Below are 72,089 nucleotides of genomic sequence, written 5' to 3' on the forward strand. Positions count from 1 at the left end.
GAGGCTCAGTGAGTATGTCTCAGTGAGTGTGTGACTAAGTGAGTGTGTGAGGCTCAGTGAGTGTGTGTGAGGCTCAGTGAGTGAGTGTGTGAGGCTCAGTGAGTGTGTGTGCTCAGTGAGGTGTGTGTGTGTGCCTCAGTGTGTGTGTGTGTGAGTCTCAGTGAGTGTGTGTGAGGTCAGTGAGTGTGTCTCAGTGAGTGTGTGTGAGGCTGTGTGAGTGTGTGTGGGCTCAGTAGGTGTGTCTCAGAGTGTGTGTGAGGCTCAGTGAGTGTGTGTCTCAGTGAGTGTGTGTGAGCTCAGTGAGGCTCAGTGAGTGTGTGTGAGGCTCCAGTGTGTGTCTCCAGTGAGTCAGTGTGTGTGCCTCAGTGAGTGTGTCTCAGTGAGTGTGTGTGGAGTGCCTCAGTGAGGCTCAGTGAGTGTGTATGAGGCTCAGTGAGTGTGTGTGAGGCTCAGTGAGTGTGTATGCTCCAGTGAGTGTGTGTGTGAGGCTCAGTGAGTGTGTGTGTGTGCCTCAGTGAGTGTGTGTGAGGCTAGTGTGTGTATGAGGCTCAGTGAGTGTGTGTGAGGCTCAGTGAGTGTGTATGAGGTGTGAGGCTCAGTGAGTGTGTGTGTGTGTGAGGCTCAGTGAGTGTGTGTGCTCAGTGAGTGTAGGTGAGTGTGTATGAGGCTCAGTGAGTGTGTGTGAGGCTCAGCTCAGTGAGTGTGTGTGAGGCTCAGTGAGTGTGTGTGAGGCTCAGTCTCAGTGAGTGTGTATGAGGCTCAGTGTGTGTCTCAGTGAGTGTGTGAGTGAGTGTGTCAGTGAGTGAGTGAGTGACTAAGTGTGTGTGAGGCTCAGTGAGGTGTATGAGGCTCAGTGGAGTATGTCTCAGTGCGTGTGTGACTAAGTGAGTGTGTGAGGCTCAGTGAGTGTGTTTGAGGCTCAGTGAGTGTGTGTCTCAGTGAGTGTGACTCAAGTGAGTGTGTGACTAAGTGAGTGTGTGAGGCTCAGTGGGTGTTTTGGCTCAGTGAGTGTGCTGTGAGTGTGTGTGTGACTAGTGAGTGTGTGAGGCTCAGTGAGTGTGTTTGAGGCTCAGTGGAGTGTGTGTCTCAGTGAGTGTGTGACTAGTGAGTGTGACTGAGTGAGTGTGTGAGGCTCAGTGAGTGTGTTGAGGCTCAGTGAGTGTATCTCAGTGAGTGTGTGACTGAGTGAGTGTGAGGCTCTGTGAGTGTGTAGAGGCTCAGTGAGTGTGTGTGAGGCTCAGTGAGTCCATGTAAGGCTCAGTGAGTGTGTGTGGGGCTCAGCGAGTGTGTGTGGGGCTCAGCGAGTGTGTGTGGGGTTCACTGAGTGTGTGTGTGGGGAGTGCTCAGTGAGTGTGTGTGAGAGCTCAGTGAGTGTGTGTGGGGCTCAGTGAGGTGTGTGTGAGGCTCAGTGAGTGTGTGTGGGAGGCTCAGTGAGTGTGTGTGGGCTCAGTGGTGTGTGTGGGGGCTCAGTGAGTGGTGTGTGTGGCTGTGAGTGTGTGTGGGGCTCAGTGAGTGTGTGTGTGGGGCTCAGTGGTGTGTGTGGGGCTCAGTGAGTGTGTGTGAGGCTCAGTGAGTGTGTGTGAGCTCATTGAGTGTGTGAGGTTCAGTGAGTGTGTGTGAGGCCAGTGAGTGTGTGTGAGGCTCAGTGAGTGTGTGTGTGTGGGGCTCAGTGTGTGTGTGAGGCTCAGTGAGTGTGTGTGTGTGTGTGTGTGCTCAGTGAGTGTGTGAGGAGTGTGTGTGAGGCTCAGTGAGTGTGTGTGAGGCTCAGTGGTGTGTGTGTGTGTGTGTGTGAGGTTCAGTGAGTGTGTGAGTTATTGTTCTGTCAGTGAGTTAAAACTAAATAACAGCTCCCTTAAAATACAGCAGCTCCTTAAAATACAGCTCCTAAAATACAGCTCCTTAAAATACAACAGCTCCCTTAAAATGCAGCAGCTCCTTAAAATACAGCAGCTCCCTTAAATACAGCAGCTCCCTTAAAATACAGCAGCTCCAACGCTCCACAAAAACAGCAAATACTAAAATGCAGCTCGCAAATCAGCAACTCCCTTAAATACAGCAACTCTAAAACAGTGAGCTTAAAAATGCTGCTCTTAAAATACAGCAGCTCGCTAAATGCAACTCCTTAAATACAGCAGCTCTTAAACACAGCTTAAAATACAGCTCCCTTAAGCAGTCCTTAAAATACAGCAGTCCTTAAAATACAGCAGCTCCCTTAAAATACAGCTCCCTTAAAATGCTCCCTTAAATGCAGCTTAAAATACAGCTCCCTTAAATACAGCAGCCCCTTAAAAGCTCTTAAAATTCGCAGCTCCAAATACAGCAGCTCCTTAAATACAGCAGCTCCTTAAAATACAGCAGCTCCTTAAAATACAGCAACGCAAAATACAGCTCCCTAAAATATACAGCAACTCCCTTTAAAAGCGCTCAGCCTAAAAACACAGCTCCTTAAATAAGCTTAAAACAGCCTCAGCTCCCTAAAATACAGCAGCAAAATGCAGCTCCAAAATACAGCAGCTCCCCAAAATACAGCAGCCCCTTAAAATACAGCAGCTCCTTAAAATACAGCAGCCTCCCTAAAATACAGCAGCTCCTTAAATACAATACTCCCTTAATACAGCTCCCTTAAATATGCCTTAAACCACAGCAGCTCCTTAAATACAGCAGCTCCCTTAAAACACAGCAACTCCCAGCTCCTCAAAATACACAAACAGCAGCTCCCTTAAAATACAGCAGCTCCCTTAAAATACAGCAGCTCCCTTAAAATACAACAGCTCCCTTAAATACAGCAGCTCCCTTAAATACAGCAGCTCCCTTAAATACAGCAGCTCCCTTAAAATACAGCAGCTCCCTTAAAATACAGCAGCTCCCTTAAAATACAGCAGCTCCCTTAAAGACAGTAGGTCGTATGTGGTCGAGAGTGACGCCTACAACCACACCTTGGTGCTTCTACTCTTAACTAACTATTGCAACTTAACAATCTGCACAAAATGACGAAAACATAAAAACACGAATTACGGACGAAAGAACGAAACGAACGGACGATGCGAACGAACGAAAGGATGATACGAACGGACAAACGGACGATACGAACTGACGAAAGGACTATACGGACGGATGAATGCGACCAATCCCAAAAATAATGCAAAGTATGAACGAACTGACGCAAGTAAACACAGCATAAAATCCTTCGACAACATACATACATTACTCACACATAGACATCTATACATACTTCCATAGACATATATACACACACATACGTAGACTGTATGTATACATATATTAATCAGCAGATGTGTGGTGGGCGAGGTAACGACAACAACAATGCGGTGGGCGAGGTAACGACAACAACATGGTAGTGCGGGAGGTAATGACAGCAACATGATGGTGCGGGAGGTAACGACAACAACATGGTGGTGCGGGAGGTAATGACAGCAACATGGTGGTGAGCGAGGTAACGACAACAACATGGTGGTGCGGGAGGTAACGACAACATGGTAGTGCGGGAGGTAATGACAGCAACATGGTAGTGGGCGAGGTAATGACAGCAACATGGTGGTGGGCGAGGTAACGACAACATGGTGGTGGGCGAGGTAATGACAGCAACATGGTGATGGGTGAGGTAACGGCAGCAACATGGTGGTGGGCGAGGTAAATATGGTGGTGAGCGAGGTAACGACAACAACATGGTGGTGCGGAGGCATGACAGCAACATGATGGTGTGCGGAGGTAACGACAGCAACATGGTAGTGCGGAGGTAATGACAGCAACATGATGGTGCGGAGGTAACGACAACAACATGGTAGTGCGGAGGGTAATGACAGCAACATGGTGGTGAGCGGGTAACGACAACAACATGGGTGGGAGGTAACGACAACATGGTAGTGACAGCAACATGGTAGTGGGCGAGGTAATGACAGCAACATGGTGGTGGGCGAGGTAACGACAACATGGTGGTGGGCGAGGTAATGACAGCAACATGGTGGGCGAGGTAACGGCAGCAACATGGTGGTGGGCGAGGCAACGACAACAACATGGTGGCGGTGGGCGAGGTAACGACAACAACATGGTGGTGGGGCGAGGTATGGTGGTGGGCGAGGTGGTGACAGCAACATGGTGGTGGGCGAGGTAACGACAACAACATGGTGGTGGGCGAGGTAACGACAACAACATGGTGGTGGGCGAGGTAACGACAACAACATGGTGGTGGGCGAGGTAATTACAACAACATGGTGGTGGGCGAGGTAACGACAACATGGTGGTGGGCGAGGTAACGACAGCAACATGGTGGTGGGCGAGGTAACGACAACAACATGGTAGTGGGCGAGGTAACGACAACAACATGGTGGTGGGCGAGGTAACGACAACAACATGGGACTGTTTGTTTAGCTGTCGAGGTGATGGTGAGTGGAGGAGGGGTGTAAACACTCCCTTAATGATGGTTATTGTACACCCCGGAGAGATAAGGGGGGAGAGAAAGGGGGAGGGGGAAGAGGGGAGGGGAGTGTGGATAGATGGGGAAGAGGGAAGAGAGAGAGTTGTTGTAGTTTTATTGTTATTACTGCGCTTCAACAATGAAGGTCTTTAAGCGCGTAACAATGTTAGTAATTACACTAGTCCAAAAAATACAAAGAAAGAGAGAAAGAAACAGACAGAGAGAGAGAGAGAGAAAGAGAGAGATCGGAAACCGCTCCAATGCATACAAGAATTCCCGGGCCACCTGACGATTAGACACCTCAGCTAATTTCATGGGAATATTAATTAAACCACCCTATTCATACCTGGGGGTTAAGTTAGACCAGGTAGGTTTAAGTTTGGTTTGTTAAGGTTAGGAAAGGTCGGGTCAGGTTAGGAATAATTAATTTATAGTTAATCAGTCACTAGAAATTTGTGGTGGTGGTTGACTTGTGGGTGGTAGTGGTGGTGGTGGTTACGTGTGGGAGGTACTGGTGATGGTTGGCGTGTGGGTGGTAGTGGTGGTGGTTACATGTGGGAGGTAGTGGTGGTGGTTGACGTGTGGGTGGTAGTGGTGGTGGTTACGTGTGGGAGGTAGTGGTGGTGGTGGTTGACGTGGGTGGTAGTGGTGGTGGTTACGTGTGGGAGGTAGTGGTGGTGGTTGACGTGTGGGTGGTAGTGGTGGTGGTTACGTGGGAGGTAGTGGTGGTGGTTGACGTGTGGGTGGTAGTGGTGGTGGTTACGTGTGGGAGGTAGTGGTGGTGGTTGACGTGTGGGGGTAGTGGTGGTGGTTACGTGTGGGAGGTAGTGGTGGTGGTTGACGTTTGGGTGGTAGTGGTGGTGGTTACGTGTGGGAGGTAGTGGTGGTGGTTCAGTCAAGGAAGGGTTCACTTCCTTGGTGATGAATCCTCTGAGTGTAACTGATAATCACGACCAAACTTTACAATACCTGGGTAGTCTCACCTATTAATTGTGATTAGATGTTAAACTTTGACGTGGTTGCGCAATATATTTACATTTCTGTGTGTGTGTGTGTGTGTGTGTGTGTGTGTGTGTGTGTGTGTGTGTGTGAACCAGTAATGACTTCTCAAAGTTTTTAATTTTTCTTCCAAGATAAGTTGGAGACACAAATTTTGCCAAGTTTCTTCAGCAATTTGAGTCAATTCGTCCTGACACCCGAACCCGGTGAGCTGGCCCAGAGATATTAAGTCTCCTTTAACAGTATGGAGACGCAACACCTGTTATGTGCTTTACTGTTATATGCACACACGACCATCTACGTTGATCTAACAAGCAGTTAAGAGTCAGAGTCATTCATTGGTTGAGGAGCCAGGAAAATGGACACTGTCTCTTCCTAGTTTCGTCCTCACACGACGCTGCCGCCGACAAGGGAAGGTCAGGTGAGACACACTGACCTAGAAGACCCGTGGGACACATGCTGCTAGCCAAGGTGGAGAAGGAGGTGGTGCCAGAGGGAGGAGGCACCAGAGGGAAGAGGGAGGAGGCACCAGAGGGAAGAGGGAGGTGGTACCATAGGGGAGAGGGAGGTGGTGCCGGAGGGAGAAGAAGAACATAAGAAAATAAGGAGTCTGCAATAGGCCGGTTGGTCTGTGCATGGCAGCTCCTGTCGAGAGTTACTACCACTCTCTATCATCCATGAATCTATCTAGCCTCCTTTTGAATCTTTCCAGAGTTCCCGCACTTACTACAAAGTTGCTAAGCTTGTTCCACTCGTCCACCACCCTATTTGTGAACCAGTTTCTTCCTATCTCCCTCCTAAACCTAAACTTATCCAACTTGAATCCGTTGCTCCAAGTCCTATCCTGCTCGGATATTATAAGAGGGGGAGGTGGAGCCAGAGGAAGGAGGGAGGTGGTGCCAGAGGGAGGAGGGAGGTGGTGCCAGAGGGAGGTGGTGCCAGGGGAGGAGGAAGGTGGTGCTAGAGGGAGGTGGTGCCAGAGGGAGGAGGGAGGTGGTGTCAGAGGGAAGAAAGGGGGAGGTGGTGAGGAGGCAGCGCAAAAATAAGCGTAGAGACTGAACATTCCAATGCCAATTTTATATCAGAAAATTCAATCTCATCCTTATCAGAAAATCAAATTGTATGTATCAGGTGTGAGGGCGGGGGAGACGGTGTCCGATTACTTCACGTGTTCACGCCAAAAGGGGCCGCGCCACGTTGTTTGCATTTTATCTGACCAGCTGACACACAACACCACCGTCTAGGCATCACCGTTTGGCCAGCTATTACAAAAAACTTGATAAACAGTATTTATGAAACTAGAAATGTATCCTAACCATTATTGACTGGTCCCTCGCCATTACACTAACATTCTCACTAGTTGTTAACTACATAACTGACCTATCACAATACACCTAAAATATCTTAACGAAAGAAAATTAATCTCAGAAAATCAAATCTTCTGCAATTTATTATCAAACCTACATATTGTTTAAAGAAAATTCTCAAATAACTTACAGATATTTGTCAATAGTGAAGAGTACAAACTATTATTAGCGAGCAGCATGACAGAACCAGGTCACACACCACTAAGTTTCACACCTCCAAGTGTTAACATTTTCCTCACTAGACATAAAGACATGAGCAGAGTTTAGATTCACACCTTTGGTCAACAGTCAATAAGGATTACTCATCATCCTTGTACACGACAACTGCTGCATCCTGATGTGGTGGGTGGAGAAAACGACACACACCACACCAGGTAGGGGGAGGGGGTGTTGTACCCAGGGAGGCGACATATACCACACCATGTGGAGGTGTTATACTCAGGGAGGCGACACACACCACACCAGATGAACAGAGACAAAGGTACACTAGTTATATAAGATCTTGGCCAGCCTAAATATAGCCACCGCTGCTACAAGTGGTGGTGGCAACAACGACGTGTGTCCTCCCTCACAGCCGAGACAACCGAGGGTCTCCGACATGAGGGAGGAAGAGTTCTCGATGAAACTTATAAGGTAGGAAAGACGACCAGACCGTCGGTGAGGTGAGAGGGCCAACTCCTTGTAGAGGGAGGGAGGTAGAGTCCCTCCTCCTCCTGCTGTCCCGAGGGAGTCTGTTCACAAGTAGGTGGTGGAGGTGAGGCGACATCCACACCTCCGACCATCACAGTTAGATCCCACACTATATATGACTGACACATCACAGCCAGATGAAACAGTCATCTATTTTCTTGACAATATACGGGTGTGCTGACTGTTGGCTGGAGTCACCTCCACACTAGGTTCTGCCTGGTGCTGTGCTGACGGGTCATGTGGTACCGCCTACACAGTATCTCAAGCACGTATTTCGTTAAGGTAAAGTCTTAAAGAAATTATGGCGTAAGCTTTAACTAAGTCAACCAGTTAGTTAGGTGCATTCTAACTCATCACTTACGAGGTGTGATCATCGTGGGAACCATCGTGAAGCAACACCTTAGGTCTTGACTTTACTTTTACGGCGCCACGGTGTTCCATAAGGGCGTGGGAGGTCAAAGTCACGCCAGTGTCAAGGAATTATCACTGTAATGTTACATCATGTGTCACCATACTCACGCGAGGGGCGGGACTGGTCCCAGGCGACTACCTCACCACCCACGTACCTGTAAATTAAATTATCATTATATAGCAAATACTTCATCATGACAATACATTCACACAAAGTTTACTGCACTAATTATATCTGATGATTGGTGATGCAAAAGGCAGTAATGTTATTAACACGTGGAATTAACAGACGTAAATAATAACTACCATTACAATTTGTATTAAAACTCAAGGTATACGATGATTTAACACCCGGAGGCCATTAAAGTTCAAACAATGGAAAGATATCAACGTCCCTGGCGAGTCTTGACAGTTTTACGGAAGACTGGTGAGCAGCCGCGTGTGTGAGCACTGGTGAGCGCTGATCAGAGATGCATGAAGCTAGGTATTTACTTAGTGGCAACTGGGTGGCACCAGCAGGCAGCCAGTAAGAGCAACATGATATATATGTACAACCACGTCAGCGATAACAAGACTGCCTGCCTCTCCACCTCCATCTTCCACTTAATGCCTCTCATATACTATCTTTAATTATATTGTTTTTCTCGTGTTATGAGATACTTGTGCATCTTGTGGAACTTGACGTCAAATATTAAAAAGATTTTATATATTAATACATAATGAGTTCCTCCCTCGTGTTGTGACTGTTTATTATAATTATCTGGAAAGTTTTATTAGTATTAAAACAATGTTAGTACTCTTGTTGTTCTGTATATTAATACATACATAAATTATTTGCGTCATTAATATAAAAATTTATTCTTCCATTTTCTTTATTATAAATTTTCCCTTAATATCACCAACAGTTTTATTTAGTGTCAGTATAAAGTATGAGGTCGTGAGGGTGTAAGGAGGAGTGGAGGAGGGCACGAGGCTCTCTCACCGCCCACTGTCCCACTTAGTGTAATAATAAACAAACTGGCGCCAGTTAACAAGTACAAAAAAAAAACAATACCACAGGCCGAACACAACACGCTCTCGGTGGCACAAACTTGTCTCCACTTACAAAACAATGATGAGATGCAACAAATCCTGAAATTTTCCAACAAGTTTATACAGAACAGAACACGTAGTAGATAATGACGAAAATTACGATGTTATTTACTTAGACTTTAGCAAAGCATTTGACAGAGTACCGCATCAGAGGCTTCTGAGAAAAATTAAGGCTCATGGTATCGAGGGGAAAGTTTTAAATTGGATAAAATCAAGGCTCACCGATAGAACGCAGAGGGTCAGCGTAGATGGTGTTAAATCTGAGTGGGGTCGTGTAACCAGTGGGGTTCCCCAGGGGGTCAGTACTAGGCCCACTCTTGTTCATAATCTACATAAACGATCTAGATACTGGGATCAGCAGTGACATAAGCAAGTTTGCGGATGACACCAAAATAGGGAGGCAGATTAATTCAGAGCAGGATGCAAATGCATTACAGGAGGATCTAAATAAACTGCAGGGGTGGTCTGAAAAATGGCAAATGAAATTCAACACCAGCAAGTGCAGCGTACTTAATATTGGAAGAACAAATACTGTCAATGTATACAGCCTTAACATCATCAACCTAGAGAAGTTGACTTGTGAAAGAGACCTAGGGGTACTTGTAAGCCCGGACCTACGGCCTAGAAAACAGTGCGTTAATGTTCGAAATAAGGCAAACAGAGTATTGGGTTTTATATCTAGAAGTGTAAGTAATAAGAGTGCAGAAGTCTTATTGCAACTATATCTTGCGCTAGTTAGGCCGCACCTCGATTATGCGGTTCAGTTCTGTTGCCCTTATTATAGAATGGATATCAATTCACTAGAGTCGGTGCAGCGAAGAATGACGAAAATGATTCCGGGACCTAGAAACCTTCCATATCAGGATAGGTTAAAGAAACTAAACTTGCATTCCCTAGAAAGACGAAGAGTGCGGGGAGATATGATAGAAGTATTCAAGTGGGTGAATGGAATCAATAAAGGTGATATAGATAAAGTTCTTATAATATCCGAGCAGGATAGGACTCGGAACAACGGATTCAAGTTGGATAAGTTTAGGTTTAGGAGGGAGATAGGAAGGAACTGGTTTACAAATAGGGTGGTGGACGAGTGGAACAAGCTTAGCGACTTTGTAGTAAGTGCTGGAACGCTGGAAAGTTTCAAAAGGAGGGTGGATAGATTCATGGATGATAGAGAGTGGTAGTAACTCTCGACAGGAGCTGCCATGCACAGGCCAACCGGCCTATTGCAGACTCCTTATTTTCTTATGTTCTTATGTAAGAGCCAGGGTAAGCGAAGGTCCGTGATGTATAGTACAACAGCCTTCACGCGGACACCCTGAAGATGTTTATTTACATTTATGGGTCACATTTAGCTTAACCTCTGACCTCCTGACCCTAAATTCGCTAGACATCTGTATATCCCGAACGCTTTGCCATAAACAGATGAAATGTACCGGGAACTTTCCCCCCACACTCTCATCATTCTGTCACTTTATGTAACTTGCTGACAAAACCTATGACCCTTCAGGCTTTTATGCCCTTAATGCATGAGTCATAAAGGCAAGCATGAACTTAGCATGCTTCCCAGATTGGCGCTGTAAGCGCTTCTTCACTTCACCTTGCACAGGATGTAAGGGGGTGCCCAATAAACTAGCCCCCTCGGGGGCAATCTAAAAAACAATCAATCCCGAAAGTCAAATAGCTGGTGAAGTTTGGTGAAGATATGATGTGTAGGTCAATATATATCGACATCCAAAGACAACACCCTCCAGACACAACCTGCCGAAGGGTAAAACTGCCCTAGGGTCACACGTGTCCATAAGGTAGAAGAAAAAGCCGTAAACTTGACCTGGTGAGGACAAGGTTTCCTCACCAATATTAAGGTCGTCATTGAAGTGAAATTCTCGGTCAACTTCACGAGAGTAGTGAGGGGGGGTAGGAGTGTGGTGGGAAGAGACGGAGGAAAGGAGTAGCTAAGGAGGAAAGGAATAGCGAGGGAAGGAACGAAAACTGGGAGAAGAGAAGGGTTTTGAGAGAGGGAAGGAGTATTGATGGACGGCACACACACGCACACACACACACACACATAGTTCAATAAATAACCTGACAGATAAATCAACACTAAAATATTACTTAATACCACATTACACATCGTGCAGCCTCTACCGTGACATAAAGGAAAAATGCTATAATTAAAAATATTTATAACCAGCCGTTATCGACACCCAAGCAACTAACTACCCGATAACGAGGTGGTTGGTAAAAAATCAGGTGAGCAATTATACTACAACGAGGCAGGATATAATGAGGCATCGTACATCATACAACAGTTAACGAAGTGTAATCAATTCCGTGAAAGATTACACACAGGCACTTAACTACCCGGTAACGAGGTGGGGGATTCTGTATCGCTATAAGATACTGTAACGTCTCCTCTTGTGCAATATTGATCTTTTCAATATATTTAAAAGCGTATTGTGTAAGTGTTCCGGGAAGGTGAGCCAGGTCGCCCTCCTCTCACCAGCCCCGGGACGGAGTATATATTTTGGACAACAATATTAACGAACCTCTCAAACCATCACCTTCAAAGAACATCCAGAATAAAATTATCGACGAAGGCAAACGTTGTTTATAATTGATACACTAAGAGTATTGAAAATCCATCAGTTCTGTGTAAACACAAAGAGAAAAGGTGGAGCACTTAGGTGAAGGCCACACGAAAATCCCTTCACAGCATGAATAAAAAAAGCTGGAGTACAAAAGATAAAGGCGGGGCGGACCACAGGGGCTGTGTCTACCACAAGTTGACCACAGGGGCTGTGTCTACCACAAGTTGACCACAGGGGCTGTGTCTGCCACAAGTTGACCACAGGGGCTGTGTCTACCACAAGTTGACCACAGGGGCTGTGTCTACCACAAGTTGACCACAGGGGCTGTGTCTACCACAAGTTGACCACAGGGGCTGTGTCTACCACAAGTTGACCACAGGGGCTGTGTCTACCACAAGTTGACCACAGGGGCTGTGTCTACCACAAGTTGACCACAGGGGCTGTCTTACCCTCAGTTCAGTCTGCCACCAAGACCACGAGCTCCTTCTTATATTGTAAACCCAAGACACAGAGGTACCAATTAACATTCCTTCCTTCCTTCCCTGGTGCTGGCAGGTAACACCGGTACCTGACAAACCACCCCCCCCCCTCCCCACTGGGAATGGGGGAGGTTATACAATGAAGAATTCTACTTAAAATTACCCGACTAAATTTGTCAGTAACAAAACAGTTCCGGCGTCTCTTAAAATTTAACCAAATTCCTGTCCACAGAACGACTGGTCATCCACCTGTAGAATGAGCGCGCGGCTCCAGAAGTTAGGGTACACAGTACGGCGCCAGTAGCAGCTGGAGAGCTCCTCCACGGCGCCACACACCCGGACAAAAAACACAACCTCACTAAATAAGCTTCATATATATATTAGTGTTGCCAGGGACTGGACTCCGGACAGTCTCCAGTTTCTTTTTAGATAAATCATCTTAGACGTTATCAACGTGCGTCACATAACTAAGCCATTCCACTGCTGGCGGGAGCAGTTGTTACAGGTGTTCCTTCCTGGACCACAAACAACAAGATAATTTTTTTAAGAAGTCGTCAACTATTAACTCACTTCACAGTGCACACAACAGGAGCAGAAACAGCTTCATAAAGATAAACATTAAATTTGCTTGACAGTAATGAACGACTCTCATTCACTACTATATAATTTTACTTTTGCTATGCACTAAGGCCAATTGTCTCTTGTTAATGTTTTAAATGTTGGTGCTTCAGTCTTAGTTTTCACACAACTTTTACAAATATGAAAGTTGTGGTCAGTCTCAGGTGCAGTGCCAAACCGGATACATCCTCTGGGATTAACAAATTATGTCTTAAATATATTAGGCCTACATTAACAAGGTCGGTGCCATATTTGTCTGTTGATGGCCGGTGGATGTGGCTAACCTTGAGGCCGACCTCCACCACACACACACATACGCATGTACCAACTCTCCTGTGCATACACTAAAAATAGTTCCTTTAAACGAAAACAAGCTTTTACCCCGAGTAACAAACACACAAAAAATGTCCACTGTTTATTATTATTATTAAAAAAAAATACTGACAGCACTCCTTATAAAACAAATTACTTCATGTTCAATAAACTGTGCGTATGACTGACAAATTCGCACCATTTAGGACAAAAAATATATTTTCGTGTATATTGCCTTACAAAAACTTAAGTACCAACTATTTACTTGGAGAATACTGAGTATGTATGACGCGCAGGTGGGGTCAATAACCCGTCGTGTACGATACTGACACGAATGTGTTTACTTGGCGCACAGAGTAAACAAACAGACAGTGAGGGGGTGGGGGTTTGTCCAGGGTGACGGAGACCAGAGAGGCCTTGATATCCCTCTAATAATACCCCCACCTCAGCACCACCACCAAACCACCCCACCTACCAAGTACACCCTGTACCACCACCACCACATAGAGCAGCTCAATAGGCACCATTAAACTCACTATTGACACCATCTGCAACCTACTGTACCTCAAGAGATGGACAAACTGACAGACAAAAGACACAGACACATTGATAGAGAGATAAGGAGAGAGATGGACACATGACATTCGAGAGCCCGGATGACACTGCGCCTGGTGAGTCGCCGGGTAAGTCGCGTGGAAATTTTGGCGATGGATGCGTCCTGTGACATGAACGGAAAAGTCATAACTACTGGCGACTCAGTTAATCTAACATCAAAGTGGTCACTGGCTCTTCCTCCTCCACCTGTTGTTAATATATTCCATGTTCTCATTTCCCTTTCCAACCACACCTCGCTCAAACCATTTGTCATGGGTTGCGTTAGGCTTACCCACGCAACCAACGCCAAAGTTTGTTTTACTAGAGATAAGACGCCCGGCGAGGCATAACTGGGACATGTATTTTTCAATTAGTGTATGTTAGCCAGCCTTTAGGGGGGGTGGACAGTGAAACAGTGTTGTACTGTTCATCGCTTCACACCCAAAAACCTCATTTTAAGTAGTATCCCCTGAGCCATGGGTTAGTTAAGAAGTCGTTCCAATCCTCTCCCTCCTGAAAGGGAGCGGGACACCACACCACACAGAGTCCTCCACCGCCACTCAGTCCTGTGGACCATGATCGACACGAGACTAAGCGTGTTAACCTAGGTTGTTATCCCCGTGGAAATATTAGGTGTGGATGCCTGGTTGCAACAAGAGCAATCCAGGCTGGCCTATCAAACCTACAGTAAATGGTTAATTAATTCACGCTTACAGAGTTCTCCTGCACGACACCCGTCGACAGTGACCGTGATCGACACGAGACTAAGCGTGTTAACCTAGGTTGTTATCCCCGTGAAAATATCACGTGTGGAAGCCTGGTTGAGACAAAAGCAATCCAGGCTGGCCTATTGCACCTAAATGGTTAATTCAAGTCACGCTTACCAGTTCTCGTTGCTGGGACAACAGTCTAGTGACTGTCAGTGACGCGAGACTATGTGTGGTAACCCAAGAGTACTTTTTGTTGTTATGGCCGTGGAAAGAAGTTTTTGTGATGAAGCCTGGTTGTAACAAAAGCAATCCAGGCTCGCAGTAAATATATCACTTGAAGAATTAAGGCTCTGTTAAGTCATACCACAGTAGAGTAATCACATGTGTCCCCAAGTTGGAAATTCCCTGTTTTAGAAGATTAATTTTATTACAGCTGATCGGGACATCACTTTATAAGCGGTGTAGAGTCAGTTGTAGAACAAGCTGGAATTAGTTGGAGCCATGGACTCACCTGATGGTAAAATTCAGGCAAACAAGTGTGTCCAGGTCTCCTTGGCACCAGTCTGGTTAGGTTGGTAAGGTTACATCAGGTCAGTTCACATTAAGTTAAATTACGGTCGATTAGGACACGTTACACAGGGTAAAATTACTGTAGCTTAGGTTAATTTATATAATTTAAGTTAGGTTCATACTTTTTTTAAACAGGGATTAGCCCACCCGGGCACAGGTCACTGACCCATCAGGGCCTGGGTGGGGATGTAACAATAATAATAATAATAATAATAATAATAATAATAATAATAATAATAATAATAATAATAATAATAATAATAATAATAATAATATTAATATATTAATAATAATATATATTTATATTTATTTAATATATTATTTTTTTTTTTTTTTTTTTTTTTTTATATATTGTATATATATATATATATATAATAATAATAATAATAATAATAATAATAATAATAATAATAATAATAATAATAATAATAATAAAAATTAAAAAAAAAGATCAAGAATGAGAAACGATATATGTACCTTGTTTTGTCGAAGACAAACAATTGAGACCCTGCAATTGTGTGCAAATGAGGCACAAAGTCAGATGAGCAACCTGGGACTTGGTCTATTTTTGTGATGCCATATAGCAGCAGGGTCTACCATTAGACAACACATTATGCTTCCAATATCTTCCCAGTTGGTAGTATCTCCCTGTTTGGTAGCTGCCTACTACCTATTACTTATCATATTAAGTTACTTCTTATTAGTTTATGTTACTTATGTTAGTACATCTTGTAATTCAGATAGGATAGATAGGCCAGTGCCAGGACAGTGTGGTGAGTGAACACAGCGCCTGCTAAGAGGACACCAGCCTCACCACGCCCTCACACACAAGCCAGAGCGCGGATCTAACCTCTTGAACAGGACTCTGGTCACTTGGAAAATAGTATCTATGGTGATGGAACATTTCCCTGAAGGCGAGGACGTCATCCTTGTCCTGTACAACAAGGACGTTACTCTTGTCCTGTACAGCGAGGACGTTACTCTTGTCCTGTACAACAAGGACGTTACTCTTGTCCTGTACAACAGGACGTTACTCTTGTCCTGTACAACAAGGACGTTACTCTTGTCCTGTACAACAAGGACGTCACTCTTGTCCTGTACAGCGAGGACGTTACTCTTGTCCTGTACAACAAGGACGTTACTCTTGTCTGTACAACAAGGACGTTACTCTTGTCCTGTGCAGCAGGGACGTTACTCTTGTCCTGTGCAGCGAGGACGTTACTCTTGTCCTACAACAAGGACGTTACTCTTGTCCTGTACAGCGAGGACGTTACTCTTGTCCTGTACAACAAGGACGTTACTCTTGTCCTGTACAACAAGGGCGTCACTCTTGTCCTGTACAACAAGGAGGTTACTCTTGTCCTGTGCAGCGAGGACGTTACTCTTGTCCTGTGCAGCGAGGACGTTACTCTTGTCCTGTACGACAAGGACGTTACTCTTGTCCTGTACAACAAGGACGTTACTCTTGTCCTGTGCAGCGAGGACGTTACTCTTGTCCTGTGCAGCGAGGACGTTACTCTTGTCCTGTACAACAAGGACGTTACTCTTGTCCTGTACAACAAGTACGTTACTCTTGTCCCAACAAGGACGTTACTCTTGTCCTGTACAACAAGGACGTCACTCTTGTCCTGTACAGCGAGACGTTACTCTTGTCCTGTACAACAAGGACGTCACACATGTCCTGTACAACAAGGACGTCACTCTTGTCCTGAACAGCGAGGTCACTCTTGTCCTGTACAGCGAGGACGTACTCTTGTCCTGTACAGCGAGGACGTTACTCTTGTCCTGTACAACAAGGACGTTACTCTTGTCCTGTACAACAAGGACGTCACTCTTGTCCTGTACAGCGAGGACGTCCTCTTGTCCTGTACAGCGAGGACGTTACTCTTGTCCTGTACAACAGGACGTTACTCTTGTCCTGTACAACAAGGACGTTACTCTTGTCCTGTGCAGCGAGGACGTTACTCTTGTCCTGTACAACAGGACGTTACTCTTGTCCTGTACAACAAGGACGTTACTCTTGTCCTGTACAACAAGGACGTTACTCTTGTCCTGTACAGCGAGGACGTCACTCTTGTCCTACAGCGAGGACGTTACTCTTGTCCTGTACAGCGAGGACGTCACACATGTCCTGTACAACAAGGACGTCCTCTTGTCCTGTGCGGACGTCACACATGTCCTGTCAAAAGGACGTCACTCTTGTCCTGTACAGCAGGACCACTCTTGTCCTGTACAGCGAGGACGTTACTCTTGTCCTGTACAACAAGGACGTTACTCTTGTCTGTACAACAAGGACGTCACACATGTCTGTACAACAAGGACGTCCTCTTGTCTGTACAGCACGGACGTCACTCTTGTCCTGTACAGCAAGGACGTTACTCTTGTCCTGTGCAACAGGACGTCCTCTTGTCCTGTGCAGGGACGTTACTCTTGTCCTGTGCAGCGAGGACGTTACACTTGTCCTGTACAACAAGGACGTTACTCTTGTCCTGTACACGAGGACGTTACTCTTGTCCCACAGGACGTCCTCTTGTCCTGTACAACAAGGACGTCACTCTTGTCCTGTACAACAGGACGTCACTCTTGTCCTGTACAACAAGGACGTCACTCTTGTCCTGTACAACAAGGACGTCACTTTCTTGTCCTGCAGCAGGGACGTTACTTTGTCCTGAGGACGTTACTCTTGTCGCCTGGCAGGACGTTACTCTTTGTCCTGTACAACAAGTACGTTACTCTTGTCACCAACAAGGACGTTACTCTTGTCCTGTACAACAGGACGTCACTCTTGTCCTGTACAGCGAGACGTTACTCTTGTCCTGTACAACAAGGACGTTACTCTTGTCCTGTACAACAAGGACGTCACTCTTGTCCTGTACAGCGAGGACGTCACTCTTGTCCTGTACAGCGAGGACGTTACTCTTGTCCTGTACAGCGAGGACGTTACTCTTGTCCTGTACAACAAGGACGTTACTCTTGTCCTGTACAACAAGGACGTCACTCTTGTCCTGTACAACAAGGACGTCACTCTTGTCCTGTACAACAAGGACGTTACTCTTGTCCTGTACAACAAGGACGTCACTCTTGTCCTGTACAACAAGGACGTCACTCTTGTCCTGTACAGCGAGGACGTTACTCTTGTCCTGTACAACAAGGACGTTACTCTTGTCCTGTACAACAAGGACGTTACTCTTGTCCTGTACAACAAGGACGTTACTCTTGTCCTGTACAACAAGGACGTTACTCTTGTCCTGTACAACAAGGACGTTACTCTTGTCCTGTGCAGCGAGGACGTCACTCTTGTCCTGTACAGCGAGGAAGTCACTCTTGTCCTGTACAGCGAGGACGTCACTCTTGTCCTGTACAGCGAGGATCAAGTTGGGTATGTAAATAGTGTCCGGTGTTATGAGTAACCAAAGGGGATAACAGTGGTAGTGAAGGAGTTAGTTTACTGGAGAACACGATAAGTATTAACCCTAGTGGCCTAGTATGGGGTAAGGGTGGTAGGGGAGGGTCAACTAACGAGGCACCACACTACTATTCCCTGGCTGGCTTACTGGGCCTGACGGTGTTGGCAAATCAAGGTAAATATCCCGTGACTGACTTGGCGATACTAAGGCAGATGGTGGAGGCAGCATTTTTATTTTTATTTTTACTAAAGAGACATTTCAGGTCGCAATCATTCTGTCAAATTCTAAAATAGATATGCTAGGCCTCACCATTTCCTCTTATATGTCATGGAAGCCACACATCCACAACATTGCTATGGCTGCCTCCCTAAAGCTGGGAATGTTGTGCAGATACCGTAACTACTTCACTCCTGAGCAGTTGCTTCAAGTATATAAGGGATTCATTCGTCCTAACTTGGAGGACTGCTCTCATATCTGGGGTGGCTCTTCTTCAGTCCAACTATTAGATAGGGTGGAATCAATGGCATTTCGTCTTATTACCTTTCCTTTTTTAGTTCATAATCTTTCTTCTCTTTTTCTTCGCCGCAATGTTGCTTCACTCTCTCTCTTTTACAAGTACTTTAACGGGCAATGTTCGGTGGATTTGGTATCCTGTGTACCGCCGGCACTCGTCTTGCCCGCGGTGCCCACCGTTTCTCTGTGGATGTCGGTCACACTAGAATAACCAGTTATAGTATATCCTTCTTTCCCCACACAGCCAAACTGTGGAATGCTCTGCCTTCTTCTCCATACTCAAACAATCTTTCTCACTTGAAAAAGCTGGTTTTCCGGCATCTTCGTGGTGTAGATTAATATATTTTTTTTTTTTACTCCAATTTTTTCGCCCCTAGACCTCGTTGTAAGTCGATGACCTATCCCCGTAAAAAAAAAAAAAAAATATATATATATATATATATATATATATATATATATATATATATATATATATATATATATATATATATATATATATATATATATATATATATATATATATATATATATATATATATATATCTTGGCGGGTCGGGCTTGGCTGGGCAGGGTTGATGCCAGTGTTTACTAGGCAATACACCACTGTCTGCTTGTCGCCTGGGGTAGAGGTCCTCGAGCAGGTTACCAATGAGGTAAGGGGATATAAACATCCTCCGTAGGTTTGTTTGTGCTGAGGCTGACGGCTTGTTGAAGGCGTCCCTGCGTAGGTAGGTGTCAGTCGGGAACTGCGAGAAGAAGTGTTAAGGAGCGGTGGTGTAGGGGTCATATTGCCGTGTTTCCGGGTTGGTTGAGACGCTCTTAAAGCACCTGACACACGGCCAGCCTGGACCTTGATTTTGATTTATATGTTAATTCTTCCTTTTAATTGGTGGTGATAAAGCATTTCAGGTTACTCTTAAATATGAGTACAAGTTCAACGCCAGTTCCGGTTAACACAATTATTTTTCCGCCTCAGTTTAAAAGAACAATCAGATGCATTTTCACACCCCCAATAAGGACAACTTAACGCAGGAATCCGGACACCAGTATGAATGGGGGATTGACCACACCCACTCATCCCACACTAACAGTTCCCCCTTGTACGCAACACAAACACCCCCCCTCCCCGGTTATGGGAAAAGGAGAGGTTGCAAGCCTTCACGTAGCTGCCTCACAAACAAGAATCTCTCCATTAAGTTGCCGTAATTGGCTGAGCGTCCCTCGCCTCTACATAATTAGCCCATCATATTATCTATTTCATCAAACATAAGAAAAACTTAACCCTCCGCCACGGGTCTTCACACCTTAATGAGCCCTTATTAATACTCGTCGAAGCCTCGCCTGTGAATGGCGTCCGCTTCAAGAGGCAACATAACACTGACACCTTTTCTTAGAAGTTGTAACAAGTGACAACAAGAGGTGCCTCACCCCGTGACAAACACCGGGTAAAAGTGAGGGCAGATGGTGGGGGTCGGGTGCAGTGTATAAGCTAGTGTTCAGAGTTGGAACTACACGAATGGTCAACAACACGCCAGGTAGTGAAGACGACTGCATATCTTAGGGTTAAACCCTTGATAAACAGACTGTGGTTTAGTCATTATATGAACCCGTCGTCTCCTCTGATAAACTCAGGTGAGATCTTATCGCTTGAAATTTTTCCAAGAGGTATTACTGACGGGCAGTTTTTTAAATTCCGTAGTAACATTATCAACAAACATGATACGTTATCACACTACTGATGGCCCGGTTATTTCACTTCATCGCTAGTAAACAACCGCTACATCGTCATATTTTTACTGTCATCAAGCGTCTTCCATAATCTTGTTTACACCAGCATCATGATAAACACTTCCCAGCGTACAAGTGATAAAATTTTTCATATGTGGGGCCAGCGAGCGCCGCGCCAACACTGTAGAGCATCTGGCTTATCTCCTACAGTCGTCCTTGTCAGCTGATAACGCCATTATCTGCCAGCCCACAATTGTTACCTCCACAGCTGTTTACCAGAGAGTTCCCACACATGTGTATGACGACGTAACTACCTTAAGGAAGTTACATGTACAGGATATGTTTATTGATATGGAAGTTACGGCGCCACCTACATAATGCAGTTGACTTGTGGGCACTACATATAATACGGTAAAACAGTGCATATACCATATGCATATCACGCTATACCAGTGGATATAAGAAAACAAAATATGAAAAAAAAACATTTGCTGGTTTATAAGACAATGGAGGAGGAGAGGAGGGATAAGCGAAGACAGGAGGGAAAGATGATGAGTAACCTAAACTATGCGTGTGGAGGAATACAGTAAGGTGGAGGTGTGGGCCGTGAGGCAGGTGTAGCGTGGGGCAGGTATTAGCCGGGAGCAGTACTGCGTAAGAGGGGGGTGGGGGGAATGCCTCTACACACATAAGAAACATAAGAAAATAAGGAGTCTGCAATAGACGGATTGGCCTGTGCATGACAGCTCCTGTAGAGAGTTACTACCACTCTCTATCATCCATGGATCTATCTAGCCTCCTTTTAAAACTTTCCAGCACTTTCTACATAGTTGCTAAGCTTGTTCCACTCGTCCACCACCCTATTTGTGAACCAGTTCCTTCCTATCTCCCTCCTAAACCTTAACTTATCCAACTTAAATCCGTTGCTGCGAGTCCTATCCTGCTCGGATATTACAAGAACTTTATCTATATCGCCTTTATTGATTCCTTTCACCCACTTAAATACTTCTATCATATCTCCCCGCACTCTTCGTCTTTCTAGGGAATGCAAGTTTAGTTTCTTTAACCTATCTTGATATGGAAGGTTTCTAAGTCCCGGAATCATTTTCGTCATTCTTCGCTGCACATGGGTGGCCATGGGTATGTTTAGCAGCCAGACAGGGTGAGTGTGACCTGGGCCAGGCACCACACCTCACACTCCTCAGCTGCACCAATACCGCTAATTGAAACACACACACACACACAAACACACACACACACACACACACACACACACGTGAATATGCAAATCTTCACATACACAAGTGTGTATCGAGGACAGCCTTGGCTAAAACGAGGTCACTAATATTCCTTACCACACCCTACACTGCTGTCAAGAATTTATTTTTAGGACGTTAAAATTTCTTGTAAGCAGAGTATGACGTAAGGTACACCTCGCCACTGTCTTCCAGCTGCTATGAGGACATGAGGCGGTAGAGCATTCTGCCCCAGACTCAACATAAGAACATAAGAACATAAGAATGGAGGAAACGGCAGCGGGCCTATTATCCCATACTGGGCAGTCCCGTTTACACCCAACCCCTATTGCTCATATAAGCATCCAACCTTGTTTGAAGCTATTCAGCGCATTCGAGTTAATGATGATATTTGGTAACTTGTTCCATTCATCCACTACTCTGTTTCCAAACCAGTGTTTACCTATTTCGCGCCTAAATCTAAATTTGTCTAATTTAAAACCATTGTTACGAGTTCGCTCCTGGTTGGATAGTTTGAGTACCTTTGTAATGTCCCCTTTGTTTAGCCCTGCCTTCCACTTATACACCTCTATCAGGTCGCCCCTCCCTCTACGTCTGTCGAGGGAGTGCAAATTAAGATGCTTTAACCTGTCTCTATACTCAAGGTTCCTAATGCCCGGGATTAGTCTAGTCATTCTCCTCTGAATTCTTCCCAAGAATTCTATATCCATTCTGTAATACGGTGACCAGAACTGAACTGCATAATCCAGGTGTGGTCTCACAAGCGCAAGATACAGTTTTAGGATGACCTCGCTAGTCTTGTAACTAGCACTCCTTTGCATGAACCCAAGTACTTTATTAGCCTTGTTACGAGCAAAAACACATTGTTTACTTGGCTTAAGGTTCCTACTTATTATTACTCCTAAATCTCTCTCGCAGTCGGATTTCTCTATGGCATCGTTGTTCATCTGGTATCTAGTTTCCCTGTTTACATCTCCTATACTGAGTACTTTACATTTGTCCACGTTGAATTTCATCTGCCATTTTATAGACCATTTGAAAAATTTGTTTAGATCTTCCTGTAGTTTTGCGGAGTCCTCGTCAGATTTAATAACACGTCCTATTTTAGTGTCATCAGCAAATTTACTTATGTTGCTGTCTATGCCGATATCTATGTCGTTTATGTATATAATAAATAATAATGGTCCAAGTACTGAGCCCTAGGGAACTCCACTAGTGACGTTGCACCAATGGGACTTAGTACCGTTAATGCTCACTAGCTGTTTCCTGTCCTGTAACCACGCCCTAATCCATTTAAGGATATTACCTTTAATGCCATGTGCTTCTACCTTTCTAATTAGTATTTCGTAGGGGACTCTGTCGAAGGCTTTGCTAAAGTCGAGATATACCACACCATATTTGTGCCCTTCGTCCACCGATTCGAAAACTGATGAAAAGAATGTTAATAGATTAGTTAGACATGAATGCCCGCTTGTGAAGCCATGTTGGGAATCATTGATCAATCGGTGCTTCTCCAGGTGATTTCGAATAGAGTTTGAAATGATTGCTTCCAGTAATTTGCCTACTATTGATGTTAGACTGATTGGGCGGTAGTTAGAGGATAGTGATCTATCCCTCTTCTTGAAAATCGGTATTACATTCGCTATCCTCCAGGATTCTGGTACTACACCTGTTTTTAAGGACATGTTAAACAACTTTGCTAAGGGCATACTAAGCTCTTCCTTACATTCCTTTAATACTCTGGCAAATATCTCATTGGGACCAGGTGACTTATTAGGCTTTAGTTTGTCGATTTCCTTACTAACATCGTCACTAGTCACTACTATCTCGCTTAATTTGTTTTCTTCACTATCTCTGAATAGAGTCGGTGCCTCGGGTATCATGTTTAAATTTTCGGTGGTGAAAACTGTTGAAAAATATTTATTCAAATTATTGCTCATTCTCCGTCGTTATCAGTGAGCTCGCCGGTATCTGACAGTATTGATCCAATCTTTTCTCGTGTTTTAGTTTGATACATTTGGTAGAATCCTTTGGGGTTTGTCTTCGCCTCCCTTGCTATCCTTACCTCATTATTCCTCTTGGCTTTCCTTATCTCGGTTTTAACCCTACTCGCCAATATCTTATAATAATCCTGGAGGTAAATTTCGCCACGCTTTATCCTTCTACCTATAGCCTTCCTTTGGCCAATGATGTTCTTTAAATAATTATTTATCCATTTAGGGTCATTGTTGTCTGATCTGAGTTTTTTGTATGGTATGTTCTGCCTCTGTGCATTAAGTAACTCATTATTTAAATTGACGTGGAACTCGGCAGTCTCAGATGTCGTTATCAGGTCTGAGTCATGTGTCAGGTTCACGGCCAAGCGCGACACCCCCTCTCTCAGCTGCCTCTTTAAACTGTCAAAGTTTGCCCTTCTGAAATCTGGTACTTTAGTGGAATTTTCCTTAAGTCTGCCCTGAAAATCTAACTGGAATCGAATTTCTTTGTGATCACTGTTTGCAAGTTCGTTCCCTACCTCGACATTGCTAATGAGGTTTTTTCTGTTCGACAGAACTAAATCGAGTATATTATTACCCCGTGTGGGTTCGGTTATATGTTGACTTAGGAAACAGTCCTGGATCGTCTCGAGAAAATCCTGTGATTCTGAGTTACCCGTAAGGTCAGTCCAATCTATTTGGCCAAGGTTAAAGTCGCCTACTATACAGACTTTGTTGTGTATGGAAGCCCTGCACATTTCATCCCAGATAAGTCTCTCATTGACTCTATCAAGATTGGGAGGTCTATATATTACTCCTGTGATTAATTTTCCCCTACCGTCGATTAATTCTATCCAAATTGTTTCTGTATTCCGCTCAGTTTTTATTTCCTTATTTATTTCACACTTCAGATTATCCCTGACATAGATTGCTACTCCGCCTCCTTTCCTGGTCTGCCTATCGGTATGGAACAATTTGTAACCCGCAATTTGGTATTCGACCGGTAACTCACGTGAGTCTAGGTTGATCCATGTTTCAGTGAATGCTATTATGTCGATTTTTTCGGTACATACTAAGGCCCTAATATCATCCATTTTATTCCTCATACTTCTACTGTTCGCGTAGTAGACATTTAAGTTAGTCGTGTTCTGAGTCCTCCCTTTACCGCGTTTAGGTTTAAACTCCCTGTCTGCTTTAGTTTTGTCGTCATTCCTAACACTATTTCCCTGTAATCTTTCACTTTGTTTACCCGCTCCCACTGCAGTCTCCTCCACCCTCGTGCCCTCATGTTCCCCATGTTCCGCCGAGCACATCACCTCACAGCCTCCTGAGGGTAACTGAACACTGGGGACTCAAGGGCGGGAAGATGGTCTCCGGGCACCAGGAAGGGTGACCACAAGTGAGACACCGAGACAGGAAGGTAAAACTGATGGGAAGACTGAAGGTTAGGTGAGGTGAGGTTAGGTGAGGTGAGGTTGGGTTGGGTTGGGTTAGGTTTGGTTAGGTTTCTAGAGTATAATTCAATTCTCGACCATCGCGATACAGCGTGACATACGATTAACCTTGGCCTTAAAATAATTACACGAACTAATGGTGTTGCGGTCCTGTTAGGAAGTAAAGGAAGATTAAAACACGTAAAATCTTAATGACCCTCAACTGCCTCGTTGGGTCGCGCACACCATCATTATTATCACTTCTATTACAACTTCTCTCGTCAGTAATGTGGCATCACTCCCGCTTCATATTACAAAACTTTATACGAATTTATAATCTCTGTTTCTACGTTTTAAATACTGCCAACTATCATAAAAGAATAAGTAATTATTAACTATGTAAATAAACTATTTCCCACACCTATGGCAAGTGAATTTATGCAACTACAATAATGTCATTGAATAATCTATTGTTTTTGGAGTAAGTTATGTTTTTGAAAATTGTAGGCCTAAGAAGTGAGAAATGCAGAGAGACCTGACAGTTGTAGCATTAGTAAATATGACAAATTTTGTAACAAGAGGTACCGGTATGGCCAGCATAAGGACAGAACCAGACAATGTGATGTAGTCGTGGCCAGAATTAGGCTAGGATACAGACACATCTGGCAAGTTAGTAACGCTGTACCCATACCGGAACACTCAGCATGTAAACTTTGTGATAAACCTTTAAAGCATACACTAGAACACTATATTATTGAATGTGACACTGTCAAAGACTTCAGGCCACCTGACTTACTGTATCTTGAACTATGTAATTACTTCATTGAATCAGGTGTGCTTGAGGACATTCTTGCTGTTTATCCCAAATTTGCTAGCCCACACTGATTAGTCTTCAATTAGAATATGACTCCAATGTATGTGATCCACTGACCCATATATGCTGCTGGTGAATGTGATGTATTTCCTTCTTTGTGTACGAACCTCTGTCCTGCATGGCAGTGAACAGTGGCATTACCCACATGAATCTGCCCTATATATAGTGTCAATGAATATGATGCATTCTTTGTGTACGAACCTCTGTCCTGTATGGCAGTGAAAAGTGACATTACCCACATGAATCTGACCGACGTATATGTATGTATGTGTGCGTGTGTGCATGTATATGTACGTTGTTACGAACCCCTCCACCCAGCACTACGAACCACGCCATCTATTGTCCTGATCTACCTACCCAGCACCACAAGCAACGCCATCTAGGGACGAGACACGAGTATGACTCGTCTTAGTTAACACTCCGGGGTTTCCCTTCTCCATATCCTGGTTGTTGCGTCACTTCCTCCAAGTCTTCTTTGTCAGCTCCAATTCGAGGAGAGAGGACTTGGCTCTGGGAAGTGACCACAGGATCATCTATCCTCTAAACCTACGGACAGTGACTACAATACTCAGCCTTACTCGTCAGCCATCTCAGCTCCTCACTTAAGTACTTGTATCTTGTATTGCTTCCCCCACGTCCACTTGCTTCAAGATTGTTTTATGTTTTATTAATATGTATATACTGTTAATGTTAAGGTTAAGTTTGGTTAAGGGTAATTTATAAGCTGAATATTTTGTTAAGGGATTTATGGTACTCTATTATACACAACGAAAACTCGCATCCTTTGTCTACCCTTTTCAATTCAATTTTCTTTGTTTTTTGTTGTTGTTACCTGTTGGGATCTGGGTAGACGTATAACTATATTCTAAATCCCCAACTCGTAACAACGTGTACATGTATATGTGTATGTATATACGTATATGTATGTGTGTGTGTGTGTGTGTGTGTGTTTACATATATGTATATGTACTGTCAATGAATATGATGCAACTCTTTGTGTACGAACCTCTGTCCTGTATGGCAGTGAACAGTGACATTACCCATATGAATCTGACCTCTATACATTTATAGTTGTTAATGAATATGATGTATTTCTTTGTGTGTGAACCTCTGTCCTGCGTGACAGTGAGAAGTGATACCACCCTCAGTGTCAAGACCTGACTGAATTGCTCGGAATAGGCAAACTGTACTACAAGCTCTGCCAATAAATTTGTTAAACCAAAAAAAAACCTATGTAAATTCCCTTTCGTGCCATAAGCTAACCTAGCCAAGCCGACTTTAGCGGTGCCTGTGAGTGCCTATGGGTCTTTGCCAATCACAGTGATCCGTGAGTGTGACGTCATATACAATTTGATCTGATTGGGTGAACTTGGGCGTTCCATACCCAACAACAAAAGCGCCCAATTTGAAACGAGAGTTTGTGTTGGACAGCGGAACAGTAAGGGCGTGTGTAGGTTTGTATTGGACGTCCTGATAAAGAGTCATTCAAGTACAACAACATACCAATTATCTCTAAACTCCTTATGATATGCAATAATAATAATAATAATAAAAATGATTTCGTCCTCGTCATCAAAATTATCATCATCGTTAAATCACCATCGCTAATAATAATAATAATAATAAACTCAGTCAATCTCTATACTGTACTTCACTACCTTAATACTTTACTAAAATACTTTACTATATATCTGAAGAGCGGACCAGGGAACAATAACTAAGTGTTGTTATTGTCTGTTCGTCGTATAGCTAACGACCTTCACCCATTAGTACAGTTAATGGTGACTCCTGGTGTATCGTCACGTTAACAACAACATAACACCTCTCAAACCTGAAGCTCACAACACACTCTAACACACAATAACGCATGTCTTCTGTACCCACACACTCTAACACGCCCGGAACATTTTGATAACACTCCCAATAACACGTGTCTTCTGTAACAACACACTCTAACACCCCCAATAACACGTGTCTTCTGTAACAACACACTCTAACACTCCCAATAACACGTGTCTTCTGTAACAACACACTCTAACACTCCCAATAACACGTGTCTTCTGTAACAACACACTCTAACACTCCCAATAACACGTGTCTTCTGTACCAGCACACACTAACACACCCAATAACACGTGTCGAAGTTAAACTTAAACAACATTCTATTACTGTGAAATGTAATTCTCTCTGTTAACCAAGTCTCGTCCTTAATGGTTATTGGTGAACACAGGGAATCCACTAACCACATAACTGCGTGATTAAAGATGATTATTTTTCTCGCCTGGCTAGACTACGACTGCCGATCATTAACGAGGATCAACGCGGTGCTTTGAATAGGGATCGACGTACAAGATATTACAGGTAGAAGGATGGCTGTGAGGGAGGGGAGGTGGCAGTGAGGGAGGGGAGGTGGATGTGAGGGAGGGGGAGGGAGAAGGAGATGGCTGGGAGGGAGGGGATGGGCAGGGAGGGGAGGGAGGCAGGGGGAGGGGAGGGAGGGGATGGGTGGAGGCTGGAGAGGGCTGTGAGGGGAGGGGAGGTGGGGAGGGGAGGGGTGGCTGAGGGAGGAGGAGCTGAGGGAGGGAGATGGTGGGGAGGGGAGGGGGAGGGGAGGAGGGAGGTGGGAGGGAGGGGAGGATGGGTGAGGGGAGGGGAGGGCAGGAGGGGAGAGGAGGTGGCTGGGAGAGGGGAGGGGGTGGGAGGGGAGGAGGAGGTGGGAGGTGGTGGCAGGGGGAGGGAGGTGGAGGGAGGGAGGGGAGGAGAGGGAGGGAGGAGAGAGATGGCAGTGAGGGGGGAGGGGGAGGGAGGGGAGAGGGAGGGAGGGGAGGGAGGTGGCAGTGAGGGGAGGGGAGGTGGGCAGTGAGGGAGGGGAGGTGGACAGAGGGAGGGGGGTGGAGGGGACGGGAGATGGCAGGGAGGGGAGGGGAGGAGAGAGAGGGGAGGTGGCAGTGAGGGGGAGGTGGGGGAGGGGAGGGGAGGTGGGGAGGGGAGGGGAGGGAGGGGAGGGGGATGGGGGTATGGGGAGGGGAGGGGGAGGGAGGGAGGGCAGGGAGGGGAGGCTGTGAGGGGAGGGGAGGTGGGTTTGAGGGGGGAGGTGGCAGTGGGAGGGGAGGGAGATGGCTGTGAGGGGGGGAGTGGAGGAGGGGAGGTGGCTGTGAGAGAGGTGGAGGGGAGGGAGAGGGAGGGGAGGTGGGAGGGGAGGGGAGGAGGTGTCGGAGGGAGGGGAGGTGGCAGAGGGAGGAGGTGGGGAGGGGAGGTGGCAGGAGGGGAGGGGAGGAGGGGAGGGTTTGAGGGAGGATGGCAGGGAGGGAGGGGAGATGGCAGGGAGGGGAGGGGATGGCTGTGAGGGAGGGGAGGTGGCTGAGGGAGGGAGAGAGGGAGCTGTGGATGGGGAGGGGAGGTGGAGAGGGAGGTGGGCAGGGAGGGAGGGGAGATGGGGAGGGAGGGGAGGCAGGAGGGGAGGGGAGGTGGTGGCAGGAGGGGAGGGAGGAGGGAGGTGAGGGGGAGGGGAGCAGTGAGGGAGGGGAGGTGGCTGTGAGGGGAGGGGAGGTGGCTGTGAGGGGAGGGAGGTGGACGGGAGGTGGCACGGGAGGTGGCTGTGAGGGAGGGAGGTGGCTGAGGAGGGGAGGGGAGTGGGGGAGGGAGGGGGGCAGGGAGGGAGGGAGGTGGCAGTGGGAGGGGAGGGGTGGGAGGGAGGGGAGGGGAGGGGAGGGGGGTTGGGGGAGGGGAGGGAGGTGGGGGAGGGGAGGGAGGTGAGGGAGGGAGGCTGTGGAGGGGGGGAGGTGTGCTGGAGGAGGGGAGGGGCTGGGGAGGGGAGGGCTGTGAGGGAGGTGGCTGGGAGGAGGGGAGGCGGGAGGACGGGAGGATGGAGGGAGGGGGAGGTGGCTGTGAGGGAGGGGAGGTGGCAGTGAGGGACGGGAGATGGCAGTGAGGGGACGGGAGATGCAGTGAGGGAGGGGAGGCTGTGAGGGGAGGGGTGGGAGGGAGGGGAGATGGCAGTGAGGGAGGGAGGTGGCTGAGGGGAGGGGAGGGGAGGGAGTGAGAATGAGAAAAATGGGAGATATATAGATATATATATATATATATATATATATATATATATATATATATATATATATATATATATATATATATATATATATAGAGAGAGAGAGAGAGAGAGAGAGAGAGAGAGAGAGAGTAGAGAGAGAGAGAGAGAGAGAGAGAGTATGTGAGCGGAGTACAGTAGGCAGCTGCAGACAGACACTCACTCAGGTAGTACAGGAGACAGTGACAGCCATCATGACTTGGGCTGATGGCGTCTTCCTCTCACCTCGGCTTTTACGGAAAAATCACAAGTCTGAAAAACCTACAGCCTGCAGCCACGCCTCCATCCCACTGGGCTCAAGTATGGTGGCGAATTTGCCTTTACATCTAGTCTACTTAAATCATTGTTATTTGATAAAAGACGTGATTTTGATTCGTATATATTATTCTCACCTCACCTGCGTATCTCTCTCACACACATACACTAAATAATGCATTAATCATCATTGGTAGAGTGGCTAATCTCATCATATTGAAGACGATGTGTGCCGTTCACAGGTAACACATCTAATAAAACAGTAATGCTACCTGGGCGTCTGTACATTACTTACACTCGTATCAGTAAGGTTAATAAACTATAAGCTGCTTACTCATTAACATTCCCCACACCACCAACACCCATCCGCATGTCTCTCAATAACTTGTACAAACCTATACACACCCACAAACACTGCAATCATGGTGCCATTGTATGACAGGTGTGAGGAGAGGCAGTCACTTACTCGAAAAGGTAGGAACTGACTTTTGGAATTCTTGAGTATTTCACTTCACACGTTGGACAACAGTAAAATTCAGAAAACACAACAAAAACTAATATCAGTATTTTAGCGAAGCCTTATTTTGTGCCAGTTCGTGAGGTCCACCACCACGAAGGAGCAGCAGAGTTATGACAGGTGTGGGCAGCTTCACTACAGGTAAACATATTCTACTGACACACCTCATAAAGTTTTACTGGAGAACACTGCTGTATTTGGTTAGGTTAGTTCTATTTTACACACGCGTCCATAACAGTGACTTTAGACAGCAGCTGGGATGATGGCACTTTAATAATGCATCCGGACGTAACATACAAACACAAGTACAGTCAGGTACAGCTCCCTTTTTTAGAGTTGTCTCCACATGTCGTCCCCTTACTGTGTACAGTGACCACACACCAAGGGGTGGATCTATATCTTACTAAATAAACAATAGTTTTAATACATTAATTCTAATCTGTACACATTGTGACTTTTGTGAGAGAGTGTGCATCCCGCCTACAGTTTCCTCTGTCTGTGAGAGTGAACTGTATCTATCGCAAGTGTCCTGTAGATCTCCCTTAACGTGAGATATTTATTACTTGAGTGGGTCATACACTACCAGTCTCCTTAAAACTAAACTGAACGGCCTCATTAGAGTCTTTCTCAGATTTAATTATCCAGGGCGGTGTATGGCCATAACTTGACACTCCCATTACCGTTAACTACCAAACGTATTTATCACTAACCTCGAGGAAGTCGTCATGGGTGGACAACACCAATTAAAATCCAGTTTTAACCTGAAGTGTGTTAAGAGCGGAGTAAATCGCGGGAGGTGAGTGTCGCCAGCCATAAAGATAACGCAGCGCCCCGCCACCACAACAATAACAGCATCTGATAATTCGACACGCTATGTTAATAAGTTACGAAAGTTGACAAATTCGTTTCACCTCACTGTCTTTAGTGAAACTGTGTGAGAGATGATGAAAGAGATGGTCGGTAAAATGATGAGGTTTTGAACAGATAAAACCATGTATGTGGGACTAAGACGAGTTTGGGGGATTAACACCAGGTATCGGGGGATTAGGACATGGAGCGAAGGATTACGACCAGGTAAGGGGATTAGATCTAGCATGGGGGATTACACACACACACACACACACACACACACACACACATCTACCTTGCCAAAACCGATCCGACCGTGTTATCACCTGTTGCTGGTGGGGTAAAACATGCGGAGTCAACTTTCACGAGAAAGTCCCAGTATCGTTAAGTAATACCTTCCAGATGTAGCTCAGCCACACCACCACACACTGATAGAAGCCCTTACCATACCTCTACAGTATTGTCACTAATAGCCAAAGTAAAACTGTTAACTAAGAACTGTGTGACTTCTATCTTTCTACATATTATAATCTAACGTGGTGGCCGGTTTTACCTTATGGTGATAATTGTATTAACACACTACGTACTTGGTTAATATCAATACTGTACCTCATCAAGAAATTTGGCTGGTAACTTTAAAGGCGCTAGTATGGTTAACTCAGAGTACAGACGAGGACCGCTGACACAGGTGATAGAGAAATCATAAACAAATGTGTCTCTGCCAAGGCACTGAAGGCCACCAAGACGAAGGTTGGCAACATCGGGGAGCAAGATATCGTATTGATAATTTTTTATTTTACTTGTGGATATAATAGCCGAGCTCAGTCCTTTTATTATACTTATTAACTTTTAAAATTGAGATTTAAATTATTAGCAACAACTGAGAACAGGTTTATTCGTGCAGGCTTGGTTGTACGCCAGGCAGAAAGAAAGACCTTCAGTTGGGTAAAGCCAAGTCAATACACCCAGCAAAATGTTCATTGGATTACGTCAACTCACTAATACAGCACTACTAAAATATAATAGTACTTAAAAGCTAAACTAACTTCCAAAATGTGTCCATATAATCCTGAACACAACCTCGGTTCTTCACACATATCAGTCATCCATAGCGATTTCCATCTCTATCCCTCACACCTTCACAACAACAACTATATGCCGGGCTTGACAGTTCTGCTCACACTCAATCATCATCACTAACATTAAGTCTTGTTCCCCTGTAATAAACTATGACAGTTAGTACACGACGATAACACAGGTGCACCAGGGAGGGTCGTACTAGTATGTTTCAGGCATGTAAACAAGTGAGAATTAGAGTAGGATGCATTATTTGATACCGTGGAACTGTCTGGCCCATCCTGTTCTCTCCAGTCACCTGTCACAAGCAAATGACACATGTCTGCTTCACCTTCCTGTTCTTACACACCTGTCACATGTATAAGGTAGCCCCACCGTCCTGACCCTCACACACCTGTCACAAGTATAAGGTAGCCCCACTGTCCTGCCCCTCACACACCTGTCACAAGTATAAGGTAGCCCCACCGTCCTGACCCTCACACACCTGTCACAAGTATAAGGTAGCCCCACTGTCCTGCCCCTCACACACCTGTCACAAGTATAAGGTAGCCCCACTGTCCTGCCCCTCACACACCTGTCACAAGTATAAGGTAGCCCCACTGTCCTGCCCCTCACACACTATCACGAGTATAAGGTAGCCCTACTGTCTTGCCCTCACACACCTGTCACGAGTATAAGGTAGCCCTACTGTCTTGCCCCTCACACACCTGTCACAAGTATAAGGTAGCCCCACTGTCCTACCACTCACACACCTGTCACAAGTATAAGGTAGCCCCACTGTCCTGCCCCCTCACACACCTGTCACAAATATAAGGTAGCCCTACTGTCTTGCCCCTCACACACCTGTCACAAAGTATAAGGTAGCCCCACTGTCCTACCACTCACACACCTGTCACAAGTATAAGGTAGCCCAACTGTCTTGCCTCTCACACATCTGTCACAAGTATAAGGTAGTCCCACTGTCCTACCACTCACACATCTGTCACAAGCATAAGGTAGCCCTACTGTCTTACCCCTCACACACCTGTCTTAAGTATAAGGTAGCCCCACTGTCTTGTCCCTCACACACCTGTCACAAGTATAAAGTAGCCCAACTGTCTTGCCCTACACACCTGTCACAAGTATAAGGTAGCCCAACTGTCTTGCCCCTCACACACCTGTCACAAGTATAAGGTTGCCCCACTGTCCTGCCTCTCACACACCTGTCACAAGTATAGGTAGCCCCACTGTCTTGCCCCTCACACACCTGTCACAAGTATAAGGTAGCCCCACTGTCTTGCCCCTCACACACCTGTCACAAGTGTAAGGAAGCCCGACTGTCTTGCCCTCACACATCTGTCACAAGTATAAGGTAGCCCCACCGTCCTGCCCTCACACATCTGTCACAAGTATACGGTAGCCACACCGTCCTGCCCTCACACACCTGTCACAAGTATAAGGTAGCCCTACTGTCTTGCTCCTCACACATCTGTCACAAGTATAAGGTAGCCCCACCGTCCTGCCCTCACACACCTGTCACAAGTATAAGGTAGCCCCACCGCCCTATCACTCACACACCTGCATTGATTTTAATAAGGAAGACGAAACTCAATTACCATCACCGTATAGGTTCCACGTACAAGGTAAAACCCGCTCGCCCAGCACGCAACACAGGGACGAGAATCCCACCACGCTGACCCTGTTGCCCTACACCACAAACACCAATAGTCTCAGGTTTAAATGGTCAAATTACCTCATCTGGATGGTTAAAAAAATAACCACACATCCGTAGTTTGGGAGTAATTTAGCGTGGACGACAGCCACCATATTTAAGAAGTGACCCAGTACGTATGGCCGAGGATGGTGCTGTGTGGCCAAGGGTGGTGTGGCCGATGGTAATGTGGTGTGGCCAAGGGTGGTGTGGTGCGGGTGAGGGTGGTGTGGCTCTAGAGGTCCTGATACCAGCTGATCCTTGAGCACTACCGACACTTAACTCCTTACACACGACACTCACCACGATAACAGGATTCTGAATTGAGAGAGAGAGAGAGAGAGAGAGAGAGAGAGAGAGAGAGAGAGAGAGAGAGAGAGAGAGAGAGACTACATTGTGGGTGTATTTGTAAAGCGTACACAGTAGGTGTCTTGTGGTGAGAGTTCCGGGAGGTGTGTGTATGTGTGTGTTTGTGTGTTTAAGGCCGTCGGGCAGCCAGGCGTCACACCACCAAGCTTACATAACCGGTCCTACGACCCCCACCACCACCATCCTCACCCAACACAAATTGCGACACTATTCTTGCGACACACCCAACCATCTCCCCAATCCCATCACTGCTACTATCGTCAACACCTCTATTACCAACAACAACAATACTACCACTAGTACGATTCCTACCGCCGCCCGCCACCACCACCAAGACACAAAGCACTCCACGGGAAAGACGAAAACAAACACACACACACACACACACACACACACACACACACACACACACACACAAACACACACACACACACACACACACACACACACACAGAGGAAATGGAGGATATAAACACTTTAGCAAGGCAGATATACTTATTATTGGGATTCCCAGTTTTTGCCATGTATAAAACAGCCACAATACCTGAAGGTCTAGTAGAGTCTCAATACAATACAGAGACTACTGCACCGACAACAGGCTCCTTTTTCAAAACAACCTAATGAATGCTAACTGGGATCTTGTCTATGCCTCCGACAACCCTAACGTGAACAGCTGTAACTTCTCTTGCATCTTCAATGCTTGCTTTGATAAATGCTTCCCGCTCAAGACTAAGTCAGTGAAAACTGTATCCATTTCCAAACCTTATATCACAAGCGAAATTAAGATAATGTTAAAGGAAAAACACAAACTCCAAAGGAAATTTGAAAAAAAGACCCATAACTTTCGGTGATGCTTACCGAAGTATCAGAAATAGAGTAACTCAAGCAGTTAGAAATGCCAGACGTAACTATTATACAAATAAGCTCCAGGCAGCATCAGGCGACAGTAAGAAAACCTGGAATGTCATAAATTCTATTCAGAACAGGAACACTCAGCCTTCGGCCCCCCACTCAGCTTTTATGATAAATGATTCAGTTGTAACGGAACCCTCCCTCATTGCCAACCACTTTAATGAATATTTTATTAATGTTGGCAAAAATCTTGCAGAGAGCATCCCTGATCACCATGAGGAATTTAGAGCCTACCTGCAAAACAGAAAGCAAAATGAGCTATTCTTATCCCCTGTTACAGCAGATGAATTACTGGCCATCATAAAAATGTCCAAAGATGCAGCAGCAGGCGAAGACAATATACCAATGAGCATCATTAAGAAAGTGGCCCACTTATTACTACCTGTTCTCCTACACATTTGTAACTCCTCCTTCACTAGTGGTGTCTTTCCTGCTAAAGTCCACCCGGCATATAAAAAATCTGGGGACAAAGGTCTCTTCAAGAATTACCGCCCCATATCAGTCCTCCCAGCCTTGAGTAAGATACTGGAAAAGCTAGCATGTAATAGACTAAATTCCTTCTGCAATGCCAATAACATCTTTACAGACTCCCAGTTTGGATTTAGAGCTAGAAGGTCGACTGAGAGTGCTCTGCTATCCTTAACTAATGACATCTTAAATTCCTTTGATGACAGACAGTTCACAGTCGGTATATTCTTGGACCTCTCTAAAGCCTTCGATACTGTCGACCATACCATCCTCCTTTCAAAGCTTGAACATTACGGCGTTAGGGGCCTGTCCCACAATTGGTTAACCTCATATCTGTCCAACAGGATGCAGTATGTCTGCTATAATAATCACCAATCTAACTCCTCGCCTATCTTGTGTGATGTCCCCCAACAACCTGATACACTGTCACACACCATGGGGTGCCTCTGGCTCTTCAAAAACACAATCCCTGGTTACTGCACAAAAGAGAGTTGTATGGACAATGACCTACTTGAAAAAAACAGATCACACAAACGGAAACTTTGCTAAATTGAAAATGTTAAAATTCGAAGATATTAACACCTACTGCTGTGCCCTCTTTTTTTACAAATCTATCAATCACTTGCTTGACAATAATTATTTCCAGTTCCCGAATAATCAGAGATACAACTTACGGCACCCAGAGCTACTAAGACCACCCCCCATGCCCTCCTCTCAGTCCCAGATCTCCATAAAATATCATGTTGTGAAGGTGTGGAACAACTTACCCCCACCCATCCGAGCAAAGACTACGCTCCCTTCCTTTAAATCATCTCTTAAAAAATATCTACTGTCTAAGTATCAATATTTCTTGTAACACCTACTATATTTGCAGTACCTGCTTTTATTGAACCATCAAAACCGTTTTATCGGAAATTATCATGTAAATAGATAAGAAATTACCATTGCAATAAACATATTTGCCAACTAGACTAATCCTGACAGCTCTGTCCTCTTGTTCAACCTTATTACTGTACAACCCATGTTGTACTGCTCCCCTATTATACTTATGTTTTTCAATTCCACTGTAATTTATGTACTGTATATACTTATAATAAAAAAATAATAAATAAATAAAATAAATAAATATTGAAATGATAACCGTGGTAACATTATGAGATGTTCTTATTACCACCATGCTATTGTACTAGTCCAGATGTTACTAAATGTTACATAATACTTCCTTGAGATAAATGTACAGTATATATCAGGTGCCTAAAAGAGAGCTCAGGTTCTCAACTGGTTCAGCCATGTTAATACAGTATTGTTATTATTATCATCCATTCTGTATCAGTTTTTTCTGGCTAAATAAACTGCTTCAATTCAATTCAATTCAATTCAGTGTGCAACCAGGACTGTGTGTGTGTGTGTGTGTGTGTGTACGTCTGCTTCTGAGAATACGATAGTTGGTAGGTTAGGTTAGGTTATAGTTAGGGTTTTATATCCTAAGATGCAATAAGCTTGAGTATCTAATATCCAGGTGATCATTATATTCATTAAGTTTTACACGCCAGTATCCGCAAACATGGCGTCGTGTTCAGACATTATTCTAAGTTGACCAAGGAAGCACTCCAGCACACCCCAGACAGGCCTTATCAACACTTGCCTCCTTAATCGCATGAGTCAAGATGCAAGCATGAACCTCGCATGCTTCCCAGTTGACCGCTGTAAACGCTTTGGCACACGGAAAATAAAAAGATCTTATCTACACTTTAAAATCCACGTATATGGTAGTTCCCTATTTGTGTGTGTGTGTGTGTGTGTGTGTGTGTGTGTGTGTGTGTGTTTTGTCTATGTGCAATTTTGTTGGTATGTATGTCTGTAGTTATTAGTGTATGTGAGTTTGATTTTATTTGTGTAAGTGTATGTTTTTGTAATTTAAAATGGTGGTTTATGAACTAGGGCTTAGGCAGCAGTGTAATCCGGTCCTGTACCGAGGAGCCTTACCCAGGAGTCACTCTGTTCACCCACATGGGAAGGGAGGCTACAGGTGCCCTAAACATAGCTTCTGCCGTTACTGTCCTGACTGGTCAACTACGCCACGTAAGGTTATCGCCCACGTGGTAAAAAATATGACAGGTGATCATAACAGACTACAGAAATGTCAAGACCTTTCTGGGTAGTGACTCAAGCGCCACTAGTGAGTCCAGACATAACATCGACATATCAGAGGTAGGTGAGTCTCGGCACCCATACGAGGGCCATCTTAGACACAAAAGGCCCGGCTGTACTATCATCTGTAAAGGAAAGTCTGCCACTGATTGCAGTTGCAGAGTTGGCATTGCCATTCACTTTACCATCTCCGATTCCCTTTGAATGGCTTCCTCTGTCTTCACCAATAATCGCATAAACTCAGCACCTAAAACAAATATACATGAATGAACAAATACATTAAATAACAATTGTAAAACGAATAGAATAATAAAGGAGTGTGTGTACACACAGTAAAAAAAGTACCGCACGGATTATGTGCCAAACAATATGACACCACGGACGAGGGATAGTGGAATATTTGTAGTGGTTCTGTTTTATGGTGGTAGCCCTGCTTTCCTTGACTGAGGGTGTCCTCACATATCTGTTGCCCTACCACAGGTAGGTGGAAACCTTTGCCATACAGGCACGTGTACCAACCCTCCCGGTACATCAGGTGATGTATATGCATCATAAGACAGCAGACACCCCCCTCCCCCCTGCGCGATACTTTTTTTTTTCACTGTATGTACATTTTGTATTAGATTCAGAGTTTATGCTATTGTTTGGCTGTTGTTCTTAATTGTATGGATTTCAGTAATTAATCTGCACGTCTTTGTGTTAAATTTTAGCATTTGTTTACTGCGATTGTAATTAATATATTAAATTATGTAGTTAATTTTATGAGTTATTTACAGTTCTTAATAAATGTTACTGGATTTTATTTTACATAATTTAGATAAACTGTGCAAACGACGCTCACAAATATTTTGCTGTTACTATACAGGGTGTACATAAAATCCTGTTCCAGTTTCAAAATCGCATCACAACAACACCATAAGAGGTAGAATAATAGTCTTATACATGAGAAAGAGATAGAGAGACAGAGGGGGGGGGGGTGATCGTCTCAGCCAGCGTCATCTGGTCGAGTATGGTAGTAGCAAGGAGTGGCACTGTGAATAGCCCACTTGGCAGCCTGGCACGTTCTTCACGAGACATTGTAAACATCTTGGTGTGCCAATTGTCAGATCCTCACCCAAACACACACAACAAGACGCCCGCCATATCACAATGTGGCCACAAAGAAAACTTGAGGCCATATCCTTGTGGCCACACAAAAATCATGATGCCATATCACACTGTGGCCACTCAAAGAACTGTCTCCAACATCGTAATTTATGTCTAAAATTGTTACTGAAAAACTGTAAGTAGCGATGAAGGAATAGAAGTAAATGGTAAAGTTGTGTAAACTATATTCTCTATACAGATTATATTTATTTATTTACAGACGGTGAGGTGCTACACAAACTGGTAAAGGTTGGTGGCACAAGGTAAAGAATATGAGCTTATAGTTAACACTGTTCAGACAAAACGATGGTTGTTTGCAGACGAGATAAATCCTATAACATATATTACGGTAAACAACGGGGAGTACTGCATTGTGTACACGAATATGTGTGAAGGACGTTAAGCGCTTATATTCAATTTGCACTTTATATATAACTTCGATAACTCCTGCTCTGCGTCCGTCTAAACTACGCTGCCGCTAGCTGCCCTTCATTATTTAGCACTGCTCCACTTTTCTCAGTTAAAAGTAATGGGGGAGATGTAAACCTGACAGTATCACAGCGGAGCAGCCCGCGAAGTGCTCCTCTAGACTCAACAACTCTTGGCTTCAACTTATATGAAAAACATACCGATTTATTGAGAACAGGAGGCAGGTACATTGACGCTCCACATCCCAAAAGTTGTCTACATGAGATGAAAAGGGAAAACGTATCCAAGACAAGAGTCCTACTCTCACCACCAACTACTAATAAAAAGGCAAGGGAGAGGATGTTCGCTGAGCATCAACGACAAACTGACGTACTGGAGAGTCTAAAGTGGGTCACTTTAAAGAATGGATTTGGTCGTGGAGGGAATAGAGATGTCCAACAGCTTCCAGGTAAGTAATGGCTGTCAAATATTTTTTTGTTTAACAGTACATGTGGCGGCAAAGACCAGGACAACGTCAACAGACACACATGAAGACTGATGTCACATCCATGCCAGTTTGAAGTGTTGTAAATGTTAAGATGTCACTTACATTGAGAAAACTGTAGGACAAAGACCGTAGCCCTGAAGCATTCTATGACTCACAGGGAAAAACCAAGAGCGACACACACACACACTGCCATACAATACGAACAATAGATGTAGGTGGGACAGTTATTGAGTCATGTTAGTAGACAACAGCAAGAGGGTGGGAGGGAGGGAGGCCCCGACGGGTAGTCTTCTCAACACTCCAACAGCCCACTTAGGTTCTCTTACTGCAGTATCTTGCTGACAATGATAAAAACCCTCCCTTCTTACGACCATTCTCACTGTGCCCTAATGTCTCCTCCCTAGCAGTGCCCTTCATGCCCCTATCTACCCCATCATCCCCAGTCCCCTCCCGTGCTCCTCCCGGGCAGGGCAGACGGGCGTCCCCTGGCCTGGTGCCAAGCCTCAGGAATGCCTGCTCTCAATATCACTTTATTTATACACATCGTACACACTGTCACCCCCTGGCACCACTATTGTAACTCACGGGACACACCGTCACTCCCGCCACCACTATTGTAACTCACGGGACACACCGTCACTCCCGCCACCACTATTGTAACTCACGGGACCCACCGTCACTCCCGCCACCACTATAGTAACTCACGGGGCACACCGTCACTCCCGCCACCACTATTGTAACTCACGGGACACACTGTCACACCCGCCACCACCACTGTAATTCACGGGACACACCGTCACTCCCGCCACCACTATTGTAACTCACGGGAGACACAACCATCAGTACAACAGCCGGGGGCCAGCCAGACCTATATATACTGACGACAAATAAAAAACTCGCTACACAACAATGAATCAGCATGTGGCTCCTGGCTGATTACTCACTGTAAGGACAGCAGCTTCTCTCAACTCCGACATGAAGGTCTTCACGTGCCCGAAATCACCATCACTCCCAAGTTCAAAGGAGAGTTACTGATATATTAACTTAAGGTGTGGTTATGTGTTATATGTGTCAAATCAGACAATTTTTAAAATACCCGTGAAAATGTTCCGTTTCATGTGTATGTTGTGTTCTGGTATGGATTTGGCAGCAGTATTTACACAAACAAGTAGTACACGCTCCTATTCCTCCTCCTAGCAAGTTCCACACATTTTTCTTTGTTGCCCTACTTGATACAGCCCAAGATAACAGCTGCAGTTGCCACAATAATGTCACCGAAATCCATCTTGAATACTGTATTTACGTCTGTGTGACCGGTCTGAGCGTTGGTGGTCGGAACTGTAGTGCCAGGTGTGCTAGTTTAGGTGTTCATGTGACGCCGCCTTAAAACTATTGCTTGAAAATATTTACTACTACCACTACTTATACTACTATTACCACCATCACCATTATTACTACAACCGCTACTACTACTACTACTACCACCACTATTATGATCACCATTACCAATAATGACAAGTACACACATAGCAGTAGGTAGCAGACAGAGACACGTACATACCAACTGGAAAATAATACATCAATACACTGTAATGCTTAACCAACGACCTTGAACAGCAACACCCCCCCCCCCCGGCACTGTACTGTAGTGCCAATGACCTCAGTGAGTGACGGTTACTGTTGACAGTGCCACTACACCACAGTGGCGCTCATGCCCTCTACTATGTCAACCACGACTGCCCCTGTGACGTCAACACATAAATTATAGATAAATTACCTGAAGTAAAAGTCAAAGGCGAAGGAGACACAAGTTCCCACGATAAACAATGCTCATCAAATGGCAACACCGGCGACGGCCTTGAGTGTGTGTGGGGCAGCACGTGGTGTGTGGTGAAGGATGAGGCAGCACGTGGTGTGTGGTGAAGGATGAGGCAGCACGTGGTGTCTGTGTGTGGTGTACGTAGGCTACACCCAGCACCTACACCCACACACCATCTACTGTAGGCTACACCCAGCACCTACACCCACACACCATCTAAGCTACACCCAGCACCAACACCCACACACCATCTAGGCTACACCCAGCACCAACACCCACACACCATCTAAGCTACACCCAGCACCTACACCCACACACCATCTACTGTAGGCTACACCCAGCACCTACACCCACACACCATCTAAGCTACACCCAGCACCAACACCCACACACACCATCTGGGCTGCACCCAGCACCAGCTTGCCCACACACCATCTAAGCGCTACCCAGCGCCTGCACCCCTACCATCTGCTGTAGGCTACGCACAGCACCTACGCACACACCATCTGTGAGGCTGCACCCGGCACCTACACCCACACCATCTACTAGGCTGCAGCACCAACACCCCACCATCTAGGCTGCACCAGCGCCAACGCCACACCATCTGCTGCCCCAGCAGCTACACCCACACCATCTGCTGTGTCTGCAGCACCTGCACCCACACTGCATCTGGGCTGCACCCAGCACCAACACCCACACCATCTGGGCTGCATGGCGCCTGCACCCATCCATCTGCTACCTTTTGACCTGCATCTACTGTGGCTACACCAGCACCCTACACGATCTTTGCTCCCAGCAGCCTACGCCCACGCCATCTTGTGACTGCACACGGCGCCTCGCCCACACGCCATCTGGCTTCCCCAGCCGGCACGTTACAGCCATCTGCTGTGGGCTACACACTTCCTACGCACACACCATCTGGGCTGCAGCACCTGCACCCACGCCATCTGGGCTGCACCCAGCGCAACACCCACGCACCATCTGGGCTACGCCCGCAACTGCCCACATACCATCTGGGCTACGCCCAGCACTAACGCCACACGCCATCTGGGCTACACCAGCACCTGCACCCACCATCTGCTGTCAGGCTGCACCCGGCACCAGCGCCCCACACACCATCTGGGTGCACCCGGCACCAACACGCACCATCTGGTGTACACGCAGCTGGCACACACCATCTGGGCCCAGCACCAACACGCACCGTCTGAGCTACACCAGCGCAAACGCGCACACTGTCTGGCTGCACCCAGCACCTGCACCCACCACACACACCATCTGGGCTACGCAGCACCAGCACCCACACATCTGGGCTACACCAGCACCTGCACCCACACCTGCATCTGGGCCTGCACCCAGCGCCAACACCCACACCATCTGGGCTGCACCAGCGCCAACACCCACACCATCTGCTGTAGGCTGCACACCCAGCACCAACACCCACACACCATCTGGTGCACCGGCACCTGCACACACCATCTACTATGGGCTGCACCAGCACCAACACCCACACACCATCTGGGCTACCCAGCACCAACACCTCACACCACCATCTGCTGGGAATGCACCACACCAGCGCCACACCATCTGGGCTGCGCAGCGCCTGCACCCACACGCCGTCTGGGCTACGCAGCACCAACACCCACACCATCTGGGCTACGCAGCGCCAACACCCACACCGTCTGCTGTAGGCTGCACTGGCTCAACGCCCGCACCGTCTGAGCTGCTGGCACTTTACACCCACACGATCTGCTGTGGGCTGCACCCAGCGCCAACACACTGCATCTGGGCTGCGGCACCCACACCGTCTGTGCACCCAGCACCAACACCCACACGCACCATCTGATGCCGCCAGCGCCGCCACCCACGCGTCTGCTGCAGGCTACCCGGCGCCAGCACCCACACACTGCTCTGGGGCTGCACCAGCACCTGCGCCCACACCGTAGGCTGCACAGCTCCAACCACCCACACACCATCTGGGCTGCACCAGCACTGGCACCCACCGTCTGCTGTGGGCTGCACCCAGCGCCAGCACACCATCTGGTCTGCACCCAGCACCAACACCCACACCATCTGGGCTGCCCAGCACCAACATCCACACACCATCTGCTTTGAAGCTACACCCATCCAGCTGCCCACACCGTCTGGGCTGCACCCAGCACCCACACACCATCTGCTGCCGGCTGCGCAGCACCAACGCCCACACACCATCTGGGAAGCTACACCCAGCACCAACACCCACACACATCTGGGCTACGCAGCACCAACGCCCACACACCATCTGGTGCACCAGCACCAACACCCACACACCATCTGGGCTACAGCCAGCACCACACGCACCATCTGGGCTGACGCAGCACCAACGCCACACCACCACTGGGCTGCGCCCAGCACCCACACCGTCAGGCTGCACCCAGCACCTGCACCCCACACCGTCTGGGCTGCACCCAGCACCTGCACCCACGCACCATCTGGGCTGCAGCACCAACACCCCACCATCTAGGCTGAGCACCAACACCCACACTCTGCTACTTTCTTCCCCGCCTCCTGTCACTTCGTCATCTTTCTCCCCAGTAGCTTGACCCGTCAGGTACATGAGGTTCACCAGCCTTTTGTTTCGTGATAAAGTTACTATTTTAGGCCAAGAATGTGTAGGTTTCTCAATAAACTAAATCAAAATGAAATAACACTTGTTTGCTTGTTCATCATATTGCAGAGATGAGTGTACCTGCAGCTTATGACCTACTGCACCTGGATCTCGTAGTATAAAAGCCCATTATTTCACTTGACTAAACATCTTATTCTAACCTTACATTACTCATTTTATCCTAATCCCCCATTAGGTTGTTTAATTACAGGTAGAAATAAGTGGTGTTTTCATGAGAAGTCACTGTCTGTTATCACAGGTGTTGACAATGCTACCTTGTCACACTTTATGGCACACTGGTGAAAGGTTAATATACACCTTCGTTTTGTATTTTTCATAATGTATTTTGAAATCTAAGTCTGCAAGTGTCAAAAGTTTATTTATCAAAGGATAGATCAAGGTGTGGGGGCGGGTCAGTGCTGTGGTCAGGGTGTTGCTACAGTTAATAGGTTGTCTTGTGATGTTGACACTCTTGTTCCTGTGGTTCAGTGCCATCACCCCACACACTACCACGTACACATGACTTCTTGTCTCACTCAAGACCCCGTCCTCATGGTGTGCCTTGCTGGTTTGTTCTTTTGAAACTAAATTGGCTTTGATGCTGTATCTGTGAAAACAGACATGCTTTGGAACAAGTTAGTGTGATAAAGTGTTTATAAACTAAGCTCTGTTTTGGTCCCCCGTTACCACTCCTCGCGGGGGGCCCGCTCTGGCCTCCTCTCACCTATGTGCTTTACGGTGATGCAATCTCCTTTGTCTCTCCCGCTAATACGCTGTACACAGTGGTCTCAATCTCCTTTGTCCTCTAAGAGGTTACGCCTCCCCAACCACATGACTTCCTAGGAGTGCCCAAGCAGTCCTCGGCCCTCTGACGTAGGCATATAAGTGAGCCCTGCTCCACCATGTCTGGAGTTAGTTGACTGGGGAGCCCAGCTGCTCGCTTTGTCTCATGCTGCACTGGGTAGGCCAGGCGACTGTGGTGTTGACCTTGACACACCCAGCTTGCCTTGCCCGGAGAGAGACTTTTCAACTAGTTGATCCAGGAACAAGCGGAAGGCCGAAAAACGAAAAGACTTAGAGACAATCGCTACAACCGCAACCCCCCCATGAGGTAAGATTATACTTCCCTGGAAGGTGCATCACTGAAGACAAGTATCTCTGGCTGAACGATGCGGAGAGCCGACACCCAGAGCTGAGTTTTCAGTTCCAGAGTCGGTACACAAAGATCATGTTCTGATTAGAAACGACCAGCAGTCTGGGATCTCCTCACCAATAGCATAAGAGACTTAACTGCATGGAACAATGTCCCAACCATCGAAGCAAGAAAACCATATAATAATCATAGGGCTCTCGACCAGTACTGCCAGACCCTACACTGCAGCTCATCCCCTACATCAGAAGGACGAAGCGACTCAGGGGCAGGAAATACGGTCATTGCAGGCTGGGTTAGCTCGGAAGACCCACCCAAGACCATTCGAGTCCGTGGTGCCTATCCCGGACTCTGAAGAGTAACTCTCTATATCAGGCTAACCGGAAATTGATACAACCCTGTCAGCACTGGGGCCATGTGGCCCGGTTATGCCCCTCGGCAAACCGTGGTGTGGTCTCTGCTCAAGGCAACATGCAATGGGTTTGCAGAATACAGTTGCTCAAGGGGTGTCATCCTTTAAGTGTATTAACTGCAAAACAGTTGGAGTTCTGTATGGCACCCTAACTTTGTTCACCGGCTCCTACGCTAGCGCCCAGACCCGCCACCCAGGCAGGTCCTCCAAAAGCTCTCAAATGCTAGAGGTACTCCCTACGGCCTAGCCTGGCCTGCCTCCCACAAAAGCTCCAGGATCATCACCAGCAGTCTCATCGAAAAGATCAGCAGGGGAACTAACACAGACGTACCGACACAACAGGCGCTGCCAACACACTCACATGCACATCGTGAAGATCAATGATTTGAAAAAATATGATTAAAGAACTCAAAGCTCAGTTTACAGCTCAAACTGAAATGTTTAGGAGCCTCTGTGATACACCTAAAAGGAAAAAAAACACCACAACACAGTGCAGCAACTTCGGAAATTACAGTCAAACTGAAGACATTCAGATGTCAGTACCAGATGTGAAACTCAAGACCCGCAGGAACTAGTGTCCACGCAGAGGAAAATAGTGATACTGGTAACCAGTTCCTGCTGATGCCTCTTGTGGACATGGTCGGCAAGATGAACAAGCACAAACAGAAAATGGTGGTGATGTCGAGTGTAGCAAAGTGTGTTGTTGTCTGCCAATGAGAAATACAACAATTGTTGAGCCGTACGTGCTCCGTGTTTAAAAGGGTTAACTGACACTACTGCCTGCCGAAGGACAGGCAGCGCAGAACAGTATCGCACGTGCCTTTTGCTTTCTTTCCATCCGCATTTCATAATGGCCAGTGTTATTACCAGACAAAATTCCAAAATACATTTCATAATGGCCGAGTGTTAATACCAGGCAAAGATACAGAGCGGTGAAGGTGATGAGTTGGAACATCATCCTTAGAAACGATACCTGTTGACCTACACTACAAGGGTTGGCTAGGGACATCGTGGTAGTAGTGTCGCCAGGAGTGTCTCACACCTAATGGTAAACACAGTCACCAGTGTGTGTATTATGATCCTGGATTCTACTCACATGTTTGATGTGTATTAGAAGTTTACTCCCGCATGTACCTCTTGTATCCAAAAGACTACCAACCTTCAGTACCATGGGATCACTATCACCTGAGCAACTCCACACTCAACGTGCTAAACGCCTATGCTCCTCAGATCAGCTTCAATACACGAATCTCCCAGACTTTTTACACACTGGGCACTGTCTAATGGGTGACTGAATACTAGACACAAGAAATTAGGTGGCTCACCACTAACACCAATGGTGAGACTTATCTCCTTCTCTCGGCGCATATGAAGATGTTCCAGGTATAGGTAATGTGAACCAACACACATCTATGGCGGGGTCTGAACAAATGTATTGGCTTTAATCTATCATACACAACTCCTTAGCTCTGATGTTTGTCACTGATCTTATGTCTGTTCCAGCCCAATCCAAGCTAGTATACATGTGGCCAATGACACCCCACTGGTGGTAAGCTCAACAGACGTAGAATCACAGTCAAGCAAGAACATGAAAGCCAGTTCATAGACTGCATCCGCATGACTGGTACAAGGACTTTCTAAGCCTGACAATTACCAAAGTTTCCGCGGCGATCTGATGGGTAGGACTTGTATGCTTGCAACAATGCCTCCCACCAAAAAGGAAAACGTGGCCAGCATTATGGGAACAGGCAACAGCAGTGCTATAATGACCCTGAGCTGAAAAAAACTCAGGGGCTGGTCAGGAGGGTGGTAAAAGGTTACAGACAATTTAGAACACCTCAAATGTTACAATTGTATCAAGCTTCGCCTTGCTGCTGTCGGGGAACGATGTAAACGAACTCCAGACAAAATGCGTGGGAACATATGTCAACAGCCTGAACCAACACACATCCCTCAGCAAAGCCTGGGAAAGGCATAAACATAATCAGGGTAAAACAGAAGACACGTGCCATCGGCCTCTGCAAAAAGTCGAATGAGCTAATAACAAGTGGGCTCCGTGTGTCGAGCTTATGACATGTTGCCAGCTAGGGTTTCAGGGACTCCTTGATGCGAAGTCTGCGAGAAAGTAATCTTAACCAGCTTTATGCTGGGCAAACAACACGATGAGTGTGATCATTTCCACATTTACTGAGTGGGAGCTTGACGCCGCCTCGCCAGAGTAGATACTTCCCTGGAGAGGACGAGAATCCACCTACAACATCATTAGACTACTAAGGCGCGTGCCAGGCAATCCATTGTTGGTATTGTGCAATATGAGTCATGCCGGGCCAGCTTCACCCACATCATGGACCAACGGTATTGTTGTACCAATACCAGAAACCGGAACAGCCTGATGCTGCGTCCCCATATCACTAACCAGCTGCCTGTGTAAACGCTTTGAGAGATGGTTCTTGGCAGACTCTTATATAAATCAGAAGAACACATAATGCTCTAACAGTAAGCTACCACCCATGGTAAGGTGTACATAATTTGCATCACCACATTCCTAACTGTGAATAGTGATGAAAAGGCACAAGATACTACCACATTTTGTTGACCTAGCTGCATTTGATATTGCTTGTAGGCAGCTTTGATGTTAATACCCGAAACTAAGCCAAAAATGGATATAGGAGTAGGCTGTTACGCTGGATAAGTGGTTACCCTAACCAACAGAGGGCTGCTGCACTGTTTCCAGGGTTACAAAAGTGAAGTTAAGATATGCAACAGGTACCCTCAAGGTGGAGTACTTAGCCCACTTTGTTCAATGTTCTTATGAATGCATTATTAAATTTAATACCGAAGACAACAGCAATATATAATCAGCTGTTGCTGATGATATTTTTATACATACTAAAACTCATCATTGATACAAACCACCTAGACATATACACTTGGCTGTGAACACCTCCGGTCTTATTATACTCCACTGACAAAACTGAGTGTTCGGCAAACAAGCTGGGAACCGTAAGCGCGGCGCCAAGTTCAAGAATAAATAACAACACTATTGACTATCTTTCTCTTTTAAATATCTTGTTCCGTCCTTGTACCCCTACCTGCCATACAACAGCTAACCCCCACCAATGTGACAGGCCAGAGACCTCTTAGAAGTGTGGCAGGGTACAGCCCCCATAATTGCTAACTCATTAAATTGTTAAAAACAATGTGCCTGAAATATATAAGATCTCTGATAGATTACCACACGCACCAGCCCTGGTCATTCGTGACGGGAAAGGCGTTGACTCGAGAAAATGCAAAATAAAGCCCTCAGGGTATAGGATGTCCCGCAGGCACTAAAGTGCCAATATGAGAAAACCAGGTATACCCAGTGTTAAAAGATAGAATAATTGAAGTCAACCTCATGATAGCCCTGAGGAGGCTTCTGCGTGGTGATCCTGATAACATTGTTTCATAAAATTACTTTGAATAACGCCAGACCATGGGACTACTGAGTCTAAATGGATCCAAACTACAGCTACACATATGAAGATATTTGGACTGAACCACCTGTACAAGTTGAGACACAACAGCGCTTCTCTACCGCCCTGGCAGACAGTTCCCTTCGATATCACAATACAGAAGCAATATCCGCCTAAAAATTAATTATACAAAACGTTGCCAACACACACTGCCAAGTGAAACTCTTGAACACATACACACTCTACAGACTGATGATAATATCACACAGACCATCTGCTGATGGATCTCTAAACACCGCCTATTGGGAGAGCTGGAAATACTATTATTTGTGACTCAACCTGACGGTAATATAATTGAGAAAGGAGTTAGAATTAACAACTTTATCCACTCTACAAACTGAATTGGTTGCCTGCAGCTATTAAATTCATTGAAACCGCACATTGCTGACAGTCATCATCACTGACTCTCTATCCTCCTACTTGCCCTTAGTGCCTCGACTGGGGAGTTGTCACGATCTTGTCTCTGAGCCAGACACAAATATGGTGCCTTGTTGACAGGGTGTCCGGGGTCAGCTATTCAGATCTCTCACTGACCTCCACTAAAACATGACAGGTTGATGCCCTCGCCAAACTCGCGTCTAACAAAGACACCGTTGAATACAATTTGGGTCTGTCAAAAAATTCACCAAACGCATTGGAAAGAACTTATTGATGAGTTTGACGCAAGTAGACAAGTGCAAACAGGCACCTGAGTCGTCCGCCAGTTTACCATGATGAGATGTATCGGTGAAACATGTATGTAAAGGGCAAATGTAAAGGATACTCGTTACAGATGATGCCGCTAGATTGAGTTAGGATAAGTACCTTTGGCAGTATGTTCAAAGCAGATGTAAACAAACTAAATGTAAAAATTATTGTTGGCCATACATATGGCCCACGCATGAGCTACCGATCTCGACTGTGTGAAGATAGAAGACAGCACAGGGACAGGTCCAAGCTTGCACTGTGTGTGAAATGGCACAACACTTCATCTCTAATGGCAAGATAGCCGGCATATTAGATTGTATCCACTTTTTGCGCCCGTAACTATATCAGTTCTCATGTACAGGGCAGCCGCAATGGCAGACCCTCCATGGCCATGAATAACAAAGTGTGAGGCAGAACATACTGCCTCACACGCCTGTTCTCACTGCATTTGTGAATAAAGCAGTTACCCTTTATGTATAGAACTAAACAAATAATGTAAATACTCGCAGCTTTCAGTGCCATAATATCCTGACAACCGGGGTTAATTATTACTGACCCTTTATAAGCCTATACCAATCCTTTGCTACCGCTCGCAGGATGAGTGTGGGGAATTTTGTATTAGCACTGGCGAAATCAAATAAATCAATCATCCTCACCCAAACATCATCCCTCACACCCAACCATCATCCCCTCACCCAAACATCATCCTCCACCCAAACATCATCCCTCATACCCAAACATCACATCCCTCACCCAACCATCATCCTCACACCCAAACATCATCCTGTTTTAACCATCATCCCTCCATCCAAAACATCATCCCCTCACACCCAAAACATCATCCCTCACACCCAAACCTCATCCCTCACACCAACCATCCTCCCTCACACCCAAACATCATCCCTCACACCCAAACATCATCCCTCACACCCAACCATCATCCCTCACACCCAAACATCATCCCTCACACCCAAACATCATCCCTCATACCCAAACATCATCCCTCACACCCAACCATCATCCCTCACACCCAAACATCATCCCTCACACCCAACCATCATCCCTCACATCCAAACATCATCCCTCACACCCAAACATCATCCCTCACCAAACATCATCCCTCACACCCAAACATCATCCCTCACACCCAAACATCATCCCTCACCCAACCATCATCCCTCACACCCAAACATCATCCCTCCACCCAACCATCATCCTCACACCCCAAACATCATCCCTCACACCCAAACATCATCCCTCACCCCCAAACATCATCCCTCCACCCAAACATCATCCCTCTTCCAAACATCATCCCCTCACACCCAAACATCATCCCTCACACCCAAACATCCTCCCTCACACCAAACATCATCCCTCACCCAACCATCATCCCTCACACCCAACCATCATCCCTCACACCCAACCATCATCCCACACCCAACCATCCTCCCTCACACCCAAACATCATCCCTCCACACCCAAACATCATCCCTCACACCCAACCACTCATCCCTCACACCCAAACATCATCCCTCACACCCAAACATCATCCCTCACACCCAACCATCATCCCTCACACCAACCATCATCCCTCACACCCAACCATCATCCCTCACACCCCAACATCATCCTCACACCCAACATCATCCCTCACCCAACCATCATCCCTCACACCCAAACATCATCCCTCACACCCAAACATCATCCCTCACACCCAAACATCATCCCTCACACCCAACCATCATCCCTCACACCCAACCATCATCCCTCACACCCAAACATCATCCCTCACACCCAGGAGACTCGGCGCCCCTAGTTCACGAGCGGTCACACCACCATCAAACACGTCCACCCCCCTTCCTACGCCCACACCCTTCCTTCGGCTGCCCAATGAGCCTCTCTCCCGTTCCCTTCCTCTCTTCCTTCTAATAATATTTCTCCTCCCTTTGCTCTCCCTCCTACGACACCATCCTTCCCCTCCTACGACTCTTACCTTTCCCTCTTGCCTCTGACCTCCCTATACCTCCTACCCTCCCCACCTCCTCTCGCTTCGTCACCTTCTCTTTCAACCTTCCCATGCCTCCTCCTCCTCCCTCACACACCACACCCCCGGGAGCTCTTGGGGTCACGTACAAGACGCTCAAGCACAAACTTCCCAGAAAGGATGTAGTCAGCTGCCTCCCGTGGGCCTAGTGGTGGGCGTGGTAGTGAGCTGTGGATATCTATATTTATGAGGAAACGCTGGCGTCTACTGCGAAATCTTTACCTACGAAATACTGATATTAGCATTTGAGATCATCATTAATATTAGTAACTGTGATGATGATGATGATGATACGTGGTAAAAATGACGTAATTAATGGGTAAAAAATATAAAAACAAATAGCAATACTTAGTTTATGAATAACAGCAAAGTTAGTTAACAATAAGAAGAAACCCAGATACCGAGTTAAAAAGAGAGAAAAGAGGAAACATAGGGAGAGAATATGGTAATTGAGAAGTGAAGTTAAGAAGAAGAAGAATCCTATGATAGATGAGTGACGTCTCGGCCACTTGTCGTCCTCCGCCACCCCCCAGTGTCCACACAACCTGTTGCCTCAACCCACGCACCTCACTGCTCCCACATGCTCATCTTCCCTCTCTCTCTCTCACTCCCCCCCCCCTCTCACTCCACTCCCCTCCTCACCCCTCCCTCTCACTTACCCCTCCCTCTCCCAGAACCCCTGAGGGTAAAAAAGTCCATGAACGCTCGTCTGTGCAGAAGGAAAACCCAAAACCACTGTCAATCAACAACGCCCAGATATGTTAAAGAGAGAGGCGCCCAACTCAGCCCTGTGTTTCGTCCTCAACAGACTACTCTCACACTACTGTAGCAACAACAACAAACACACAGCTGAATAAAGTTGTACCACTTCAAAGATCTTCCTGAGGATGTCAAATTATGTCTGGTTAATTCATTCATTATACCGATATTAACTTACCCAGCAGCAAGCCCCCCCCTCCCTCCCTCTCTCTCTCTTGTGTGACTTAGTTCCCCAATGGATTGTGTCGTGGCAGAGTGGGTAAGGGTAACGTCAGGCGTAGTGGATTGTTCGTGCCGACGTTTTTTTTTTCCCGAGGTACAGGTAAATATTCTTCCAATCTAAGAACCAGATGAAAGAAATAGCTCTATCAAGTTGTCGCTCCAGGAGGCAGAAGTGAAATCCTGTGGAAACATTAAATTTACGCTAACGACTTTTAAGATGTGTATAAACGAGGCAACACCATCACAGTCACACACACACACGGTCATATACACACACAGTTACATACACACACAGTAACATACAGTGACAATAATCACGTTCATTATACGGGTGAGGTGACAATCCCCCCGTCATTATTGGTTCAGTAAACGGGTTCATTTATTGCTAATAGTGGCGTCGACCATAACACACCTGGAGAATGATTCCTATTTATGGGTTTATTTGAACGTCTGTCTGTGTCTGTCTGCATGATTAATACTCAACATCAGCTTTGGTTTGGTCAATTTAATACAGTTGACTTCGTATCTTAAACGAACCAGAAACATTTGATTACACACACGGACGTATTAAACACTGAAATATTATTAACCAGCTGATATTTCCACGATTACAGGTGATAGTTACTTTTTTTTAATGTGTCAAAATTTATGTAAGAGAAACCCTAAATTATTATTATTACACACACACACACACACACAGACACAGACACAGACACACACACACACACACAGACACAGACACACACACACACACACACACACACACACACACACACACACACACATACACACACACACACACACACACTATTAGCAATAAATCAAATGTAAGTTTGTATATTTTCAGCCACCGGCTGCAACTCTATTAATAAACCGTTTATTATTATTATTATTATTATTATTATTATTATTATTATTATTATTATTATTATTACACACACACACACACACACACACACACCAATCCTTACCGTCCAGTGCCACATCACGTCTCAGAGGCCCTACACTATGTCATACTTACATTAATCTGTATGTTCACTGTATGTTCCTTTACCTTTCTCTAATGAAGGCTTTTGTTAAACCACCAATGTATGTAATAAGTCATTTATGTCCAATGTATATTTTCAGCCTTTGGGCTGCAGAACTTTTTCAATAAACCGTCAATTATTATTATTATTATTATTATTACTTCCTTGACTGTGCCGCACCATTAACAATAACCCTAATTAATCCCCTCTAACAGCCCAGTGCCTTATCATGGCCCTATCTACCTTGGAGAGTGTCATCCAACCATTTTTTTTTTTTTTATTGGGCACTCCCCTACATCCTTGTGTAAGGTGAAGCGCAGAAGCGTTTACAGTGCCCAACAGGGAAGCATGCTAAGTTCATGCTTGCCTTTATGTCTCATGAATTAAGGGCGTAGAAGCCTGAAGAGTCAAGGGCATGGAAGCTTGAAGAGTCAAGGGCGTAGAAGCCTGAAGAGTCAGTGGTTTATGTCATCAAGTTATTGGAAGCTCCAACAACTTGTCCCTGAATACGAATTCGCAACTTTCGACTTACACCAGGTACCTACTTTACTGCTAGGTGAACAGGGACTAATGGGGGCTAGGAAGTAAGTCCAAACAACTTCCACCGGCCCGGATCCCACCAGTTGTCACACTGCATCATGACCCTGGTTGACTTTTTCTACCTCAGAGTGACCCTTGTTGACCCCTCTCCATCTGAGTGCACCCTCGCTAATTATCACTGCTAGTACATCATGACCAACCCAAAGTGCCTTGCCCTCACCCTGCAGTATATTATAACGACCCTGGTTGACCTCTCACCCCCAAACAAATACGTCACCATTGCGCAGATTCAGATTTCAGATTTACCCCGAGCGGGAGCTAATTTACTAGCCCCCTCTGCATCCTACAACGCCATATCCTGCATGGCCTTGGTAGACCCCGCCTATATATTTCATGAGTGACCACAAATTCCTTCCCTTTAAAGCCCTTATCATATCCCTGGCTGACCTTTCCCCTTTAGAGTGCCACGCCCCCACCTACCATGCCATCATCACTCATCGTCTAGTGCCACGCCACCCCAGAGAGCTGCATGAGTGGCCAGATATGTTGGGTGGCATCGTGTAGGTTCACTTTATCTCGGGTGCCACTCGCTCGTCTGGCACTTTCCCCTATCACTCCTAACACTCCCATCATTAATCACCTCGCAGTGCCAATTTTATCAGGCTATAACGTGTAAACAAAACATTAATTATCGTCGCAGTTAAACATGAGGATGAATGAGGGCGCGCACACACACACACACACACACACACACACACACACACACACACACACACACACACATATTATTCACTCCCAGTAAACACTGCTCCCTACACTGTCACTATGTTGAAATGAACTGTAGTTTGAGCTGATCCCCATCTAAGTTACTATATGTCTTATTTGTGTCACTTATGTCACTTGTATATTATTTGTAATTCGTAACCCATTCCCCAAATATGTAACTGTATATTTTCAGCCTTCTGGCTGCCAAGCTCTTTCAATAAACCGTTAATTATTATTATTATTATTATTATTATCCCAGGAAAGTGCACGGCCTCAAGGAAGTCGGCATCGGTCAGTGGTACTCCAAGGTAAAAGATCTCTGTGGTCTCAACCGTCAGTCTCCCACACTTCCTTTCATCTCACATTTACCTAGTGAGGAGGCAGCTGAGATAATTAATAACCATTTTGCTACCATATGTCATACCTTACCCAGTCTTGACCTCACTCTCCTCCCAGCTTACTTACCTTCCCCCTCCCCCCTCCCAGTGTTCAACCATATGAAATCGCCAACAAACTCCTGAAATTTAAATCCAAACGCTCCACGACCCCAATTGACCTCCCAATCAAAATATACAAGGAGTTTGCCACCCCCTCTGTTCTATTATTAATGCATCCCTCAGACAAAGCAAATGCCCTAATGAATGGAAAACCACATTTGTCACCCCCATCCCCAAGGTCACCACCCCACAGTCCCCTAACGACCTCAGGCCAGTTGCCATTACCCCCATACCCAGTCTACTTTGTGAGGACTTTGTTTTTGAGTGGGCATTTGCCAGCATCTATCAGTCAATTGATCCACAGCAATTTGGCAATATGAGGACCTCCTCTACATCACACTGCTTGGTGAGATTTCTGGATTTTCTGCACAAAAACTTGCAGAAACGTAAGACATCACTGGCCGTTGCCCTTGTGGACTTCAGGAAGGCCTTTGACCTTGTTGATCACTGCACTGTTATCAACAAGGCTATTGCACTAGGGCTGCCCACCAACCTGGTCTCATGGCTCACTGATTTCTTGAGTGGACGTCGCCAGGTAGTGAGGTATCAGGGCTTGGTCTCCACATTCCAACACCTCACCTGTGGTGTTCCCCAGGGGACCAAGATGGGACCACTGTGCTTCCTCATCCTGATCAACGACGCTCTATCGGACACTCCTCACAGGTGGAAGTACGTGGCTGACTGCACTGTGGGGGTCACATTGGACAACACCGCACCGGACTACTCATCGCTACAAGGCACCCTGGACAGGCTACAGGCATGGACTACGGAGAACAAGGTCACCATCAACCACACCAAAACCGTAGTCATGCACATCAATACCGCCACCACTCCAGTGCAAGCCCCAGCAGTCACAGTGGGTGCCCATCCTCTCCAGCTGGTGCAGTCTGCCAAACTCCTAGGTGTAATTATAGACAACAAACTTGACTGGAAGGCCCATGTAAATAACACAGTCACGGCAGCCTCGTACCGTCTCTACATGCTACGACGACTTAGGTCACTTGGGACACCCACGCCAGAGCTGAGGACCATCTACAACACCTTTATTCTCCCCAAACTAACGTATGCGTCACCAGCCTGGTCGTCTTTTCTCAACTCCACCCAACAGCTAGAGAAGGTACAGAAAAGGGCCTGCAGAATCATGCTCGGTGCAGAATACTCCGGCTACACCAACGCTCTCTCCACCCTGGAAATGCCATCCCTCAGTGACCTCCACCACCAAGCACTGGAAAGGTTTGGCCGTGGACTACTGCACCACCCTCGCCATCGCCACCTCCTGCCACCTGCAGCCCCCCACCCAACTCGCGCAGTCCGCCACTACAACAAAATTCAGCCCATAAGAGCCCGCACCGATAGATATAAGAACAGCACCATCCCATCTATTGTTAAAATAATAAACAACTCCTCATTTATGTACTGTACAGCCCTGTAAATGTATTCAATGCATATTATATCATTATGTCTAAATCAAATGTAAGTCTGTATATTTTCAGCCACCGGCTGCAACTCTATTAATAAACCGTTTATTATTATTATTATTATTACACACACACACACACACACACACACACACACACACACACACACATATTGACTGAGTAAAAATATATAAATTCATAACACAACATGACCCACATAGACTTGTAAACACCGAGAGGACAGGTAACACCCACTTCACCTACCAACACTATATAGAATTTAGCCGAGTCTGGGATAACCAATATAGACCAATGCACATGACACCAACTTATAGACGTGTAACCAATGCACCAATACAAACTACACGAGCATTAGTTGGACAAAGGAACTAATATACCTACCATTACACACTACATCTACCAATATTACCACTGTACCAATCCACACCAATGAGAGAGCCTACCAGTGAACCATTACACGTTTGGTAGATTTTATTTCAATCCTACACCATCGTTTACCTGTATAATTTACGTTGCTTACCTGTATGAGCTAACTGACACCTCCACAACAGCTGCTCTGCATGTGTGTGTGTGTGTAAATATAAATTAATCTCATTAGCGTAGATAAAACACGACAATTACAGATACGTATTTCAGTATTACAGCCAATCGAGCGAGAATATCCTCTAATTGCTCTAAAACCTGATAATATAGGATCGTGAGGTTTGATACGTCCCCCCCCACTTCCTTTCGATAGCTCGTAAAGGATTGAGGGCGGCCTTGACCCCATTATTTTAACTAGGCAGCGTGAGCGTGTTCGTGGATTTATCGCGTGTTCGACTCACGGGAAGCATACGGAGACTTTAACGTTACCCGTGAACGTTTCGGCCATTAACACAGTTGACCAGATTAAATAATGTTTATCTTCAAAGAACTTAAAATTTAAATTAAGAAAGGTAGAACACCTTTTATTTCAGGTGGCTACTGTATTGTACATGGTCAGGTTGGTTAAGGCCAGTGCACACACACACACCGGGATCTACTTTTAGTGGCGGGAAGGAGTGAAAGCGGGATCCCGGGCCTAAGCGGTTGTTTTATTTCCCGGGAATTTGGTTCAAATCCCGGGATTCTTATTGTTATTCCCTATCTCTGATTTGCAATATGTAAACTACAAAAACGCATGAAAGAGAGAGAGAGAGAGAGAGAGAGAGAGAGAGAGAGAGAGAGAGAGAGAGAGAGAGAGAGAGAGGTTTTTGTAGAATGTGGCTTCCAAATGGCATTAAATATAGAATTTTTATTTTTTATAATAGCTAACTTTGAATGCCATTCCAAATGTCTGTGAGTTTCTTTTATGGCTAACGGAATGAGATAAATTAAAATTTTGCTTGTTTAATCATATTATGTACCTATTTTTACAACAGTATGCAAGTTAACAAAGAGAACGTTGCTTCAGTGTACAGTAATATAATTTATCAAATCAATTGCCTATCAAATAATCTACAGAAACTACACTAATGAAGTATAGGGTTAGCATATAGCATTAGTTAGTACAAATATCACCTGATGTGGGAAATCCCGGGATCCCGGGAAGTATCCTGGTTTGTCCCAGAATCCCGGGACGCTAAGAAACCCCCAAAACAGGAAACCCTAATGTGGACAATATGAAAGCGTCACCGTAGCGCGGGGCTGTTTCCACTGAACACCATGACAACAATAACAAACTTCACAGACTTGCCCAGATCTCCTGAACACTGTCCTGGTGCCAACAAATACTCGACCCAAGAACAAACTCCTGTCACACATCTCTTAAATTTTCAAACATTCTTATCATTAAACTGAGCAAGAAACTGGCAACTCCCTGAAAATACTGTATAGAAATAGATATGACATAGCAACTAATGTTGATGTTACGGTCAACTTGTTAACCTCCTGTGTACGAGTCTCTCTCTCTGCTGATTAAAATCATCTGGCGTTAGCCTTCTTAAATATTGAAAATGACGTCCCCGTAGTGAAGGGGTTAAATCTCTCTTTAACTTTGTACAACTTGTGAGTCTGGACTTTGACTGTCCTTTGATGTACGAGGCATCGCCTGTGTGACTCGGTCTGCAAGGCAAGTCGATACAGAGTTTGAAGGGCAGCAACACCTTGAAGTGAGACACCAAGCTTCTCCCAGATAAAGTCAGCAAGTTTTACACAAAGTTATCTTTCTTCTTCTTGTTGAATGGCCTGACCTAGGGCCACTCAACCCCACCTAGATAGTGAAGGAGTTTACAGTTACATTGGTATATCTCCTTTACCAACTCCTCTTCTTTATCCCCTGATAAGACTCGTTTACCAGGCAGCAGAGGACACTGGAGCCGGACTCTCAACAAGACACCGCCTAATACCCTCACTGGCTCCTGCTGTTGTTATGTCAGGCTCTAGATAACACGACCGGGAGAGCTGCATCTTAAGGGACACTCCGGCGCCAAAATCTTCCACGGCTGCCTAGACTTATCTGCCCCGCTCGACACACCGCCACCAGGAGTCCTAGACGAACTCTCTCCCTTGGTGGCGTGACTGCATGAGTGGTCGTGTGTGGCAGAAGATGGGTCGTTGTGTGGGGCAGAAGATGGGTCATTGTGTGGGGCAGAAGATGGGTTGTTGTGTGGGACAGAGAGAAAGTTAACAGTGCCGGAGAGGAAGAGGTGGGAGCCCAGCAGGTCCTCTCCCTTATTAGTGCACAACAACCTCCATCACCACCACTTGTAGCCGCCACCACCACACACACTGTAGCTGGCAGGTACCTTATGACCCACTCGCCACTATCATCATCATCACCATCGTCACCACCACCCAAGCACCACACCACCCCACCCTCACCATAAAAGTGATGACTCGGGGTTTAAGACTTTTGACATCAGGAATTTGTCAGCCATTTGTAAGGATCAACTAATTTTTGGAGTGGAAAATCAATATCACGTTACCCCAAATCTCTAGCCAATCAATCCAACCCCTTAACCCTCCTTTTCTAACCACTCTATCCAACCTCTACCCCTCTCCACTACCACCACGTTTCAACAGCCCACATCTCTCACTTTGACACTACAAACATCTTATACTCCGCCTCGCCTCATCATTTTCGCTACCCGCGCTTGTCACACACGACCTTCCACACTTTTCATACTCCTGGTCACGAAACCAAAAGCGGGTTTTCATCATCGCCATCAGCTCTTATTCAGGGCTAAATAATTTTTGTGGCTGGATCGGAGACTCACTTGGCATGGTGAAGGACGTCCAACACTGTCGACCTTCTCTCTATCTCAGACACCCTCACGGCCTAAATGAAACGTCTTTACTCCATTCCATTATAATTCACAGTCGTATCATCAAACACTGCTGAAGGGCAGACTGACTGCCTTACCTGTATCCTGTACTACAGCCCATATTAACTGTTTTAGCCTGCCACACCCTTGTACCTCTGACCTCTGTACCCTTAAAAATTATAGTCTTACTTTACCAAGAATACACGTAACCCGATCACTTAACACTTTATGTTGACACTGACATTAACTGATAGTGTTGAAGACGGATCCTTTATCAGTACCACATACACCAGCGTCATAAAGAGCTGATAAAAATGAATTAACAATCGACACTGACTGATGTGCGAAAGGTCTGCAACTCATCGTTCCGGTCCTTTAGAGAGCGAGCAATTCACAGCTGAACAATAAGTTTGTCCCATCATATTTAGCAGAGAAAGTACAAAGAGTACAAACTCTCCCACTAACTTGCCTCAAGCCATCTAACTCATGTTTAGCCTTGTTAACCGCTTGGTGTCTCTGCTGTCGCCAGGGACGGAATCGACACCATTGCTCATTTACGTGAGTCATCCTTATATAGTATAGAATCTTAGGTTGTGGTCTATTAGGACTCAACCATAATGGTTAATTTAGGTTAGACTGGGGTTTATTAGGACTGGGGCCCAATAGGACTCGACTTCAGTCCAAATGATTAAGTCAGATTAGTGGAGGTGGTGTTGAGGACCTCCTCCCTCCCTCGCTACAACACACTAAATCACCACAAAGCCAGCATCAAGGTCGACACCTGAACAAAGAGGAGGAAGAAATGCCGAGAACCAGTGACACAATAATTATGTTCTACTACTAATAATAATAATATGAAATAATAATAATAATAATGATAATAATAATCATAACTCTGGATTAACACAATTTTATTCTTCGCAAAACTTAAATGTCAACGTAAGTTTCTCTAGCACTACACGGCATAAATGATTACAAAATAACAGAGGAGAGCAATTGAAAATATACAGAAACATTGTACAATCAGTGAACCCGTTTGGAAGTAAGTAGTGCAATGCCCCAGGTCACCATGATGCAATTCACACCTTGAGATCACACACACACACACACACACACACACACACCATTTCTCCTTTGCTTACTTGTCCCAATCTCACCCACTACGCAGCTGTACGTCGTTTCCCTGATTCATCACCCACACCACTTGTCAGTTTACTAACCGTTCGAGCGGCCAGTTTATTATGTGTTATGACCTTCATTGTCCTAAGTTCATGAAGGTTGTAGGTAGTAGGCAGCTACCAAACAGGGAGGTACTACCGCCTGGGAAGATATTGGAAGCATAATGTGTTGTCTAATGGTAGACCCTGCTGCCATATGGCATCACGAAAATTGTGACCAAGTCCCAGGTTGGTGATCTGACTTTCTGCCTCATTTACACACAATTGCAGGGTCTCAATTGTTTCTCTTACTATTGAGAACACAACATACATATATTGTTTCTCACTCTTGATCTTTTTTTCATTTTTGTATTTCTTTATGGTTCTTTATTATTATGATAATTATTATTATTATTATTACATTTTCGCCCCCCAGGCCCCGATGTGGGTCAGTGACCTGTGCCCGGGTGGGCTAATCCCCATAAAAAAAGAAAAAAAAGAAAAGCTGTGGGTGGTTGTGGTTACTGAACGGTTTGCATGGTTGTTGTGGTAAAAACGAGTTGTAATGTTTGAAATATTTATGGCTCATTCCGTATACCTCAACGTTGACTCTCTCTGTCTCTCTCTCTCTCTCTCCTACTCACTGTTCGTCCATCCTTACCTCCCATCCTCATACCTCTCCCATTCCCCATCATCAGCGAAGGTTAAAGACAGAGTGAAGGGCCTCCTGACCTACTTGCAGGGGGACACACCTACTTTGACCTCGGACACATCTATATACCAGTTCCTGTGTGAGGTATTGGCGGGCGGGGCGGGATCCTTGGGTTGTGTATTACAGTATAAAGCAAGATTATTCTCAACTCTTTATGGTGGGATTTACCGGCACCATAAATAATAATAATAATAGTAATAACAACAATAATAATAATACAGTTGTAAAAGTATTCAAATAAAACTCTCTTTCCCCAAATTTACCACATCTAGGGTCACAAATGAGTTGGAAACTTTGTATACAGTGTTGCTAACCTGCCTCACGTCTGGTTGGTAGAGACACATTGCCAGAGTGGACGTGATATCGCCTGCGAGAGCGTAATACTGCCGGTCTGCTCCTTCCTGTACACTCACCTGAAAAGAGATGCATAAATTAGTATATTAATCACTGAATTATTATACACTGTATATGTATATAAACATACTTCAACGTGAAGATGTATATACAGTGAACTGATTTAACCTTTACCTAGAGGAAGCAGAATGTGTTGACTATCTGTCTAACGAGGGACTTGTGTTTACTGAGCATTTGTGTAATGAAGAAATACAATATCTATTAAACCTTAAAGATAAAAAAACTTGTTTACTGAATATTTCTTTAACAAGGACATAGTGTGTGTTGATTGTCTGCCTAACGAGGACATAATACCTATTAACGAGGAAGCATCAACATCATCAACGACACAAATATCTGAGAAAATTTTAAGAAACCAGAGCTACTGAGGGAGGACCTGATCAAGACGCCTCACTCAGCATCAACACGCTCGAGCCATGAGCCGAAATATACGCCATAAATCGACTTGTTGAGGAAGGTAGAGGAATATTGAAGTTCATTTATTATTAGGGAATGGAACTAGTTTTTATGGGTGATGTTTTGGTTCTCTGGGGTATGGGTGGAACAGTGCTCTCTCTCTCTCTTTTCTCTCTCTCTCTCTCTCTCTCTCTCTCTCTCTCAACCAAAGCCCCGCAGCAGTTAAAGACAGTAAGTTCACTGTATCGTCGATAAATAGCATTTATCCGGACAGTGAATATTTATAACTACTCAACTGCAACGAAGAGATGAAGGTAATAGTTTTTTATCCTTTGTTGACAAAAGTAAACTCTCATCCGGAGATTTCCTCTTTTATACAGTTGGCATAACAATGGAGCAGCGACGAGGAGAGGTACTCAATATTCTGAATCTTGATATTATGTATTCCGAGGTATACAATTCACATTCCCTACACCATCTGCACTGCGTCTGGCGACAATAACACTGTTCTATATCTCACTGTATCACGGGGGGAGTCTTAGAGTCTGTATTGTACTGTATGTGTACACCTGTATCTCGGTCTGCCAGGCGGCGATTCGTAACAACTCAAAACTAATGCATTAACTAGCTTGCAGGATCACACACACACACACACACACACACATATTCGTTTATCAAAGGGACTGACTACTGTAGACTACCTGGACGAACATTCTGAGGGAGACAGGGAGGTGAGGTGCAGGAGGAGTGAGCTTCAAGCGATGAGTGTCATGACTGGCCCAACCACCACCACCAGGCACTGGGTAATATGACATGCAGAACGAATACTTCCAGCTGCATTGTCTAGTCACCTGACCCCCCTCTCGTGAAAGTGACAGGTTACGTGATGCAGTATTCTTGAGATAAAACCGTAAGACCCAACGCTCCTCACTACAACACTCCTCCAGACGTGTGTCACCAGTACTAAGATGTAATCACCAAGCCTCGGTGGCAAGAGACGGGAGATATATTTGTCCCTAAGAAGCGTAGCCGATTGGTGACTGCTACATGCTGAAAATAATCCCATCTGTCTGCGAGGAAGATAAAATTAACTTCCGATTTCAATTTTTCATTCACGTGCAAGACAGAACAAAGACAGGTGCCCCACACTCTTGTAATGTGTGTGTTCTGTCATCACCGCCAGCACCGTCTCAACACCAGGGGAGGAAATAATATTGATTATTTTTCCACTGCTCTGTTTAAAGGGCTGGTCTATAAATTCCCCATAATTTACTGCATCTTGAGGGCCAATATGAGACACAGGTGCAGTTTACAGGGGTGGGTGAGGTGGGGGTGGGTGAAGTGGGGTTGTGGTGGGTGGTTACAGAGGAGGCAGTACAAGCAAGATGGTCGTGGTTGTGGTCGTGCGGGTGCCATAGCTGTGTCAAGTGAATAAGGGGGGGGGTAACATTAGGATCGTGTCAGTTAAGTTGGGACACATTAAGTGACTGAAAACCCCTCGTATATTGCTCACAGAATGAGTATGAGGTGCACAATAAACTGTCTGCGGTAACATTCAAAATTAAAATTCACCACCGGAGACAACAGCAGTTACTGTTTATCTAACCTAACCTAACCTAAACTACTATAAACTTAAGAAAATATACAACCGTGAGAAATACCATAGATGAACAACACTATAAATCACACGTTTAGATGTCAAGAAAACGTCGACATTCATCTGACATGACTGAGTAATGCAGCAACGAAGATATATATCAAACACGTCAACTTCCCTTACATAAACGAACACAGAAGATAACAACGTGATGTAAGGTACCTAACTGGGACAATCAGATTCAAACACGTCCACTTACTGAACGGAACTAGTGTAGATCCCAATAGGTGAGAGAGCATAGATGTCATTACAGATTTATTAAAATATTGTGCTTGTTAATATTACATCATCCTATAAATTAATAAATGTGTATCAAAGGTAATTACCGACTGTTGTTTTGATATTATATTGAAATCAAGTTGACATTGCAAACAAAACAGCTCCCAGGTCGTGAGATACATTGATGGTCTACCTGGCTGCCTCAACACTATTATTACCTGCCTCACTTTTTTAATTACATACCTGTCATAACGAAATATTGCACCTAATTATACTGTACTCACCAGACCACTTGTAAACACTGTATCAATTTCCCCGGTATATATGTAAATAAGTTTTCAGTAAGTCATATCTCACCCTGATCGACTGAAATTTTAACGCAGAATTTTAACCAATACGGCTCACTCATTGATAAAAAATATACAGAACACTAGTATCTATCTATCTCTCGTATTTCCTTTTTAATGTAATAGTGATGTAAACAGTACACAAACAGTTGCTCTCCAGATGTACACTGAGGCTTTTACACCTTCTCCACGCCTCGTGTTGTGATTGTAAGGCGTGTTTGTATCAAGAGGACACACGCACACGCACACACACACACGCACACACACACACGCACACACACACACACACACGGAGTTAACAATCAGAGGACCCAAGTTCGAATCCCAGACAGAGGAGTGACATTGTCTGTTTAATATCCGGTTTTTACCCAGCAGCTACCGCCGACATTACCAAATGATACCAGAGTCGTGAAAACCCTGAAAGGTTCACTGATATCCCGATAATAACAGGGAGGAGGGAGGAGAGGGAGGGGAGGGGAGGGGGAGAGGGAGGGGGAGAGGGAGAGAGAGAGAGATAAAGAGAGAGAGTTGTGTTTACTGTAGGTCAGAGAGACAGCCTCACCTTGGTCCATCTGTCGTGATCATAATATTTTCGCTTCAAGAAAGTCTCTCTCTCTCTCTCGCACATACCGTACCTCGGATCATTTACAAGTCCGTCTGTCTGTCTGCGGGTCATGAAGTTCATACACCACCCTTGTGAGCCTCACAGCCTCGTGCACGCCCACAACTCTCACTGAAGCCTCTCACACACAACAACAACCAATCTTTCTCTCCGTTTCTCACTAACACATTTTTACCTCTCAGGGCAAGCATCAGCATAAGAAAACACGAGAGAAAATAAATGGAATATTTTGATGAAAGTGACGAAGAGCGAACAGCAACTGTGTGCCAGGAAGCCTTCATGAGGGTGTTTACCGGCAGATGAAGCCCTCCCTCTGCCGTCCACAATTACCAAAGGCGAGAGAAAACCTCTCTCTTGTCACAATTACCATGTCGATGCACAAACTCTCCCATTCACCATAATAACCAACTACGAGCAGAAACTTTCATGTTGTCACAACAATTTACTAAGTCGGTGTAGCAGTCTTCTTTATGATGCGGCAAGTACCAAGAAGAAGAAAGGCGACAAAGACATGTACTGTATACCCACTAAAAATTATTCGGCACCCTTACGGAGTGATACAATATGACACGGGTGCCGAATAATATTTTAGTGGGTGTACGTTTTGCGGCCACACTCCTGGACTTCCACCGTCGACTCTGCAACTAAAGATAGACTTGAGTTATGGGAGCACTTTAACTTTGGTCCACCTGGAAGCTACGAGGCGAAGGTCCTGTGACGAGGTGAGGAACGTGCAGTGTGTGGCTGGGTAGTCCGTTAACTAATGCATCTTGGAGACTGAATATATTATTTTCAGGTTTCAAATTTGTACCTCCCACCTTCCTTCCTCTTCAGCAGGTGACCAATAAGAAGACAGAGACAAGTGTGGGGAACAGGTCCAAGTGAGGGAGACACAGTGAAGATGGTCGTCGTCCGCCATATGCGTACGTTTCTCATTACTCACGTCAAGAGGACGACCAGTGGCCGCTGTATAGGTCCTGATGAGAGGTCCACCCTTCCTCTTAAACGAATTCATTAACGCTGATGATAAACGAATACAGTTGTCCCTTAACACTACACCACCACCATCAAGCGAGATACATCCCCTCCCTCTAAACTAAATTAATTGTCCGAGTATTATCAAGAGTGAGGACAGGAAACCTGGCCCTTAAAGGTAGATACATCACTCCCTCGTAAACGAACTCATTACCGGTGATGCTGATGGAATACTGTTATCCGGTGACACGACACCATTCCTTTTAAGTGGGGATGCTCTCCTCCCTCCCTTTGGTCAAGTTAAAGCTAGTGATTAATGAATACTATCAGCGGTGGAGGCGGTGCATCGGGATCTAAAGGCAGTCGCATCTCTCCGTCTTTACCGAATTAATTAAGGTCGATGTCACCAGAATATTATCATTGTTAATGTCATCATCTGTATTCAGGGTTTGCTTGACATCAACAACTCATCTTCATACCGGCCTTGTAGCCGTCACCTACACGTTAACCTGTGAGGTCTGAGGTGCGGCCACTAAATATACACACAGATACAGCCATGAGTGGGGGTCATGATCATAACAACGTCTGCTTATCGTGGATTATATTAGTCTGGGAGGCTCAGCTGGGTGTTCACATGACTCTACTAGTGTTGGTGGTCTGGGTGCCTCCCTGCTGTGGCCTCTGGCGGGTGTTGGATGTCCTTCTCGGGGTAACATAGCCGTGGAGGGTTGGCTGGGTGCTCTAATGACCCTTCCTGCGAGTCCTTCTCGGGGTAACATAGCCGTGGAGGGTTGGCTGGGTGCTCTAATGACCCTTCCTGCGAATATTGTCTCCATGCCACGTGACCTCTGAGTGCTGGTAGTAAAAGACTCTATATCCAAGAGTCGTCCTGAATTACTTATACCCATGAGGGGGTCACTGTCCACTGTGAGTTGCTGTCCCCTGTGTGCCGATGCCCCCTGGTGTGTTTCTGCCCCCCAGCGTGTCTGTGCCCCCCGTGTGTCGTTGCTACGTGTGTCACTTCTGACCATCGCTAACAACTGCTGGCAATGTACACTGTGCCACACTCTGTGTCTCTACCACTGTGCTTACTAATTATTTACTGTTCTCATCTGTCACGCTAACTCCCTACTTCCTCTCTCCTCACCCCTATCCTTCTCCCTATATCATATTATCAATCTCCTCCTCCTTCCATACACCTTTCCTCCCCTACTAGTTTTCGGCAAGTAATGAGGCAGCGTGTCCGGCATTGCACTAGAGAGTTTTCACTTCTCCAATTGTAAACCAAGGAACGCATTTACAATTAGATAGACTGAGAGTGAACCAGTTAACATTAGCACAGAAAGTGAACGTGTAATAATAATAATAATAATAATAATAATAATAATAATTAACGGTTTATTGAAAAAATTCTGCAGCCCGAAGGCTGAAAATATACATTGGACATAAATGACTTATTACATACATTGGTGGTTTAACAAAAGCCTTCATTAGAGAAAGGTAAAGGAACATACAGTGAACATACAGATTAATGTAGGTGTTAAACAGCAAACTCGTAGTGTAGTAACTCCCTCCCAGATGGTGTTAGGAGGAACTCACGTGGTGTAGTAGTTCCCTCAGATGGTGTTATGAGGGAACTGGCGTGGTGTAGTAATTCCGTCGCAGATGGTGTTATGAGGGGCCTCACGTGGTGTAGTAATTCCCTCACAGATGGTGTTATGAGGGACCTCACGTGGTGTATTAATTACCTCACAGATGGTGTTATGAGGGACCTCACGTGGTGTAGTAATTACCTCACTGATGGTGTTATGAGGGGCCTCACGTGGTGTAGTAACTCCCTCACAGATGGTGTTATGAGGGGCATCACGTGGTGTAGTAATTTCCTCACAGATGGTGTTATGAGGGGCCTGACGTGGTGTAGTAATTCCCTCACATATGGTGTTATGAGGGACATGTGGTGTAGGAATTCCCTCACAGATGGTGTTATATGAGTGAGGTTTGGTCTTAGGCCTTCCTATCGTAGACGGATTAACACATCGCTGGTTGTTGTTGGGTCTCACGGGCCGTTGTCACTGTGTACCTGGGACCTCATTGTGTGAAGGTTAACTTGGGTACGACTGTTACTGTTGAGTTGTTCTCACTGACTTAAGCACTGTTCACCACTGTTCACCTCTGTTTAACACTGGTTCCGTTCCTTTCCTAAGTGAAATTGTAACTTCTGGCGAGAACTTGTTGATATTCCGGTGGGAAGGAGGGTTCAGGGGAGGGGGTTGGTGTGGGCCAACTTAACAGTTGACCTGGCTGTTCCGAGAGGAGAGCCAGGTACGTCTTGACCCTTCGGTGGTCAAGGATGTAGTGTGTGTGTGTGTGTGTGTGTATAAGCTTGAGTGTGTGTTTGTGTATGCAAATGTTTGTGTGTTGTGTGCGTATGTGTGAGTGCATTTTCCCTAAAAATATAAAACAACAAAATTGTCAGGTTTTTCAAGACAAACACACATTAATTCACATAAGCTACATAACACCGTCTTTAATTAGAGAATTCTCAAGACATACCTGCATATACTTACTCGAGATACTTAACACATTTCCTTAATTAGACACTTAAATAAATTAATGACCTACACTGCACCTTTCCATCAGCAGCGACATAATATATACCTGTCATCTCCTTCAGGTAGGTCTTCCCCTGGTCGTCCTCAGGTGAACGTGCCCACCCACTTGTTAAATGCTCGATCTTCTCGGCTCTTCAAGGTGTGTTAACATTATTTAATATTTTTGGCCTTGTGTAGGTATTTCTTCTTTATTTTCTATTTATATACATTTGCTTATGTGTTTATAGTGAGCTTATGTTTGTATTTATATGAGTTATTTATATACATTCTTGTGTGTTCATAGTTATTCTACATGTTTACTTGTATATTTACATGGAAATTCGTTATAAACTTCCTTGTGTGTTTATACATAGTTATTTAACCTGTGTCCTTAACTGTGCATTAGTCAGATCTTTACATATTTTCTTCTGTATTAAAATTAAAACGCCACCTTATGTTTATATATGTGTACAATTTGTGTAAATTGCTCCTCTTGTGGCCATCATGCCTTTCATCTCGAGCTTGTTTACATCACCACCAAGGCCGTGTCTGTGGAGGGTACGACCTGCTTCCCTCGTCTCACCTCCGAGTCTAAAAAAAAAAAGCTAGTACGAAGAAAATTTCTCGTAAATGAAGACGTATAAATGCATCTAAATTTGTTGTTATACGCTCAACACACAAACAAAAACATCTAAAAAAGTAAAATAATAACATCAACATTACACAGAAACTTCTAGCTTAACTAGTGACGTTTACTTAGCACAAATAAGAAGACAAAAAATTACTGAAGAGAATCTATCCAAAGATTCTGTGAGATTCTAATAGCGTCTCTAGTTAAGGTAGAGTCTCCCTGTAATTTGGATGTCAAATTTATAAGTTATTTTCGTGTCTTAGAGGAATTCCTACATCTTCAGCTCCGAGGATTAATTATCTATCGTACGCTGGTTTTTCTCCTTAACTCAGGATACGACAAGATTTCTAGTTACGACAGTCTCCGTGTAATTCCGACGCCATCTTGGTAACTGTGCATCGTTGCTTTATGTTAGGGAAGGTGATGTAGGTGTTCCCGTTATAATGAAGAAAAAAAATAATATACGAAGCTTTGGGAAATAATATATCTCTATTCACGTCATAATAGAGTGCCTGCCCCTGCTCTCTCTTTTTTCTCTATCGTTCTCTCTCTCACTTCTTTACATCCAAAACATATTTTATTTATCTCAATACAAAATAGCGCATGAAGAGATAAATAGGCAAAATTTATTACCAAATCTATTCACTGTAGCGTCCTCTTGGTGAAGCTTGATCAGATTTGAAGTGGGATGCTTTGATCTGCTGGGGAAGCACACAATGGCAGGGAGATCCACACGGGCAAGATATTGGAAGCATAATGTGTTGTCTAATGGTAGACCCTGCTGCCATATGGCACCACAAAAAATGCTGATCTGGTGAACGGAAATAAAGTCACGGGAAAAAGAGTCTCATGACTTGTACACATTGACAACACAATATATATATGATGGCATTGCACGTAGGTTAGGTTAAGTTAGGTTAGGTTAGGTTAGGTTTCTTTCCATGCCTTTTTTTCTTGTGACTTTTATTCCTGGATTCGCTGATCTGACTTTCCGCCTCATTTGCACACATGCAAGGTATCAATTGTTTCTCTTACCTTCTTTATGGTCTTTATTATTATTATTATTACATTTTC

The sequence above is a fragment of the Homarus americanus genome, unplaced genomic scaffold (genome assembly GCF_018991925.1).
Source record: "Homarus americanus isolate GMGI-L3 unplaced genomic scaffold, GMGI_Hamer_2.0 scaffold54443, whole genome shotgun sequence".
Lineage (NCBI taxonomy): Eukaryota > Metazoa > Arthropoda > Malacostraca > Decapoda > Nephropidae > Homarus > Homarus americanus.